The sequence below is a fragment of the Rissa tridactyla genome, chromosome 6 (assembly GCF_028500815.1).
Source record: "Rissa tridactyla isolate bRisTri1 chromosome 6, bRisTri1.patW.cur.20221130, whole genome shotgun sequence".
NCBI lineage: Eukaryota > Metazoa > Chordata > Aves > Charadriiformes > Laridae > Rissa > Rissa tridactyla.
The window spans coordinates 24,634,529-24,706,617 of record NC_071471.1 but is presented as its reverse complement, the minus strand read 5'-3'; the positions used below and the strand labels follow the sequence as shown (position 1 = coordinate 24,706,617).

The 72,089-nt window shown below is 39.5% G+C and overlaps 2 protein-coding genes across 8 annotated transcripts; both read right to left on the bottom strand.

Moving 5' to 3' along the window:
* Window positions 1–2,623: 2,623 nt before the first annotated feature.
* CHST2 (carbohydrate sulfotransferase 2) lies at window positions 2,624–5,892 on the bottom strand. The gene has a single exon (XM_054207204.1). It carries the CDS (start codon window positions 5,782–5,784, stop codon window positions 4,483–4,485), a length of 1,302 nt encoding a protein of 433 aa, XP_054063179.1. The 5' UTR covers window positions 5,785–5,892; the 3' UTR covers window positions 2,624–4,482.
* A 13,957-nt stretch (window positions 5,893–19,849) lies between these two features.
* Window positions 19,850–65,425, bottom strand: U2SURP (U2 snRNP associated SURP domain containing). 7 transcript variants are annotated; one of them, XM_054204915.1, is made up of 28 exons: window positions 65,277–65,424; window positions 57,823–57,870; window positions 54,966–55,064; window positions 53,758–53,872; window positions 53,224–53,357; window positions 52,039–52,080; window positions 51,183–51,250; window positions 49,110–49,204; window positions 48,991–49,026; window positions 48,807–48,889; window positions 48,166–48,331; window positions 46,865–47,076; window positions 45,870–45,913; window positions 42,623–42,727; window positions 41,326–41,396; window positions 41,080–41,239; window positions 39,799–39,961; window positions 39,205–39,284; window positions 38,065–38,152; window positions 36,649–36,771; window positions 34,970–35,126; window positions 34,515–34,610; window positions 33,863–33,929; window positions 32,684–32,846; window positions 24,903–25,013; window positions 22,647–22,765; window positions 21,638–21,814; window positions 19,850–20,368 (listed from the first exon to the last, which is right to left on the bottom strand). In XM_054204915.1, the coding sequence occupies exons 1-28, from the start codon at window positions 65,340–65,342 to the stop codon at window positions 20,230–20,232; spliced, it is 3,027 nt and encodes a 1,008-aa protein (XP_054060890.1). In that variant the 5' UTR covers window positions 65,343–65,424; the 3' UTR covers window positions 19,850–20,229. The 7 variants fall into 7 exon arrangements, with proteins under 7 accessions (XP_054060890.1, XP_054060891.1, XP_054060894.1 ...); XM_054204916.1 differs by having other exon boundaries at window positions 48,994–49,026; XM_054204919.1 differs by lacking the exon at window positions 24,903–25,013 and having other exon boundaries at window positions 65,277–65,425.
* Window positions 65,426–72,089: the final 6,664 nt, after the last annotated feature.

Below are 72,089 nucleotides of genomic sequence, written 5' to 3'. Positions count from 1 at the left end.
CTGATAAGTTATTCCATGTATTTTTTTTATTTTAGAACACGCGCACATTTTCATAAGATCTTGCTCAGGAGCTCTGACGCAAAATGTAAATCACATCCAGTGACTGCCAGGAACTAGCAGAAAGCAGTGACCGTTGAGGTTGGATACGCCAATGGCAAGCAGTCTCGCTCTCACCTAGAGCCTCCAAATTAAATCTGCTTGCCTTATTCATATGCATACTTCCAGCAGAGTAATATTTATCCTGGTACAACACCCTTAATTGAAATGGCACTAGAATTAGAACACTTTTGATCCATTTGATTAAGTAACACAGGCAGCATTTGCCTGACATTCAGTCTTTTCAGGTTAAGCAGCCCCACACGATTTGACACGATTGGCACTCACCGCTCCAGAGAGACCCACACCTGCCTTAAAGGGATGCACAGGAGCTGAACTGAAACACAGGCTCTGCGACCACCCCTTGCGGTGTGCAAAACCTCATGTTAAACACCCGTTGCTTTCAAGGACACTTAAATCATACCACAATAATTAGAAATTACGGGGGAAATAAAGAATAATCCCACTCTTCTTCTTCATGACCTATAGGATGAAAACCACTTGTTTCAGAATTGATTATAACCACCAGTGTTTCATCTCTAGAGACCCAAGTTCAAATCGTAACTGAAAAACAAGGTTTGTGGTTTTCAATTAAGTAAGTTATGTTCCTGTTCCCAGTCAGGGCATGAAGCTTAACACCTGACAAATTATGCAGTGATCGGAAAAATTAAGAACTTCCTCCTTTTATTAGAAAGGCCAAAAAATACTTTATCTAACCGTTTCTTCATTATCAGCGTTTAGGTCAGCTGCAGCAACCTGCGCACTTTTACACATCTTGTGTTTTAAATTGATTCAGTGGAGGACAGAGGGTTTTCCTCTGTTTTCATGCACTGAGTGATCATTACCACTTACAATACTTGTACTATTTTCTGGTTCTGTTCAGAGCAGAAAACAACACGTAGTTGCGCACTGGCCTTTCTTTTCCATGGGAACGACGTGCCAAGTCTTCAAAACAGGCTCCCTCCAGTTCAGTGCAACTTAGCGCGCCCTGTATCTTGTATATCCTATTGATTCTTCACTAATACAAGCATTAGTGTCAGTTGAAGCAGCACACTGTAATTATTAAATCAGACAGAAAGCAAACCCGGGCACTATTTTTAAGCATAACAGTCAAGTATTAAAGTATTCCGACCTCAGCTAGATGTCCCTCCTCACAACAGGCAGAGCTCTTTTGTAACCATGTTCATAATCTTTCTGATACCCTATTTTTCTCTGTAATTTTCCACATTTAAAACTTTTTAGATTTTTTTCAACTGTTTGCCTTTTTTTAATTCCTCTAATCCTCTTTTCTGAATATAAAAAAAGGACTAAAAAGAGCCTCTTTTAACAGCCAGTTGTTCACATACTTATTTTTTTAATGGAGCAGCATTAAATGTAGGGCTTAGCCCACCCACGTTTTACACAAGCAGAGTAATTTCACTTCTCCTGAAGCTTTACCTGAACAAAATTGCAGTCCTTTATTTTCACAAAATGAGCTTTGCATTACTACTTCTGTTCACCAAAACATGCCCAGGTACAACTGTACAGTATGTTGGGTAATTCCTTGCTGCAATGTAGTAGGTGGAGCTCAAATTACAGACCCGACTCCGATGCTGTAACTCCAGTGGCACACCGTTCACATCAGTAAAGTGAGGCAGATGCTTGGCAATGCACCATTATTAGCAGAGCAGCGAGCGCTCTCTCAGAACGCCAGGATGAGCTTTTTAATGTAATCAGAATCCAAAGGAGATTTTTGGAAACTCAGTCAATCGGGCTCATCTATTTCACATGCCCAGAGATGATTAATTCTGGTTCACTTTACTCACCCAGAAAACTTTCCCAGAAGAGACCAAGGAATTCCGCACACATAAATGACTGTGCTCCAGGCCCCCAAATCAAAAGAGCTTACGCTGTAACGCGCTGCCATGAGAAAGCTCCATTTAGCAAGCCACAGCAAAGTTTCATACTTAAGACAGCAGTATGGGAAATCGCGGCGCAGCGTCAGAGCCCCGAGGGGAAGCTGGGCTGGCTCCCCGGCAGGCAGCACGCCACAGCACGCCGCAGAGCTCGCCCGGCCGATCGCAGCGCCGGCAAACACAGGCCCGGCTGTTCCCAGGCAGGCGGACAGACAGGACCGTGCGATGGGCAGCAGGGGTGCTTCAAAAAGCAGCGGATGGATCAAAAGCAAGCGACACGCTCTATAAGCGGATCGCATTTTCAAACACTGCCCCAGCACACACCGACTGAAGAAAGAAAAAGACAGGGTACAGCCCAAACCCAGATATCCAAAATCCACTCAGAATACATACAGTGATAACTAATTTCACAAAAACACAAGTACCTTAATATTTATTTTAAATACCAAATTAGCTATACCTCCCATTTTTAGCACTGCTATCTGGAATTTAGGCATACATCCTAACAGGCCAATTATAAGATCTCCCAGTGACAGTGATCATCAATGTTGTTTGTGCTGAGTGATGAACTGAGGGAACGGACATGTGTAACGTAGTCATTCAGCAAGTGTATAGGCAACCTTATGCAAGAATCTTTTAACTAGTTTATTAAACGTGTTTCCTTTTCAGAGTAAGTTCAACATCTGATGCCAAAATTTCATCAAGAACTCAAATAGCTCAGTAGCCAGTTATCACCTGTTTAACTTAAAAGGACCAATACAAGAAATAAACATATTACACATCACTAAAATTTTCACACATACACACACACATACACTTATCAGCATCCTGTTTATATCAATTTATTTTCACAAATCAATTTCCTTTTTCCTACTCATACTCTTCACATTTGCTGAAGGCACAACACCCAGATAGGCAATGTAAAATATACCTCCTGTAGAAAAGTCTATAGTCTCCTAAGAGAACAGCTTGGCAAAACCACTTTAGTTTAAAAACTCAAGTTGCAAAATGAGCCTCTAAAGAGCATCAGAGAACACCAAGATTAAAAACTACTTGAGGTGTCTGCACTTCTCATATGCAACACACCACTTAACCTTTAATAAACCGAGACTTTTTCAGGAAATTATAAAAGCAGAAGTAGTAAAATCTCTTATTTTTTTAATCGAGTTTTAACGATGGGACAGAGTCTCTAGGCAAAGCTCCCAGGAAGAGCCAGACCACCATCTGGCTCCATCGTAGAGCAATGACAATCCACAAGAAACACGTATCTAACCAGCGCTCGGAAATCAAACGCTAGGTTGACTCCGTAAAAACTCCTTTACAGCTATGAACACACAGCTGTGTTTCCTCCCTCCTCGTACATAAATATACCCTTGGACACTCAGATAAAGGGGAAAAATAAATCATTCTATGCATTTTTCTATGCTTCCCTGTTACACCTGTTACCAATCATCAAGAAATATCTTAAATAGCTTACTGTATTATTAGCACTATAGAATATATAGAATATATATAATTTTATTTTCATTTTCACACATGCTAATGTTTCCAGTATGATAAATGTCTTTTTAAATCCTGCACTTCTTGTCACGCTGTAGATCCACTTCTATTTGACAGTGACTCCTGGACATACATGTCAAGACAAAAATAAATACTGCTGTGATGGCAAACATTTTAAAACTCTTAGGACACTAATACAGTGGCACTTGAAAGATTTTTCAAATACAACAAAAAAGACAGTAGTTAAATAGAAACCTGCTTTGACACAGCCATAAAACCTGCACTACAGTTGTGAGATCTGTACTTGTTTCTGCAAGAGCAGCTCCTAATCTTTGAACACGTCAAATGTTGCACGCCAGCCCTCCACCCATACCCTTAAAAAAGTCCACGTTGCTATTTTCAGCAAGCATCCCCTCCAGCTGTACATAAGCAACACTGTAGTTCCCAAACAATTGAGGTAATTATAAAAATGAATATCATTTATTGTTTTTTTTATTACTATCATATCTGAACATTTGCTTTCATACAAAAGTCTGATTTTCAGCATTATGCTTTCCAAGGGCATCCCTCCGCACCAGGGGAGATAAAGGTGTGTTAGGGATTGTGCAAGAGTTTTTCTTACCATCTTCAAACCCACCAGAACTCCATAAAGAAGATTTTGGTACAGAATCACTGCCTCGAATTTTAAGGAAGGGGAAAAGGGGTCTACATATATTTTCAGTTCCACTTTATTGTTTTTTTTAAATCTCATCTAACCCAATGCAATGGGGGGAGGGGGGAAGGAATAAAAAAAAAAAAGAAAGAAAGAAAGAAAGAAAGAAAGAAAGAAATCATCACATTACTGTATGTTACCCTTCAGCAGTCTTTGGAGGAAATCGGAACCCAGGTTGCTTTTCCCGGCTCCCTCCCTCACTCAAGCCAGCCGAGCGGCTCCTCTCCCCAGCGGGGCTCGGCCGCCCCTGGGGACGGTCGGCAAACGCCCGCTGCCCTGTCACAGCCGTGGCTTCTTGAGCAACGTTCTGCTGAGGTCCTTCACCTCTTCGGGGCTGCCAACCCTCTCGTAGCCCAGCAGGGCCATGGGCTGGTGGCAGTACTCCTCGACCTGCTTGATCTGCTGGTAGCTGAGCGCAGTCCTCCAGGCGCTCAGCGCCTGGGTGGCGTTCCTGGCCGACACCACAAAGGGCTTGGAGGAGTAGCCAGGGCCACTGGTCATGTTGAGGGCAAACTTCTCCATCTCTGGGCTGACCACCAGGTTGACAAAGCTGTACACCTGCCGCAAGGTCTTGATGGGCTCGACCACCAGGTCCTCGTAGCGCACAGCCATGTAGTTGCCCTGGAGCCAGTCAGGGGGGTGCAGAGCAGTCTGCAGGGTCTTGGCCATGCTGCTGCAGATGACCTCCATCGCACCCAGGGCATGGTAGTCTGAGCCACCCCCACCCTCCTTCTTTCCACCCAGCTTGTGGCCAGCATCAAGGAAGGGCATGCGGTGGATGCGGGGGTCCCTGCTCCTCACCACCTGCAGGCTCTCCCGGATGAGGCCATGCCGGGACTTGATGCGGGAGCTGGCAACAGCCCGGGGGTCCCGCACCAGGTGGATGACTTTGAGGTCCAGGGTCGGGTCCCGCATGAGGGGGGCGAGGACGGCCAGGTCGAAGACGCGGACACCCTTGATGACCAGCGTGCGATACTTGTGGCATTCCTCCTGGAAGCGGCTGAGGCGCTGCGGGGGACACTTCTTGCACACCCTGTCGTCCACCATGCCCACCACCTCCTTGCGGTAGGCCGGGCAGAGGGGCGAGGAGCAGATGACCTTGTTGGTGGCCGCCCCGAAGATGCCCAGCGTGGTGAGGTTCTTGCCGGCGCCCGCCGTGCTGTAGAGCTGGAAGACGGAGAGGTCGCAGCGGTACAGGGAGCTCAGCATGTCGCGGGCCGCCCCTTGCAGCGAGACGGCGTCCCCGGGGTACAGCTTCTGCCAGACGTGCCACACCGGCTCGTAGAGGAAGAAGACCTCAGGGTTCTGGTTGAAGAGCTCCCCGAAGAAGGACGACCCCGAGCGCCAGGTGGTGAAGACATAGACCAGCTGCCGCCGGGCCCCCGCCGGACCGCGGCTCCCGGCCGGCGGCGGCGGGGGCGGCGGCGGGGGCTGGTGTTGGTGGCGGGGGGCGGCCGGGGACTCCCCGCAGCGCCGCGGCTCCCGCCGCCACTTGTACTCCAGCAGGTTGAGGGCGGCGAGGAGCAGCAGGAGCGCGTAGCCCAGGCACAGCGCCAGCGCCTTCCGCCGGCACACTTTCATGCTGGGCGGCGGCGGCGGCGGGGCCAACTGTTGCTCAGCGCCCCGACGCCCCGGGGCCCGCGGCGGGCAGCAGGGCGCACCGCCCCCGGCGCCGTCTCCCGGCCGGCCCCCCGCGCCCGGCCCGCATGGCGCAGCCGCCGCGACGCCGACGGCCCCGCCGCCGCCGCCTCCGCCCCGCCGCTGCCCTACTTAGCAGCCGCGCGGCCACCCGCGCTTCTTCCGCGCCGCCATCGCCGAGCGGCCGCGGGCGCCGCCGCAGCCCAGCTCACGGCGGCCGCCGGGGCGAGGCGGCGCCGCGCTCCGCTCCGCCCCGCAGCGCGGCCGCGGGGGCGGGAGCAAAGGGGGGCGGCGGGCGGGCGGGCCCCTGCGCTGGCAGCGCGCATGGCGCCCCCGCCCCGCGCCGCAGCGGGGACAGCCCCGGCCGCCGCCGCCACCGCCGCCGGGTAACGGAACGGCCGCGGAGGTGCGGCCCGAAATGGCGGCGCCCCGCCCCGCGCTCCCTATTGGTGCCCGCTCCCGCCGCTCCCGCCGCCGTCCCGCCCCCGCCGCAGTGCCCGGTGCGGCCCGTGGCGCGGAGGGGCACTTCGCACCACCCCCCGGGCCGACCTTCCTGCCTCTCGGCCCGGTAGGGGGCGGCCCCCGGCCCGGGTCCGGAATGCCGGTGGGCGATGTGAAGTTTTCCCCTTGTTGTGGGGGTTCCGACAGCCCGGCGCGGGAGGAGGGGGCTCCATCACCCGTTACGGCTCGGACAGCGCGGCTGCCTCGCCAGTAACGGGAAAAATGAGGTGGGGGTGAAGCCATAAAAGGCCTGAAACAGACACGGCCCCAGCTCCGGCCTTCGGTATCGTTAACTCAGATTTTTCAGAGGTCCTCTAATAACTTCTCCAAAAACATCAAAAAACCCCAAACCAGGTCTTCCTGATACAGCTCAGACAGAAGTGTTCTTAAAAATATTTTTATAACCCCTACAAGTGACCCATCATTTTTAGTTGCCCGTCAGGCCCTTGGGCCAGTGCCGTTGGGTTGACGAAGGGGTTTGGGAAGCACTGATACTGCCCTGGGCATAGCTGCAGCCCTGGGGCCAGTGCCACCGTTGGCCAGCAGCCAGCCCCAGGGATGATCCAGGGCAGGAGGGATCCCAGCCCCACATTTGCTCAGCCCCAGCTGCAGCCATGGTCCCACACCAGAGCCCCAACAGGCAGCTATCCAGCAATGCCTCACCACCCCAGAGCGGTTGTCACGTACCTGGAGGACTTTTTCACAACTTCTCTGCTTTACAGCCACAGTGCTGTACGAAGCATCATGTAAGCAGTGGTGCAGCTCCTGGCTGCTTTGAAGAGAAGACGACACAGGTCCCCAGAACCCACTGAGTGAGCCCAGGGGGAACGACACACCTGTGGGACCAGAAACATCCCAAAGGCACTGGGCTCCAGTGACTCTGGCAGATCAAGGGGTTTTCGCTGAGGGTCCCCCCTTCCCCCAAGGGCTATCAGCACGGGCCAAGGGGCAACGAGGAGTGACAGAAGCATTTGGTGCCTCTCTTCTTTCAATTGCTTTCTTTAACCCAGAAGTTCTCCCATCCTTTCCCATCATCGGTAGGATATATACAGCCCACCATGGGGCAGGTGGAAGGTCTGAGATGCTGGAGGGCTGCACCTGGCACAGACACACACCGATCCCTCCGCAATGGATCACACTGGCAAGTTTTTGCTGGAATATTTATTTTCCAAATGGCACAGATCCGACGCTACACTCACAGAGTGGATAAAACACAGAGTCACCTGGTGTGTCTGGTAGAACTCTATTTAAAAAAGGGAACACCCCAGTATAACAGAGTGAAGGAGCTAAATGCCGAAGCAATCTTTATATCCCTTATCAAAAAGGTTTCTGTACTCCTCCCAAATTTTCTATGGAGATATTAACAACCGTGCTGCCTCTACAGAAAAGCCTATACGCCCCTTCCAGCCCCAAAGGGAAGTGTGACAGCCCCATCAGGATGCGTGAGGTCCCAGACACCGCTGCCACCCACTCCCCCCTGTCCAGCGTGGGATGCAGCGACCAAACCACACGGGAAAGGTCAGGGAATCATTTCCCAAGCTGCCAGTGACTCTGGTAGCCATATTAAAATGTTTCTGTGACTTTTCATATGGGAGTAGCTTGTTAATAGCAGAATTAAAACAACCACTGAGCATTTGAGAAAATTCTGTATTTCATGAAACAGTGGGGGGAAAGGGGAAGCCATTTTTTACCTACAGTGCTCCAGAGGAAGCATTTAAAGCCACATTCTGAAAAAAAACTTTTGTATCTAGTTGCCAAAATAAATGCAAAGTTTAAAACCAATGAGCTTAAAACAATTGACTTGTAACTTCTGAAACACAGTATACAATGAAAAAGGATACACCTCTGAAGCCCCTTGCAGCATAAAGCTCTTGCAGTTATTTTATTCTTTAGTCCGAATGCTCGAGTTCTTCACATAGAAAAGGACTTATATCTGCTTATATCCCTTTTATAAAGGTAGGGATTAAATAAATATTTGGCTTTCCATGCTCACTAAAGATGAAGTGACCTTCATCCAGCTAAAGCAGAAATGTTTATTTTTAATTTTGGAATGATCTGTAGTAGCATCAATTAGGCTGTATTAAGTGACGAATAACAGCAGTGCTGAGACACCGTAGTTCATAAAACAGTATCCCCCGTCAATATTGTACTGCAGCACTAATGCAATAAAGGACAGAGACTACAGGGAGCAAAAACAAATTCATAGCAGTGAAAAATCATTAAAATACCATGAAGTTCAAATTAATCCCTTCTTTTGATTGCACTTGCTTGGAGACAGGTATGAAATTTTGTAAAAAAACAAACCTACGAAGCCACCTCCAGTTCTTACGCAATTTAAAATTTAGCAAGTAACAACTAAAGATAAGCAAACATGAACATGCACGTATAACGTTTGAAATGGCAGAACTAATCATAAACCCAAACATTAGAAGCTGTGATTGGATTCTGCACCTTCCCTGCTGTTCCACAGCAGCTACGTCTCTCTCCATCAGCGAGTGTGCGAGCACCGACAGCAACGCTGCCTTCATGACGCTGCTCCGCCTCTACCTCGGAAAGCATGGGCCCAAGCCGCTCTTCAATTCGACATACACGCTGCAAAATGGAATCTTGTTTTTCAAACCTGGAGTTATATATGTATTTATTCTGCGCAGGTGGACTCAAGCACCCATGCAGAACCCGACTGAAATCAATCCAGTTCCATGCAGCTGCAATATTCGATTCTCCCGGTACAAGTTTCAGACCTGATAGTCAAGTTATCACTTTAAGCAGCTCTACATCAATGAATATTTAATAACATTATATGGAAAAGATTTATGCAGACAACCTTCAATTCACACCAAGTTTGGTTTGATGGGTTTTCTTAAAATCAGCTACCCACCTGATGCAAAGTATTACAAACACAGACGGCAAAACACCAGCTCGCTCACCCTGCAGATCTGTTGATGAAGCTGACGCATAGTGTCTCAGGCCATGGCCAATGTATAAAAGAACCCTCCTTAAAGTGACTCTGAATTTCTCTTTTTCATCTGTGGTCTGGGACTTAAAGCATTTGCTGGTGTTGGAGAGTACGAGTGCAGGCAGGCGAGTGGGCAGCAGCCGTTGAGAGCTGTAACGGCGAGTTCTTGGCTGTGCCGCAGGTACCAGCCATTCGGTGAAGCACGGCAGCGAGCGCAGCCAGAGCCGTGGGCTGTAACACTAATTTTAATTCTCAACGAATCAACCAATGAATCAACCATCTATTTCCAAGTGCTAACAAAAATCATCACCGGGCAGCTGGCAATTAAGAACTTCCCTTGGTTTTTGCACCGATGTAAAGAAAAGATATGTAGACTATAATAGATAAAATATAGAGAATAAAGTGATGGGGCAGGATTTTTGACAACGAGCCTAGGGACAAGATCCTCACCAAAGAGGACCCTGATGACTTATCCCACTTGCAGAGCTACCTCCTTGATTTTTACAGCTGCCCCACGACGTAAAAAAACCTACCATGAAATAGGGCCCCAAGTCAGTGAAATACTTAAGTATTTGCTTGATTTTAATCACAGGCTTAAATACTACTGTAGCCAATTGAAAAGGGAATGAAAGTCAGCACCGTAGTGAAAGAGTTATTTTATGTCTTTTCAAATAATTTCTAGGGCGAAGTGTTTTGCTTAGTCTCCCAAACCGAGTTCGAAGGGTGGGTAGAGGGCATCTCTGCAGGCGGTTCAGGCTGCACATGGTCTCACCGACTCACCTCTGGGCCAAACCAGTGGAATAAAAACTTAAGTGTCACAGTAAGCGAGCAAAAGAGGAACATTCCGCAGCTGAACAGATACAGCCCTTCACAAATTTGTTCAGATACTTCAGTGTACGTTTTCCACCCTCTACGTTCCTTCATGCCAGTCTAATTTAGGCTCATTAGTTTCAGTATACTAGATCACTCATGTCAAATAATAAAAAAACCCTTTCCTATCCTCAGTAAGGAAAATTCACAATTCAAAAAATAAAATTTAACCTCCCCCCCAGAAAAAAATTAAATTAAGAAGTCCAAAAAATAAAATAAAAAAACCCCAATACTTATTTCTAGCCAGCATCGTTTCTTAAGTATTACATCTTGTTTGCTTTGATGGAGCAGAAAAAAAAAAATGCATCTTTTCCTGTGCAGGTAGTTCCACACTACAACCCAGTCATCCCTCAGATATAAATAAGGTGTCCGTATTTGTCTCAAACTCTGCAGTGAGCAATGTATAAAGTGAGGGGTAACTATGATCAAAACTCCCCCATTTAAACTACAAGGCAAAAAACCAAACTCATTTTATTGCATTTAATGCTTAAATATTTTATGTTACTGTTTAATATTTTATATTCAGTACTTAAATTTAGGATTTTTACATGTAATATTTAGACAACCCAAATCCTGATGAGCTGAATGATTTCTCCTCCGCTATCCAGAGATTTCTCCAGTAACATCCCTTCAGATGATGGGGCTGTGAAAGGTTTCATCCTTACCGAGACGCTTCCTGACTTGATTTTTCATGCTTTTAGACTTGCCTTTCTCATGTTGACAAGGATGGAGTGGGCACAAGTTGAAGAAGTTTTTCCTGAAGTCAAGCTTCAGCAAGACTTTATCTTTTAAAACAATTCTTTTTTTTTTTTTTTTTCATTATGAAAGATGGGTGTTTATGCTGCTACACACCTAGCATGTGATAAATTCTGGGTGTTGATTAAAAATTCCCATATCTAGCCTAATCTATTCAGGACAAATATAGATGATAAGTTCCTCAAACACTGCTCAAAAGTGAGATTCTTAAAACTAAATCACAAGTTACAGATTGCAAAATGTGAACAAAGTTTATATAAAATTGAGTAGCTGCCCAAACTTGGAGATCTATGGATTTGTTTAAGACTATGTTCTGGCATCCACACTGGAAAGAAGTGAGAAAAAAAAATGCACAACAGCCTTTAGAGATGTTTACATTTTGCACCCTTCCTTTTAGTCCTGCATAACTTCTAACAGCTGATTCGGTCTCATGCAGTAGCAGCCGCTGATTTCCCTCGAAACACCTTATTTCCAATAATGCAGAAGCCCTCAGCAGACATTCGATTAAGTGATGGTTGCAGCAATCTGCCTTGTAAAGTCCTCATTTTCTCTTGGCTATTCCATCTGCACTGTGCTGCAGAAGCAGCTGGCATGGACCAACGTTAAACCAGCTACTCATAAACCAGAAATATATAGGGAAGTGGACAAACCAATCTGTAGCACGCTGTTCCTCTGCCCCCCTGTTTCTCCTTTATATTCACCTCCAGTCACACAGGTGACATTTTCAATAAAGTTAATTTCAATAAATATTTATAAATTCCTGTTTGTGCAGCTGAAAGAATTCCAGAACTTTATGAATGTCCTGAGGACATTGCGGTGTAGTTAAGTCTCTATTTGACTTTTATTAAAATTAGAAATCTTTTCTCAGTTGTTGTGTAACTGGTTTATGTTCTAAAGGAAATTAAGAGATTCTGCTTTTATAGGCAACATACTGTTTCACATCAACAACTTCCAAAACCTTTGGCAGGTCACACGTAAGAGCTACCTCAGCCACACACATTAGGGTATCTTTAAACTCCCTACAACGAAAACCATGAACCTGGGTTAATTAATGTCTTAAACACTCCACCCCCCTGGTTTGCAGTGGCCAGGAACCCCTAAGTCTCTTCAGCTGGTCAGTGCACCTCTCCCCCTCGTTAGCATACCGGTACTGGGAGCTCTGCCCAGGCAGCGGTGCCAGGCAGGGCATCCCCCGCACCTCCTGCTGTGCTGCAGGGTGCTGGGGCCTCACTTGCCTCCCGCCTCCCCGAGGACAGCAGGCAGCAGAAGCCACGCAACAACGTTCCCTTGGATCACAGAATGGTTTGGGTTGGAAGGGACCTCAAAGATCACCTAGTTCCAACCCCCTGCCATGGGCAGGGACACCTCCCACTAGACCAGATTACTCAAAGCCCCATCCAGCCTGGCCTCGAACGCTTCCAGGTGATGGAGCAAAATAGCTGGTCCTCATTCGACTACAGACAGGGCAAATAAAAATCCCAGGGAAGAGAGTCCCCAGTCCTTGTCTTAAAATTCAAACACAGAGCTCAGGACAAAAGAGAGCGAGAACGGAATGTTTCTCATGTAACTAACATGCAACATGCTACAAATGACTGTCTAGGAAAGGTACCAAAATTAATCCATTGCATCTCTTGAAAACTCAGTGAGAAATACAAATCATTCACTTTTAACTCTTGAAAATCTTCAGAATTTGAGAAAAAGGGACTCTTTATTTGTAACATTATCAAATTTCTACTCCATATCACAGTGAAGACTTCCTACAGGCTGGCATGAAAGATGAGCACCCCCGGTGAAACCTAACTGCCTAGAAATCAGGCTTTATTGTAAACTTTTCCCTTTTTTAATTATCTAGTATAGTTACCCTCTGTAAAAACAGAGGGTGAGAATCCACAGCCTCTCAATTCACACAATGGCCAGAATTCAATCCCAGTCTCATGTCTTAAATTTTATAGCTAATTCTTTTCCAGAGTTTGCCCAAGGCAATACTCTCCATTCATTAACTAATTAGCAGACAGTTCTTTTCCCATAGCACAGGGAAGATAAACTAAAATGCCAGGAACAAATATTTTACCAGCAACCCAAGAGATGCAGATTTTAGGATGAAAATGACCACTATCAGCTGTAATAAAAATCTCTATACCGTAATAAGTTCAGAAGGTTCATCTCCAGTCTCTGAGCTTCTCTGTTTGCAACAGGGCAGTGCGAGCTCTCACAGTGTCTAGCAGGCAAAGACATCCGGCAAAATCATTCCTGAAACATCAAAGGTGTACCTTTTTAGCACGGCTAAAAAGATGAAAACTGGCTTCCACATCCTGTGTTGACATTGGTGATGATCTTGGAAGTCTAATCCTGAGCACAGGCTAATTCCCTGATCTCTCTTCCACAAATCCAAACTGCATGCATGAATTCCACACTCCTCTTCCCACACCAGCTAAATTTTATACCCAGAACAGTCAGTCATACAGAATTAACCTATTCTGCTAGGTTAAATCTTTTCATGAAAGATTTCTGAGACCTATTACACAGACCTTATTGCTTACCCTTTTCTCCACACTCACCTTTCAGCAGGCACACTTACCTTACCCAAGTTCTAATGACTGAAGTCTCAGACCTAGGTCCAGCCTCAGAAGCCCAAGAACCAGAATCAGAACGCCAATTTCACGCTTGTTTGCAGGCACCCTCTTATCAAGAGTAAAACTGATGGTCTGTATTTAAGGCAAACAGCTACAAGAAGTAGCCGACCAGTCCACACGAGTGAAAATAAAAACAGAGCAAGTAGGTCCAGGGATATCACAACATACGTGTTTCTTGACTGTGAGCCCTAAGTGAAGACTGTTAGTAATTGGGACTTGTGATCTCTCCAGAATAAATGCTCTGGGCTCTAATAACATCAGGAGTTCTTATTCCAGCCTTTCCCATCTTGTGGGGGTATCTGAGGTTTCTCTCCTCTTCTTGGTCTTTCAAAGATCTTGCAGAAATTAAATTACCTTGGAGGCATTTGCTCCTCTCAGATTTGAGTGATGGGTTCAAGCATCACTGGAGACAAGAGAGAGACAGCGTAACAGCTCACTGCTGCTACGGGAGATGGCCCCAGTCCTGCATTCCCTTCCTCCATCACATAAACCTGCCTACCCTGGACGACTCCTACCTTTCCACAAGGAAAGTGGTTAAACAAGTGCTAGAGCCGGTGGCGGGAAAGTGACAGGAGTGCGTGACCAGAGCGGAAGTGAGCGGGATGCAGAGTGCAGCATCGATGCAGCCCATCTAATCAAACCACACGCTCCACATGAAAATACTGTGGATGAACTTGCATGTTACAAGTGAACCGTTACCAAAAATGAGGACCATCCTGCTCACTGTCTGCCCCTGTTCCCTGTACTGAGCCAGTTCAACTCACTAAGCCAGCAGGTCAATCAAGTGAAAACAAGCACACCAAAAAAAGCGTTTTCCCTTTAACGAATGGAACTGGCCGCTCACAGGACACAAGAGTAAGAGAAGGGGAGGCATGGGGAAGGCAGGAACAGGACCTGCACCCCACAGCAGCAGAAAGCTGTGACACTGGCCCAGCCGTAACACACAACCTCACGCCATGGCACGACACGAGCTCCATTCCCTCCACCTGACGTTCCTGGGAATGGTGTTAACTACTGAAAAGCTGCTCATCATCTCAATATCTGAGCAGCAGTTCCAAGTGGGAGGTTTTCTTTGTTCAAGAGAGGATCATACAAGCAACTACACAGCGAGCAGCCCAGGGCTTGTTAATGAGTTTCTGAGAAGCAAAGAGGTCACTGTTGACAGCAGAACGGCAGCAGCAATTAGAGTTCGACAACACAGGCAGAATCAGCGTCCGCCAGCAGCAGAGCTGGCAAGGGCAAGAAACCACCCTTAGCATAACACCCAAAAACACCGCTCTTTCTCCAGGTTAAAAATAAAACCATTTATGGATATTGGCAAACTGACAGTTTTATTGTTGCCACGTCACTTGGAAAATTTTCTGCATAAAATACAAAACCAAAAGCAAGTAAGACAAAAAAGTTCACGTGAAACTACCATTTCCTTTTTAAATAACCACAAACAGAAAACTTTCCAGCTTATGACAGTTACACAGTAAAACATCCCTGCACAAGATTAGACATCAGAAGTGACAAATGAAACAGTCTTACCCATGAAAACTGACTGCACTGACAGAAGCAGGTGGAGGAAAAAATAGTATGCAATTGTGTAAGACTTCTGCATCCTACACAGGGAAAATACACGTGGACAAAATTAATTTAGCATTTTAGTTACGATTCTTAGAAGAGCAGCTTACATACTGAAGAGCAGCAGTTACAGCAGCGGCACGAACCAGCCGTATACTCAAAGTCTTGCAATAGCTCGTGCAGCAATGTGAAAAGAAATCTCCAAATACTACCATGGGCTGTTTTAATAAAACGTACGTTTATGAACTCAACGGCCTTATTCAGAAAAGTAAGCTCAGAGACAGTTTTCAGGGTTTGACTGCTAATACCAGGTTTGTAGTTTGATAAATCTCATAATACGGAACAGTTGATTTCAAAAGAACTGTAAAATTCTCATCTACATTATTCCACTGCTGCTGTCTTCAACTGTAGAGTTCAATTCTCTTGTTAATCTTCGCAACTGCCCCAAATCTAGATTTTTCAACAACGAAAATGCATAGAAAGTAGGGCGATCCTTACCAAAAAGGTAGTAATTCCAATATCCTTCAAAACTACGTTTACCTTAATGCAACCAAATACATGTGTCCCCATGTAAGTATTCAGTGTAGACCCACAATAGTTGAGAAACATCTTGCCCCGAATCCCTCGCGCAGCTGTATGAAAGGACAGCAAGCCAGCAACCTAAAAGTAGATGCACAGTTCAGACCTTAACCCAACTGCAGAAATACAACGCTTCCAATTTTCATTTATTACAAGTATTAATTCCACCAAAGGACTGCAAACGTGTGGAGGAAAAACCCACAAGCAATCTGCGTAAAGTGACCAAAGACACTAAGAACATTTTTGGCTGATCTTGCTTTTCTCATCACAAGATTCTAGTTTTTAAGTCATGTTACATGATTTCCTTCAAGACACCTTCCTCTTGCAAGCACAGTTCAGAGACAGCACTATTTTGCTTTCAACATGCCAAGAAGAGGCCTCAAACACTGGCTGATTCCCCAAAAAACCCCTAAAGATAACTGGATTTCCCATTTCGGTGCTCCAAAACTCAGGTATCTCAGGCAGTACTCATGCCAGATTGGAAGTCTGACACAATGTTTACAGAGTTTCAGCTATAAAACGTGCCTCAGAAATTCATTAACTGAAACCAGTACAACTTTGAAAGCTACCCCAATGGTGGGGACAATCCTAAATTCATAACTGAAAAAGCACAGGAGCGGTTTTACATGCAGAAAAACACAAGGAATACAATAATCCAGCAACTTCAAAGGGTTCATGTGTGTTTAGGTAGAGCTGCTGTTTTGGTACAGAAGGTGATCTGTAAATGCAGAGAGCAGAACATTCGGTGTCACTGGGACAGATTGACTCACCTTAGCGATAGCTGTGATTCTAAATGCATGCTTTGGAAAACATCATTTGTTACCCTTGTTCATCAGTGGTTTATTCTTATACTTCAAAACCTCCAAGGGGGAGGCGGGGGGAGCACACATGCCCAGTGCCTAGTGCCCGAGCAATAACCTCACATCGACGTTCAGAAACCAACTCTTCTTCAAATAGTATTACACACGGTACGTGCAGCTGGTGCGCCCAGAAGTCAGAGGAAGTCACAGAGTTTAAAAAAGGCAGTTCAAATATAAATGCTTCTGTAAAACTGGTAAGGAAAGATTTTAATTGTCAGAAGGAGACTATGCAAACAAGTAGCTTGTCTCCACCGAGACAGGGTGCAGATGCTCAGCGTGGGAGAGTCCGGTTCTTACAGAGATACTCACAGAGTCAGGACTGGTTCAGAAAAACCAGAGGTGAACTTGCAACTCCGTACCTAGAAGGCCGTCACATGAATACCTGAATGTCCTACAGAGCGCTGGGTGGGCTTCACCAAAATGTACCAGCATAACAGTCTCTAGTACCTACCTGGGAATATACCACGTACCTCCCATTTCCCGTGAGATCCCTCACGCGATGGGCCTCAGCAGCTACTTCAGGCTGCAGGGGAGCAGTCAGCAGCACTAGAGCTCGGCTGTAGCAAGCTACGCTCAGTTTCTCTGCTTCGGATAAACCTAAACGCTTAGCATGAATATTTACCTCAGATCTCATCCGTTAGAGAGGACAGTGAAGCCCCTTACCCACTCGTGCCTCCTCCCGCTCCTGCGGCGAAGGGTCAGGCGCTCACTGAGGGGGGTGTTTGGAGGGTAATATGGGCTCCTTCTTCCTGCACAATCACAAAAAACATTTGGAAACACTGGCACGCACTTCCTCAGGTCAGAGCTCTTTTTTACACAAGGACTCGTCTCGATAATACTTTCTGAATCGCAGGATCAATATTTAAATTACCCCAATCCTACATCAACTAGGTGATTTTTCAGCATTTCACTCCCAAAAAGTCAGACAGTAATGGCAGACTGTGACTACACCTCGTCACTGCAACAAGGCCTAAGGAAAAATAAATTTCACAGACAGCCTAATTTTCAGTCTTCACTATTACTTTGCATCTTTTGTAAAAGATTTGTTACCAGATCCCGTCTCCCCCACCCTTTTCTTTACGGAAAAGCTAAGCTCTAAACAAAACTGTTCATAAAAAAAAAAAAAAGAAAGAAAATGAAAAGAGTAAGTAGGATCCAAAGATGTTATTTTCAACAGGAGAAAAACCAGTCATTCAGTTAAGTATACAGATTCCTAATTGCTCTTAAAAGGCCATTAGGTAAAAAACAGCTTTTCTAAAGCCCAGGATATGAAGCAAAGAACAAGAGGTCGGAGAACGGTATTTAGAGAATAAAGATACTGAAAAAAGGTATTGCATAATAAAGCTGTTACAAAATAAAGTCTAATGGCTGAGCTCACCTTTGCTCTCATGCTACTTGGCTAGAGCCCTTTATAATCACTGATGAGAATTTTATAAAAGCTGAAGTCAAAATTAATTATTGAAAAGTATGTCTAACCTATGATGCTAAGTGATTTTCCACCCTGAGAATTTTTAGCTATTAAATGAAATACACAATTGATTCTGCAGATACAATATTCCTGTGGCAAACTATCTTTAGTCTCACTTCACCTAGAACATTGCCATTCATCACTCCTCCATTTATAAACAGCTACAAGATAAAAGTAATAGTTTTAAAGAAGTAAATCGGATCTGAGGTATCTTCTTCCTATTGTGAAGTTAGGGTTCGTAAAGTTAGGGTTCTCCCTGTCCCCAACTGATTTTAGTATCTACTTTTTGCTCTAGAAAACCTTATCAAGTCTGTGCCAGGTGTGAATACACAGCATTTAAGAAACAAAAAACACAACTTAGTTTCTAATAGTATAGCTACCAAAATCTGTACATCTGAAACACCTTATATTACAGGAAGAAAGAAAAATATAAAAAATAAACTCATGCATATTTCTAAAACAGATTCTTTATAATGTAATATAAACAGATATAAGGTGTATTCTTTTCTCATTATTAATGCATCTATTCAATATTCATTCTAAGAAAGTCTTTACAGTACACATGCATTCTCCGTATTTTCAGTATTCCTGATCATCTCTCAGTTCTCATTAGCAAAGAGAATTCTCCACTGAATTCTTACATTTGCAACAATTTCTATAATTTTATAACAAAGCTTCCTATCAGGAAAAAAAAAAAAAGGAGAAAATATATATATATTTTTAAATTAAATATGCATGTTTTTCAAGAGACATTTTACATGCTGCGTCTGAAAGTGTTGCCTCTTAGGCTATATACATGTACAACAGAAGATTCTCCCCGGCACATTTACAAAAGTCTAACAATGTAAAAACTTTAGATCCACAAGTATAATAGCAGGCCATCATCCAGCACTCTGTGCCTGTAGTTAAGTACAGCTTTTGCTTTTAGAAACAGTTCACAGGAGGCCAGATCCCTTTTAATGTTATGTTTTTATTACAATCTCCCCACACCTCCAAGTATAAACATTGAATCCCCCCCAGTTTCTCATCCCTCCCACCCACAGAAAGGTTGCATGATAAGACCAAGGCGAAGCGATTTAAAGCCACATCAATGCCTAACACACACAACAGGTTTGGAGAAGGGAAAAGCCTAACATTAAAAAAAGTTAAACAGCCTCTTGCTTCCAAAATATTAATAAATAAAGTAGGTAATAAAAAAAATGTAATTTTTTCCCATTTTGAAGAATTTCCACAACAGAGGAATAAATTCAATAAAATAACGTAAAAGCTGTCCTTTTGGAATAAAAACCAGTTTTAGAAAACAATAGCGTACTGTAGGTTGCAATTATTGTACCTATACGTATGGAAGAAGTCACAGAGCCTCAGGCGTGCTGTCCTTTTCTTGTTCCCCATGCATGCCATAAACATGGCTTGTTATTGATACATCATGTATATGCGCTATACATACACATACATATGATGCATCTCCGCAGAGGGCCTTTTTCAAAAACAAACAAAAACATTACTCTGGTGTCACAAATATTCCCTGCCATTAAAATGGAGAAATACAAAGCAAAGATTTCCCGGTAAAGTTTATCATGGTAGGTACCAGACTGTTCAACTGTTCTTACAGTAAAATATCATGGTGGGAAAGAAAACCCATCCACTGGATTCAAAAGGTGCTTTTAGCTGGATGGTTAAACTAGTGACAACAGGAACAGAGCTACCACTATGCTGAAAGATCTAAGCACCATAGTATGTCCGAAATACACAGTACTTCCAAACAAACTATGAATTCCTTCAGAGATCTGTATCACCAGTGGGGCAAGAAAACAACATCTTAATTTTCTGTTCAGATTTTATTTGAAATCTAATTCAAACTGTCAAAGCTACAAAAAGGGGGAACATTGGAGTTATTTTTCCTATGTCACAACATTCTAAAACAAAATATCACTACTGCCAGCAGATCAGTTACACACATTTCTGATGAAACTTCTAAACACAAAAATGTTTCATTTGGGAAATAGTCACAATGAAGATATTTTGTACAATATAAAACAATGACAGGTCTACGGATGCCGATACTCATGAGTATACACGTGCATTCACAAAAAAAAAAAAAATCAGGAATGCTTTTTTGTTTTTTAACAGACTGTTCAGGCACAAAAACAAAACCGCATTTCCAGTAAGTGACAGCATCATAAAAAAATATTAACATTGTCAGTGTTTGCTTTTCTTTGACTTCTTGTGAGATCTGTGAGGAGAACGGGATTGAGACCTGGATTTTTTCCCTGACTTTTTAGGGGATCTGGATCGTGATCTTCTTGATCTTTTGGGTGTCCTGGAGCCAGATGGCGACCTGCAAAACCAAATAAAGTTTTAGGTCAAATACTAATTGATAATACCAACTTTTTCTAAAGTATTTAGCATTCATTTACTGAGCTAAACAAGGTAGAAAATTATTTTTCTCTAGTAAGGGCAAGTAACAGAATGGTATCTTGCTTTTGAGAGAAAGGCAATTTTTGCATTATAAGGTTTTTAACATAGTTTGGCCTTAACTTCAGTGCTTAGAATCCACAAGGAAAAATAGCACCAACTCATGTCCTTAAACCAACATGAGGAATTCACAACCTTCCGCATATGCCTCAGCCACCTTGGCTCTTGTATTAATAGCAGCCTATATCCATATAGAAGAGAATAGAAATTAAAAATCATATTGAATTGTGTTATGCTGAAATACTTTTGATTCCTATCAAGCATGTTCAGCTTGTGATATAACCCCACAGAAAAACTACACTGAACTGTCATGTAACCCACACCTAATAATCTGATATAATCTCAATTGAATGACCATCATAGTAACTTTAAAAAAAAAACCTCAAATAGTTTTCCATTTCTATTTGAATTCCTAACCTATAGGACAAGAATCTGAGTACTGCAAATACGTACTACAATTTTCTCACCAGCATCAGAGGAATTTTCCTCAGCTTGTCCGAGAAACCTTACATCAATAAGATATTCTACACATCTAAAAGAAGCGAAAGCTGATCTTTTGAGTTTTGAGCTACAAAGGCATCAATACAATAATAAAATCTCACCGCAAGTTTAACATTAACTGGAGACAAATATTTGTGTCAGTCTGGCGATTAGGCAATACCTACTTCAGAAACAAAAACCTGTAAGCAGTATCTAATCTAGATATTTTTCATTAAAAAGAACAAACCATAGGAGAGGAGCTTCATGTAAGCAAATCATCAGTTAAAAACTGCACGTTCACTATAATTCTAGAAGTTCTATGGGCTACAGAAGATGTTTCCTTTGAAAATAAGAAGCTAACAAGCAGCAAGGCTTTGGTTTAAAAAAGCATTTCTGAAAACTATCAGTAAACAGGTAAACAAGAACACAGAAGTGAACAGCCTTGAGCTATCACGGCAGGAGGCTGTATACACTTCAGACACCGAACATTCAGAGCTATTAACCAGGAACAAGCAATATAGTTCGTTATGAGAGAAAATACTTGCACATCAAATATGCTCTGCTAAAACACACACAAACAAAAAAACCCAACAGAAACACACCTATGTACTTAACTTTCCTACAATCTGAAACAGAGAAGACACCAGCTTACCTTTTGCCTTTTTTACTGACATCTCTGGGAGAATCTTTATGCGATGACCGAGAACGTGAACTTTCTTTGTGGGAACGTTCAGAGCGTTCCGAGCGTTCCGATTTTGGTGATGGAGATTTTGCTCGTCTACTGCCACTGCTGCGAGATGGGCTCGGTGAAGCACTGTGTCGTCTTTTCCTTTGTGAAGAAAGCAAGTACAGTTATGTACATACACATGCAGAGACACACAAAGAAGTGAAAAGGGTGTATTAAGAAAATGGACTCCTTTCTGTAGATATTCTCTTTTGCCAATTAACATTAGATCCTTTTAAGTAATTAAAAAGTAGTATGCTTTTTATTACTTAAAACAAACAAATCAAGTTCAACATGCACGCCAGACTTTCTTTGGATGAAAAAAATTAAGACCTCTGACTCATCTTTGTTTATTGCAGTATAAAAACATTCTGTCATAGTTTCCTGAGAAGCAAGGCATTTTTCTGTATCTACACTTAATAGAAATAGAGTAATAATGGAAGAATTCGGCTATACAAGTATTACAAGATCAGGGTGTACAATCAACTACCCTAAAACTAGCTGTTCTGAAGAATTTTTACTATGAGATGAATAACATTTAAGCCACCGCAAATAATCTGTGGTATGACTTCAGTACAGTTTTCTGACTAATACGCTGCAGTCAATTTACTGCTAAAAGAGAGCTAAATATACCCTGTTTTCAACTGGTCATTATTTTACCATGTTTCCTCAGGGCCTAAATGAGACCAAAGGGGATTCTATTCAAAATGGTATGCCACTTGGGGCAGAACACAATTCGTTTAAAATTTTCAAACATGTTTTAATATCCAAAGCACAGGGGTTTTTTGTTGTTGAGTGGTTTTCTTTATTTGGGTGGTTTTTTGTTTTTCTTTTAAAATAAAATGCACAATACAATGTAATTTCAAGGCTACCACTGCATACAAAGATACTGTGAGGCTTTTCTTCCCATCCAGCTTACTCCAAGGAAAGCTCTTACCTCTCTTTTCTCGTTGGTGTACATTCCTCCTTCTCCTTCTTATCTTTGGACCTGGACTCATTTTTTTCCTTGTCCTTTTTGTCTCTGTCCCGTTCTCTTTCCAACTCTTTTTCTTTTTCCTAGATTATTAGAAGCATTCATGATTTCAGATGAGGTGTGACTAATGATTAAGACAATCAAGCCAATCACAAACAGCATGAAAGCACTGAGTACTGAAGGAACACAGCACATATTCTGGGAAGGAACTAATGGGCACACCACACCCACTCTCCAAATCTTTACTACTGCTCTGTACACAGCAGAAACATTTATTGTAACACAAACACCGACAAAAACACGAAAGATGTCACCCTTTGTGAGAAAGTCTGAGTATCTAATTGGAAGTGAACTGTCTTCAATTTTACAAGTTTCAGGGAAACATTACAGCTTAACAGATTTTCTAAACTAAACTAACCATGAAAGAATACCAGGAACCTCTTTTTACTTAGAACATATGCATTCATTAATCCAGACTGAAAATTGAGATAATCTCATAACGCCAAGACATTTAAAGACAAAACAATACAAAAAATATTCTGCAATAATGCCTACTCTGTCAAAAAAACCCCACAAATACAGTCCATTTCTATATGCCATCAGGACCATTTTCAAAGAAAATATATACCCTAAGCACACCTCGTTTGTTTGTCAAATAGTTGGAAAATTAATCATACAAAACCAAGCCTAAACCATCAGCAAGTCTAAACAGAGATCAAAAGACATGCTTCTTTCAGTACTGGCATAAATTCCTTCCATGGCAATAAAGAGATATTCCCTGCATACCCAATAAAGACAACAAAGAAGGGGTGATTTAGTTAAATGAAAGAAGGGGGGTTATATGAGTAGGAAATTTATTCTTGAAAGCTCATTCTGTAGTAAATTAGACAAAAAACGATGACCAACCACCAAGTTCGTGGGAAATGCAATCAGATCCACTATTGCATTATTATTATACAAACTAACTTTATTACGGCATTAAAGCAAAAGATAAAGTTATTCCCTTAACAATGGCGTAGTTATTGTTTTAAAGAACACCTGTTATCATAAAATATTTCTTATTACCTCATCATTGAATGCGAAACCAGAAAAGCAATATCATTATTAAAAATCTAAAATACTGCAATTTGGTTGAACTAATTCAACACGAGGCATCTAAGAGGATTATGATTTACGTTTTTTTTAAGCTACTGTCTCCCTAAACTTTCTGTGGTTACTTGTACAAATCACTTCTGTCTCCAATTACAGAAAACGTTGAGGAACTGGCAAGTTTTAGGATACAGCTACATTTAAAAGGAAAGTTACTTAAGACTGAAGTCTTAACTGGTAACATCAACCTCCAAATGCGCAGATCTTCAGGGATCAGCTTTCTTAATTTTTACAAGTCTCTTTCTTCAAGGTACTATGCAAAATTACTTTAGTGATTTAGTTAAATATTGAGCAACAAATAATGCAAAGAACAAGTGACAAACACCTGGTGAAAACTGCCTATTCCTATGTAGCTTCCAAGAAACTGCATGGGTACCCAATTTCATCATTGATCTCTCAGGCTGGGAAACCTGATCAGAGAAGCAACTGCCATTTACTCTTTCTCACTAAACAGATTGTCCAAAGAGGTTACATGTTATGTTTTTAAAGATTCAAGATTACATGACGTGATGTATATGATGCTAATTTTTAAGGCCACTCTGACTTCATAGTCCAGAGAGGACTAGTAAAAAGGGTAATGGTACAGAATTATTCACTTTTGGGTGACAGTATGAGCTGGAATTATCCAGGAAATCTTAGACACTGGAGAATCAGAAGCACGTATGCTGCTTAATACTATCCTTTCTCTTCCTTTGGAAGCCTTTAGCACAATGGATCAATTACTAAAAGCAAAATGAAAAGTCTGATGAACATCTTCAATTGTCAGCTCTCCCTTTCCTTTCCCACATCTAACAGTTTGCTTGATGTAATCGATCCAGAAGTGTCCTCTTTACGGTTTCAATACGTTCTAACGATACCCATCTGTACAGTGTGAAATACTACGTTATCCTGATTAAAAAGAGAGATTATAGCTACTCTGCAGAAAGCACCTGGATTTAGACATGCAATTTGACATTACAGTAGAATTTTAATGAGAACCACGTGTTGTCGTATTTAATGCCACCTTACATTTGATAAACTCAATAAAAGCCTACCACATAAACAGAGCCAAACATAAAGAACATTTCTTACCCTCTGGAGCAGCTTGTCTCTATAGTGTTCAACCTGTTCCTGAAAACTCTGGCCTGGTTTCTTGGGTCTTTTCCCAGACTCTAACTCATCCTGAAACTTCATCACCTTAAGCTGTGAAAATAATACTGACCATTAGGTTATTGGACTTATTATTATCCAGTTAGGCAGGTGGCTGAAAATTAAATTGCCGTGATTTACAATCTGTGTTCTTCATTCTTGCTATAAAAGTTTGTGCACAAAAAGACACTAACTGTATTTAAACTGGATCAAAGCAACAAAACCACATACTTGTCTGCAGGCACCTGCAGTTGTTTACAGACACATTAAGAACTAAAACTAAAGGGATTTTTTTCTGTTATTCTACTAAATTCTGTTCCCATCATTAGAACACTGCACCCTTATATTTCTTAGATCGTTATCCGTTTTTTTCTTTCAAAATGAGATCATTTACTGCAGGTGTCTTAATATATTGTTTCAACTTCTCGTCTACTCCAAGTTTTCTTTCAGAAACTGCCTTTTTTCCATTTAACCCTAAATATCAAAATCAAATGACTGTCACGATTAGAATGTAAAAGAGATTTTTACTAACACAATGCTCTTTCATGTGCTATCAAGCTTAGAAACAAAATTCAGTTCGCTAGCGCTACTAAAAGTAACACTAAATTTACTGCGATAATATCCCCAACTGAGTCACAAAGTTAAGCAAATGTCAGAATTTTTCCATGTGTGGTTTGTTTGGTTTTGATTTTTTTTGTCTATATACACTAAAACCTTTATCCAAGTTGATTCACATCGTAAAATTTTACTCACATCTCTTAACATTTGTCAATCCTTTATTCTTACCACCATGGCCTTTTACAAACAATCTTTCAATATTTTTGTATGAGATGTCTCTTTTTTGGGGGGTGGGGAGGAGCTTGGTAATAATTTATGTTGTATTTGTCAGCCCTCTTCCAAATGTTTATGGTCTGACTCTCCTGTATTCCCTGTTTCAGTACCGACCTCCACAGTCATATATATATGAATAGATTTTTCCAGTGCTTGAGGTTTCATTTTTAGCAAACACACAAAGTATTTTTCTTTTTAGAAATATTTAACTCTTCCCCACTGAAAACACATGAAGGAAAAGACTTTGCAACTGTGTCCATTTTGATTATGTGGAAAGGATTCTTATTCTCCAGGTCCTCAATTCCCTAATATAACGTAGGCAAAAAAAAAATAAAAATAATCAAACCCTAAAGGTTTTTTCTTCCCTTTCAAAAGCAGCAGGCCAGACTGGATATGAAAATACCATATATTGTAATCAGCCCTTCCAATTACTGACTGAGCAGAAAGGAAAGGTATCACAAAAACAAACTAATCACAAGAACAAATACGTTAAGAAACATAAAAGCCAGGGAAGGATAGCACGATCCCCTTCTTTTACCACGGAAAATTTCTGGCAAATGTTCTGCTTACCTCCCTCATTTACAGAGTATGCTCTACCTATAGTTGAGCATTTTTCATGTTTGCTTACAATTCAGCCAACTAAATGGTCAGCAACCAACGGAAAACTGACACCGTCATTTGTCACATACCATTCCACCTTCTATAATGGCCTTTTTTCTTCTCCCCCCCTTCAAATGTAGAAGTTTGAAAAGCAGGAATACCTCTTGGAACCACAGTATCACACTGTACCACCTGTTCTGGTAAGAAACCAAGACTGCATTCTCTACCATCATGTAAACTCCAAGTTGCTTAGCACATTCAGTACCGAGCAGGAGTAGAGACGAGACTTAGCTGATCCAGAAGGCCTCTTGGACTGTCATGGTACGAACATGCACATAAGACTTCTATTGTGTTTTCCCAACTAAATCACCCAGATAAAAAAAAAAAAAAAAGAGCAACAAAATACACAAAACAAAAACACATCCTTACAAGATTTGATTTCTTTACATTTTTAGCCAACAAAGTTGTGACACTATCTGTTTAACCATATTTTGAAAGCCAGGAAGCATGAGTCTATAGCCCAAAGTAACTAGGAATCCAATCAATGGGCTTTACTCGATTTAATAAGCTGATCTGGATACAAAGGAATGCTGAACTTCTAGCAGCCTGTCTTACATGCATGTCACACAACTCACTGCTGGCATGAAATATAAAATGCCAAGAGGAACTATTTACATATAACTTTTCCAATAACTGTGGGCAGGGGGGAAAGGTGATCATTAGCAGGTGCCTAAAGGAAGAGAGGAAAAATAGGAAGAGCCTAGAGAATAACAACTGACTCAGCACCTCCCCAGACTCCAGCTATGCAACTACGTTAAGATCATATGGTTTCCTGAGACAGCTGTGGTCTTTTGCAAACCAAGCATCAATGGATCTCTTCCACATGGAAGCGGATCTCTCCCTTTGAACCCATGTAAACTGACTCCTTTTAGAAAGATGCTGTGGGTAGAGGAAATCAGCTCTAGCACATCCCCTGGAAAAGGAGGCCAAGTGTTACAAAATGCTGAGGTGGTATCAACAGCTCACTACGGAAAGATCATTCTCTTCCGCCTTCCTTCTCCACTCCTGCACCCCAAGCAAAGGGTTCCTCCTCCCCCTGCCCTTGCAGCAGCTGCAGTGCTTGCCTGAACCTTCCATAAGCCACATCAATTCACTAATCCAGCAGACACCCATGCCCCCACCTTCAATTATTTTTTCCCTGCATTAGTGAGATGTGTTGGCTCAGGGGAAGAATGAGCAAGTGCCAGAGCTCACAGGTAGGATCAAGGTTATTTTCTTTCAGCAGAGGTGAGCAGTAGATCATATCAGTTCATCCTACACCTTCATATATAGCAGCTTTTGCTACTTGCTCTAAAGCATCACCACCGTAACTATGTTTTAAAAGAAAAAGGAATTACTTAGGTCGCAAAGTCCAGAAAAGAATTCTGTAAAGAATTCTACCACTCAGAATTACTTTATAAACTTATATGTTTAGTTGTCTCCCTTCACTATTTCATTGTTCATAGCATATTGGCCACACAATATTCCCATCACACAGTTCCAGATACCCGCCCCAGGAGAAAGAGATCCTTAAATTATAGGCTTAAATCTGCTTAAGCATCTAATCAATGCATTTTGTAAGCATTCCACTTCATAAACCCGTATGTAGAAAGAAGTAATATATTCTCATTGAATTGGTTATTCTTTAACTAACTATTCTTGTCCAACAGACAAAAGCTATTAAGCCTGTTCATCCTTAGAAGCAGATACATTTACTTTATTTAGACTATCTCTGGAGTCACTAATACAGATGGTGATATGGAAGGGGAATTTCGAAACCCTGTGCCAAAACTTTGTAATACTAATTTCTTAGACACAGCAGTCTCCCACAGCAGAGAGTTTAGAAGATTTCAGAGACTGCAAAGCAGAAGTGTCAAATATCACTGGAGTTCCTGTGAACAATCTCTACTAAATGCTCCAGTGCAGGGATTGTGTTTCTTACTAACCAAGAGAAGGTATCTCCCGTAAATTCAAGATAAACAGCTTCACAACATGCCTCTTGCCTATCGGTTCTCATCTTGAAGTCTTCCCCCTCTCTCCTCAAACTCATTTGAGGAGAGTTTAAAAGATTCAGTCTTTCCTAGAAGTTAAGGCCTTGATTACAGACTAACCAGTAAGCTAGCAAGTTACAGAAATGGGTAACATGTCGCTACCATGGCTCAGGGAAACCACAGACTGACACAAACCGAAGCCCTGCCCGAAGCTTTTTGCATTCTGACAAACAGGTGTGCTGCGGGTACCCTCCCTTGCTTAAAATGAATCTATTTTCAAAACCCATTCTTGATTTTCTAATCTTTTGCTGATACTGTCTGAGTCCATACACAGTGGTCTTTGGGGGGAAAAAAGGCTTTTTCACAAGAGGTTATTCCACAGTTACCCACCCTCAGAACTTAAATGGCCAGGTTCAAACACAACTTATTTGAGGTAAATTAGCTGCATACTGCATGTTAGGATTAACTAGGAAGTTAATCACCAGATGCTTGATGAAAGATAGGAATTTCTGCTTGATATATAATTGCACTCAAAGCTAGACTGATTACAGACAGGACAGGCACCCAAGCAGACCAAAGTGTTTTGTTTTTCCTTAAAACATGCTCGCCCCAACAATGGCTGCAACAAGCCCTAGACTTTGCTAGAAGCAGAGCAAAATATTTCTTTGAATTTTACAGTGGGTCTATGGGCAATGGAATTTCAGCAACTACAATATTATCAACAACAGATGGCAGGGATACTGATGTACACATGTGAAATACTTCTTCAACTGTAACAGACCTCTAGCATGCTCAGTCACACTCACAGAATGACATGTATCTTGGAGCTAAGCAATTCCTTGCTTTTGTCTTTGTGTTAAACAGAAGTAGATTCAAAGATTTAAAATAGACAAGAATCTGCTGAATTAAGATAGTCATTATCTTCTGAGGAAGAACTGCTATAAATAGCAAAACTATTGGTCAAGCAAGAGCCAATCTGTCTACTTATTACTAAGCTGCAACGAGTAAAATGGTATAGATATCCAATTAAATATTTTGCAGTGGCTTCAAGTGAGCTAGGTACAGGAACCTCCACAGACTGTAAAGACCAAAGGGTTCTATTGTTCTAGTGATGATTACAAGCCCCAGACAGCTCCTATGACTTGATGAACAAATACACCATAATTCAGAGAAAGAAATAATGGTGACTGTATGGAACTTCAGTTTCTTGACAAAGGTATACAGGACCTTGAAATCCAGAACAGGTCTCGGATGCAATCTGCTCTTGTGGACTACGCTTAATCTATTCTCATCTTGTGCTCTAGTCATTCTCTGATGGAGACTGAACACTACACTAAAGAACTTTGATCTTGTCCGGTACAACAACTCATATCATGAAAGCAAGGAGTAATCTCATTTCTGTTGTGACATGCAGGAAAAACTTCTTTGGCTCTTGGTAGTAAAATAAATTGCACCTCAGATACCATGACACTTTTTTTGGGGGAGGTGGTGGTGGGATTTCTGTTTTCATACTGACAGAACACAGACACAGGACACTATAACAGAATCCAACCCTGCATTTCCTGGAGCTCAGTGGTACACAGCAGAAAGGCTGAACAGGAAGACTGAAGACCATTAGTTTTCTACCTCTGATTAAGCAATCCAATGCTACGTTGAGGTCTCAGGTGACTAACACAAAGGTGAGTAAAGGCAGCTACTAAAGAGGGCAAGTCTCCTGTTTGACCCTTTTGCAAGCACTGGATTTGTGAAGAACCTGCCTCCTGCTGCTGCTGAAGCCTGTGCTGGCTTTTTTGGGGTAGGATTATAAAATTTTGTGCAGCAACATGGAGACAGAAGTAGAGTACCTTAGAGAAAGGTCCAAGGAGGACAATGCTGCTTCATTTTGTCTGTGAGTTTTTGCACACTCTGAGGAAACAAGCTTAATGAACAATTTAAGAAACGTAAAAAAAACTGAGGTCTCTCTACAAAGAGGATTACACCTTTCTTTTAGATGTCCCTGGAGCAGGGAAAGAGAGCGACACGCTCAGTACCACGAAGACCATTCTGAAATTTGAGTTATAATGTAAAGCAAAGTGCCAATCTTTCACATTAAAAAAAAAAGTAAAGAAATCACTGTTTTTTAGCATTAGAAAAAACCCTCTGCTCTTGCTAAGTTCTGGAAAGGATTCACACTTCAGCAAGGCTGACAGGGGTATGGGGGAAGGCAAACAAGGGGTTAATAACTTGCCTCCTCTGATGGCACTAGGCTGATGACTGTGGCCAAAGTTTGTTTCTTACTGTGCTTTCTCCTCCCAGCTGACAAACTTAATTTACTAACTGTGCCAAAAGAAAGAATTGTTGTTTGTATTCATGAATTTCAAAAAAATGCATTAAAGAAACATGTTTCAGCTTCCCTGGTAGTTACTGCGTAAACTGCTAGAGAATTAGTCTTGACTATTTTTTTGGTCAAAGATTTTACATGACATTTAATATTAGATGGCATAATTGTTAAAGCTGGTAATTGGGGGTTGTTTTTTTTTTTTCCTCTCATTTCCTCCCCTCAAATTTAATAATGGATTTGTTCTTTGGCAGGGACTGGGTACATACAAAGAAGAAACTTTGAATGTGAATGATTTAAAGTAGTACAGGGAGTACTTTCCCGTCAATGACAAACTTGAGAAGAAATCTGAAAATTTAAGTACTTCTACATATGTTCTGAAAATGAAAAAATTTACAATCCTTTCCTGGCAATTCCAAAAGTCTGAAACTGACATGGTAATTTACTTACCACAAAGAATAAAGACTGCAACATGTACTTGAAAAACTCAAATATTTACCACCTAAAACTGTTAAAGACCAGATACCTTGACAAAAGAACTTACACCACTTCTGCAGTGTAAAACTGACAATGGTTAAAGTAAATAATTTCCTAATTTGCCTACACAACTGCCAGGATAACATCTATAATACAGATACTCAATCTGAAAGGAGCCCTTTCCATAACCACTACGATCATTATGCAATATGAAAACTAGTTTCACTTGTACTTTCATTAGTCTGACAGCATATATTTTCTACAGAACTACTGCCCCCATGAGTCAAGCCAGACATAAATCCCATTTAGCTTTTCAGAAATACAGAGTTTACTCACTTCAAATCACTATGCATCATGAACTTTCAAAATGCTATGCAAAGCAAGAAGTTTCTAAATGCTTAGTTATAGTCCATTAATTTTAATAATCTAAATTAGTAAACAGAAGCAGCATATATAGGAGAAATAACAGTTGTGACACTTAAAAATATTTTTGCTGCTACATTGTAAAAGAATATTATGGGGCTCTGCTAATGTCTGATTTTAGCTAACCAGTACCTTATAGCAAAAATAGGTAGGCAGCCACAATTCCACCTTTAAAATACTACCCAAATTATAATCTGTCACTTGGAGATGCTACAACTGCAGCAAGTAGTTTAGCAGCTTCTTAATATCATTTTAACACAGTGAACAGAACATACAAGAATTTCAGTATTCATTGTATCATGGATTTTAATACTGACTACAAGCTGGAAAGTCGCATGCAGTCATGGCACTGGATGACAGAAAGGCTTCATTGCTAGATAAAGCTCATGCTAAATTCAAGTTCTAGTTACTTTCTCTGTTGACCACAAACTAAGAAGCCAGCATGAAGACGTAAAAATCTGTACTGATCAACCTTAACAGCTATACTAACACCTATATTTGGAAAAAGGGTAAAAGAACAAGTGAGCCCTATAAACTGCATGCAAGTCTTCAATTAAAATGCCTCATTTCCAGGACCACCTGGTTAGTTGCATCTACTCCTCTGCTTGATGGCTGACACAGTGAAAGGAGCAACTTCCAAACGCAATAAAATACAGACACTTTAAGGCAAGAGATAGAGAGAACAAGAAAGGCATAGGACTACAGCTACATCCAAAAGTCACTCCTATTTGCCAACAGAAAGGGTAGAGGAACACAAGCAAGCTAAGGCTACCAGTGGTACTGATAAAGGACACTGAAAAAGAGGAGTAATTCTCAACATGCAGTATCCCCTGACTCAATTTTTAGTTTTTTCCTGCTCCTCTGAAAGCCAAAACAAGGCAAGGCTGTAAACAAACACATCTTTATAAAAATACACTGGGCTAAAAAAACACTATATAATAGGTCTATAATTATTTCAGTAAAAATAACTCCATATTCTATGTAGGGAACTTGAGGGGGAGGACTGGAAAGATACAGAAGGGTGGCACAAAACACCACAAGCTGACCTCTATCTCTCGGAGTTTGGCACGCTTTTCTTCACTCATTTCTGAATATTTGACTGATGACTTGGATTCAGGCATTTCTTCTTTAATAGGATTGGAATACATGTGTTGTTCTTCTGACTTAGAACTCTGAGTGTCTTCCTCATCTTCACTTTCTTCTTCTTGACTTTACAGAGAACATACAGAATTAACTTTTATATGTGTATCGAGAGATATATATGTGTATATATATTTAAGACAATTACTTGTTACAAAAATTTACCACCTCTCCTATTTAGTTTCTATGATTAGTTACTAGTTTTGAAGTCTAAGAGTGTTATGTAAAAGTCTGCAGCTACAAAACAGCCTCCATCTGTGATATAGGTATCTTAATATTTGCATTTAATTAAATCGTTAGTTTTTATTACTCGGATAATTTACACTTTTCATATAAAGAGAGTGCAGAAGAATTCTTGAAATTTACAGTCCCCAAATCCATATGAAACTCAGCTACAAAACTAGTCCACGACCACAACAAAATCTCTTTTGTGCTGTAATCGTGCTTTTCAGATATATTAAGTTTTACAAAAGAATAAAATTTATGACACTTCTGCTTTTCGGAGACAAACCTGAGACATGGCAGATATTTAAAATTATATCCCCAACTGGCCACTAGAGTGCTGCAGTACTACATGCAACGCAGTAAGATATTTAAAAGCATTACTAATAGATGCTCTCAATTGCCTAAGGAACAATGTAAAAGACTGCTCAAAAACAACAGATGGCATGGAGTCTATTAGCATCCAAAGAAACATATACACCAGAGCATTATTCACTGTGTTTGTCTCAAAAGCAAAAGGCAGAGGTTTAGATACATTCATACATATCTGACGTCAAGATTTCTGAACTTTAAAATACTACTACCTCAGTTATTACTGTTTGACACTAACTTTTCAAAACAGCATCAATTTAAAGATTGTGGTTAACAACTTTACTAAAAGGTGTAATTTATCGTGTTAGAAAAAGATTATGGGGGCTGAAAGCACGCTGCACTAAAATCCTGATTTTTCCACTTTCAAATTTTCATTTTTGTTCTCCTCTTATAATACACAGATATATCTCTCTCTCTTACAGGGAGTTCTGAAGACACTCAATCTTAGAGGAAGAAAATGAATGTTTTCATCAGAATGAAAAAGTACTTACTTTTGAATTTCCTCCTCCTCGGACTCTTCATGTTGGTCAAAAAGCTCCCATTTAGAAGTAGTAACAGCTAGAAGAGACAGTAAGATAATTTTAACAACAGAAAAAGCTGTTATTTAAATTTGAAAATTAGTATTTGTAAATATTAAAAAAATTGCAATGTGATATAATTTACCAGCATCTAGCACTTAATACACTTGCTATTTCACAGAAATACTCAAAATTGCACGTTATCAGAATATTTACTATTTACAGAGCTATTCACTTACATTGCATACCATGTTTCTGTAAATCCTTCAAGAGCAGTCAAATATCTGTCAGTTTGTAAAATCTTATCTTCCAAACAAATATTTAGAAAGACTGCCAACCACGTACCCAGATTTATATTTTTTTTCTATATTTATTCTTAATGAACTGGAAATTATTTTTAAAGTACTGAAAGTAGAGTAACAAAACCAGAATATGCTATTTTCTGCACTGAAGTTATAACTAAAAAAAGAAGTTACAACTGAAAATCCTACTGTAATACTACAGAAGTCATATTAGCACTTTTAAGCAGATCAGTTGAAAATAATCACCGAATAGGTAAATGACATTAAAGCTTTCAGTTTAATTAAGGAAGTGTTTTAGTTTAACATATATTTTGAAAACTAACCTTGAGCTTCCAGTTCGGATTCATCCACTGCTTCCCACTTCGATGGGGCAACTTTAAATATAGGCTCATTCTTTTTTGGGTCTTCAGCTGTATCCACTGTTGGAGAAAGAGACATAGAAAAATCATTTCCAAAGCTCTTCAAAAGTTCAAATGGAAAAATCCTAATTTAAATACTGAAGCATATTATACCATTTTATTGTTTGCAAAGAAAAGAAATTAGGATTTGGAACCTGATGTGCATAACATCAGAAGACAGCGACTCTGTCTCTGCAGCAACGACAATCTAAAAGCAGTTTTTAAACTAATTCTTCCTAGAACAAATTGAAATTGATCAATTCAACATTTTACGAAGCAATATGCCATGTTAATTCTTGGCTGTACTTGTGAAAACTACTCTGGAAAAGATCATCAAGAATTGAAGATCCAAATTGAAAGTAAAGTTGAACATTTCATACAAGGAACTCCATCAAGATCGTCATCCAGCGATTTAATTGGGACTCCATCCAGATCATCAATAGGAGCAGCATCAATAGGAATTCCATCCACATCTTCTAGTGGAGCACCATCAAGTTCTTCTTCAATAGGAGCACCATCGAGATCATCTGGTACTTCCTTAAAGCAAATAATAATTAATTATTTCAAAAACAAATCTACATTGCTTTTCTTTTACTTTTGATTAATTTCTTTTTAAAGGAGTAGCTTTAAAAATACTTAAAGCCCAAAAAACTCAACTTCAACAATTTTTGCTACCAAGTACAGTTGCTTATTGCAAAGGTAAAATACAACAATATCCTCCTGTTAAAAGCTATAAGCAAGAACTTGGAATTTGTCCACAATGTACCAGAAGCTTCGCAATACTTTTATTCAAAAGAAGAAATATTAGACTGAGGTTTAGCTTGAAAGGAGCCAATTACAGTCAGATAAATTATGCTTACTACATATGAAAGATTCCCTGAGAAGCAGTAATCTGAACAGCTGCCAGAAATCAACTATTTAGCAGGAACACATCCAAGACCAGGATGGGGCTGGATGGGGCTCTGAGCAACATGGTCTAGTAAAAGGTGTCCCTGCCCATGGCAGGGGGGTCGGAACTAGATGACCTTTAAGGTCCCTTCCAACCCAAACCACTCTATGGTTCTATGAACACAAATTTAAGGAACACACGTAAATGATAAATACACCTACATGCTCTAGCTTGTTAGGTACAGCCTCTGTCCTTCATACATGCACATTCACCCTGCTCTACTGCTCTGGGAAATAAGCCTCCCAATATATAACCTTCCAATTATACTGTAGGTCTCCCTCCCACTGTTCTGCAAGGCATGTTTCCACAGAGTTCTAAAATGAACTCATCCTAAACATACATCCATTCACTAGTGTCCACTGTCATAATTATCTAAATAATATTTATCTGTAACTGTAAACAGATCAGTACACATTCACTCAGTGCTAATGGTATTCTAGAAATTTCATGCATAGAGCTTCAAAATATTGAATAATAATTTATACATGTCACTATGCAATAAATTCACTACATATCCTGTTTAAAATAACCCTAAAAAAAGAGAAAAATGCTGTAGCATAACTAGGAAGTTAGAAACTTACTGCTTTATACAACACAGCAAATATCAAAGTAGAATATCAGCAGTGTAAATGATCTATCACAACCTTTCACTCAAACTAAGAAAGCTCAAATGGCTCTATTACATTCAAGCATGAAACTCACACAAAAAGCAAGCGGATGATTCAGGTAGCCAGATGCCAAGCGATTTAGAAACTCTCAAAATTTAAAACTAATGGCTGAAATTCTAACTCAAAATTCACATACAGATACTACAGAGTATTTCCAATACAAAGGAAATACCTGTCATTCTGCACTAGTCTTTCCTCTGAAATGGTTTCACAATGTAACTTCACCACAGCACCTAATCTACAAGCAACAAACGCATAAACAGATTAAACAGTATTTGCATCTGAAAATATCTTTAAACATCTGTATTTAAGAGCAAGGATTCAGAGGAAAAAGGGTTTATTCACCCCAACAGAGATATCAACATAATCCCTGCCAGCCCTTTTTTTTGTATTTACATATTTCTCCTCACCATCCGTTAGCATCACTGCCAAGGTCACTTACCTCCGTTTCTTTATCTTCCATGATATTTACAAGCCCCAAGAAAATATTCTGTAGTTTGATCAGAAATGGCTCTGGATAGATCGCCCAGTCTTCCCATGCTCGGAAGCATGTCATTACCCGTTGCTAGAAGCAATAGGAAAAAAAAGAATGCTAAAAAACTTGTATTAAGAAATTGTAAGTGATTGGAAATACCACACAGAGAACTACTACTGTAGACAGCTACTTCTCAGTAGTTCCATACTGGAGTATATTACAATGATACCATGTTGGGCACGACTAGCAATTTTACAGAAATACATATATAGGAACTACTTTTTTAAAAATTTCATTTGGGTTTCATTGTTGCTTTAAATTCCTGTTTAACTTCCTTTAAATTTCGGCTGGTCGCGCTTCCTACGCCAACAGTAAATTTCATTCTGCTCAGATGTTCAAAGCAGGTGTCTCTACTAAATGTAACAGAAATTATTTTTTCCTTTTGTAAAATAAAATAAAAACTTAACACTGGCTTATTTTATTACTGAACTGAAATTATGTTCCTATTTTCATTTTTTTATAGAAGCGAAGTATATTTGAAACGATGGGCTTCAGATCAAGCTTGACACATTAAATGTAGCTGGAGATGTAGATATTAAAAAAAAATAAATAATCTGCTGCCTCACTTTATCACATAATTTAATAAACAGTATTAAAATAGCAAACAACCAAAATTGATTCTAGAGCAAATGGGAGCAGAGAAGGCAGAACAACCAGGATAAAGATCTCCATACAGAAAAGCTAACTACACTGTAAGCTTTGTATTTAAAGTTTGATTTAAAAGAAAAAAAAAAAAAAGAATAAAGAACTGTAGAGACATCTTTAAAAGATGAAAAGGAAAAGCTAGGCTGAGCACTGAGAATGGTGAGAAGCAGAGCACTTGATCTCAAAAAAATCACTCTCAACTACCCACGGTCAGACTGCTTATCAGACCTCAAAAAATAAAGTTTAACTATCACCAAAAATGTTAAAAAGTAACTTTACGCTGTTATGTTTCCATAAACTGTTATCCAGCAGTTTCCTTCCGCACTGAGCAGCTCAAATTTATTTTTGAAACTGAAACATAGGTAGTCCAAAAATAATCAAAGCGCTAGAAGGCCTTGTTTGCAATTCAAGCACTAGATAGCTATCCTCTCAACCCCACATCTACCGGTACTCTTCGGCTGTTAGATGCTCATTTTCTTCCTTAATTTCGAGGCAATCTTAGCAAGAGAGAAAACTTAATTTTTATTTAGTTTTGGTTTGTTGTTTAAAAAAAAAAAAACACGCACGCTTATTTAGGAAGCTTGATGTTTAAACCACCTATCATAGTACGCAACCTCTTGTGCAGGAACATCTATTTATTTGACTTCTATGTCATGTAAATAACAATGAAATACATACCTTGAAATTTTCAGACTGTAAATGGCCTTGTATTGTACGGTAAGTAGCATTGAGATCAGAGAATATCTGACATAATTTTGTTTCAAAACTAGAATTAAACATATACATTTCTTTAGTTAAATTTTGTAATAAATGTTTTCCGGACATACATAATTCACGAAAATACCTGGGACACAGGACTCAAAAGCGCAAGGTTCTGATCCCTATAGTAGCCATGAACTGAACTATAAAGCAAATATGATTACTATATATTAAATCACCTTGGACAACAACAGAACTGTGAAGGGAGATCTTCACATCTGCTGCAGTCTCTTTAAACAGCCTGGAAGGACTGGAGGAGGATAAAAGGAGTTTTACAACCTTACATACAACAAAAGGATTGTCTCAAAATTAAATCTGTAATTTTAAAAAATTCTTAGTTATGTTTCTATTCTAATTTACTTGATGAAAGCAGAGTAAGAACTGCCTAGCTTCCCTTGAGCTTCTCTCAATGTGCAAAAAATAAACTAGTACAGCAAAGACACACTGCAACAAGGAACACGATTTGCAATCGCTGGAGTTCTGTAACACACTGAATATTTGCCATCATGCTATCATAACATTAGAGAGACTCCAGGAAGTAGACACAATCAAATATCTAAATAGGTCAAAGGTACTCTCGCTTGGACATTTGTCCTAAGTTCTGCTCAGCACCTTCGAAACAGAAGTACATAATCCCCTTATTAGTTCTCCAAACCCGATGGAGAATTAAAAAACACCTTATAATTAAAAAAACACACTCTATTTCAAAAATTGACCTCTGCATCGATTATGTGCTACACCATATCTTGAATATTATCTACAGTCTCTCTTTCTGCAAAAAGGCACATGAGTTATTCTCACCTCTATGTGGTTGCATGCAAGTGGTCCCTTGCACAGGGCAGATAAGCTTTCTTTCTGCATTACAAAGCAATCCTATGCACTAACATGTTACATCTTATACATTTACATGCAAAGAGATCAAAATATCATCACTGCTGTAACAGTATCCTCATAGAAAAGTGTAAATTTCTCTACAACCACATGTATCCAGAGATGTATAAAACTGAATATAAGGATATTCTTTTTTTTATCATCAATCACCTAAATTATTATACTTACAATTTTCTATAGTAGGAAGCATTGGCAACTTTAGCTGAAGAGTTGTATAACACATCTGACACTAGATATAATCTTGCAATCTACAATAAAGAATGGTCAAATTAAGATAATGCGAGAGTTTAAATTATCCTGAAAATACACGCATTCTTCCAGATAGAATACAAGACAGCTTAACCTATCTAGAATTATCAAATTAGAACTAAGCATAACACAGCCATATTGTTAATAAACATGCTAAGAGATAATCAGTCCCCTATTATGTTACAGGGTACCAGCCACTGTAACATGATATTACATAGCATTACAGAGGACAGATCATAGCACTGGAATTTTTACTTCCTTGTTTGAGCAGACTATCTTTATTCTGCTGTTTTCAACTTCACAGTAAGGCAGAACATTATTTACAAGCAAGTTCAAAAAGAATAAAAACATGTAACAAAATCCCACAGGAAAAAGAAGAACATACTTAAATACAAGCCCACGTTTTAACACAAAACCTCAATGCTACCTGGAATTATGAAACTGTAAATTATATGCACGTGCTGTTAAGTGAGCTCTTCCCCCAAAATACAAGATTATATAAAATCTCCCCACCTTCTTAGGAAGAGGGGTCTTCAGAATGGACAACGATTCCGTAATGCAGTCTACAATTTCTTCAGCAGCTTCCGCATTATTTAGACAGAAAACCATCGCATCACCAATGTCATTCTTCCGAGGTGTTAGTCCACGCAGAATTTCCTCTAATTTGTCCCTCTGTCTGAAATATCAGGAATTTTAATAATTTTAAATATAAAATTGAAGGGTACTTTGGGGAATTTCTATCTAATGGTGCTTTTGATTTTTCCATCTTTAGCACAAAAACAATTTTAAATATTTTTATATTCTGTTGCCTGAGTTTTTTCAGTGACTCATGAACATATGTATCCACATTACATAAATAAAGTGCAAAAAATTCCCACTCAAGTCTTGACTACATACATAAATCAAGGAAAAGTAACTGAGAAATACCTAATGTAGCAGATCAGTATCTCCAGTAAAGTAATTGTCTTTTTGGATTTAGCTTAAACCTGAATCAAAATGTGTAAGTCTAAAGCATGCAAGTAATTCCTGCTGCAGAATAAGAAACACTAGATTCAGAAATGTAGTAAGAAGAAATCATTTCAGGTTTTCCCTGACCTCCATATATAGAGAACACTCAAAAGAATATCTTTTGAGCCTTTCAAAAATAAGATAGGCGAAATAAATTATGTATTAAAAACTCCAGAACCATGGCTGGTATCATAAATATGATGAAAAGAATAAAACAAGAAAAAATTCCACATACTAAGGACACAGTTGGAACAATAGCAAAATTAAGAAAATCATGTATATATTTCCACTACCATAGCCACCCCCACCACACTTCGAATTCACAGCAAAGAACTCCGATGATCTGTCTCTTCCTGCTTAATAACAACTGCATGATGTTATTGATGTAGTTTATGACTACAACAACTGTTTAATTCATGAGATAATAACAATGTTAAGATGCTATAAACCCCCAACCAACAGACAGGAACAGAAAATGGGGATAAACTCTCATCTCCTCAATCCCCTTCAAATAAAGAGTAAATAACAATTGCATTGAAAGGACTCCTTGGTCCCTGATGACAAATCTAACCAAATCCAGAACATATTTAGCAACAAGTATTGTGGGAAAAAAAAAAAACAAACCAAAACAAAAAGCACTGAGGTTAAGAGAGTTTTCTAAGTAATACTACCATAAGCATGATAAAATTTTAGGGATGATGTATTATAACTACAAAAACACAACAGGAAAAAAAATCAAGCAGATTAGCAGTTAAACCAGGACTATAAATTGATGGAAGTTCATACTCTTCCTTAAGTGCACCCTTCTTGTTCGGTTCCTCCACAAACGCTTCCGTTTCTTGCTCTTCTGACATCCCATGCAAGTATGGATTCAGTGGTGGCGGCCTCCAGAATGATCCATTTTTGAACATACGGAAGTCTTCTGTCCTCCACTTGGTTGGAGCATCTCCCTACAAAAAACAAAAATATTTTTATTTTGGTGTTCTTTTATTTCATTGTGCTTGAAGATATGAATTGCCTCTAAAACTCTACTTGCCTGAAGAATTGAATAAAGCTTCCATCTATAATATACATGGGCTGGAGTCTGGTTTTCAAATAAAAACCTAAATCAAACAGCAAAGAAGAGACACAAAACATATTACAAATAATTTAAGTGAAACAAATTCAAAGGAAGTAATAAAAAAATATAACAAAACCCTGCTTAGAATCCCACCTCAGCTACCAAGTGAAGTCAAGATAGCTAAAATCACATACACCTGCAGCACAGCTGTGCAGTACAAGCGCAACCACTCCACAGCAGAGTGCAGAATTCCACAGACACAAAGCATTTCTCAGAAGTCAAAAGCCGAACAAGCAGGGGCAGAAAAAAGGACTGTGGAGCACCACAGTACAGCAGAAGAATCATCAGTGCAAAGAGTCACTACTGGAGCAACTGCAACCTCAGCACAAGCGGAGCAGGAACTCGTAGTTATACAGTTAGGTTACTCAGATTGAGTATTAAATGACTTGAAGTTGACTAGTAAACTGTCTGTCAGAACACTGGCAGGATCAGGAAAAAAAAAAAAAAAGAGGCCATTTTTAATGGCCAAGGTATTTTGACCTGCATATTTTCTCAGTTTACATACAAAAATCAAAATTAAGCACTTCAACCTTACTGCAAATAAAACATTTTTAAAAGGTCATAGAGTATTCCCCCGAAAAAGTTTATCAGAGACTGCATTTCACAAGAAATTTGGAAATGGATCCTTTTTTATTCCATTAATGACCAGAGCTGGATATTCTGACAAGTTCACTGTGTCAGCTAAGGTTTAATCCTGTTTACACCGACATCAAAGAAAAATGACTCCCAGCTCTTCCTAAAGGTTAGAAATTAGGCTCTGGGAAGACTGGACTTTACGCTGAGTTTGTCTCAGGGAAGGGGGGGGACATAGTATAGCCTTGCATCATAGCCTATCTTTTTGGGGGGCATTTTTTTTTTTATTTAAATTTATGCTATTGCTTCCACTGATAACTTTAAATCCCTCAGAAAAATAGGTTTAAAATGTAATTTTATTGATCTAGTATATATATATTTTATATACATACAAATGTTTTTTATAATCTGTATATGATATTTTATTTATTTATATGTACAGATTAGTAACAACTGGAATAAAAGTGCATTCTTCTTCACAGAAAGATAGCATAAGCATTTGCACAATTTGTAAGATTTAAATCTGCACACAAGATACGATATAGTAAAACCAACTCTTATTAGTATTTCACAAATGCAAAATATTAGCAACAGTGAAAACAGCGCTATTTCAAAATGAAGCAAAGTAATAAGCACCTGAACATTGGATTGTTGATTTCTCGGTTCATGATCATGGCTTCAAACATAGGCCCTTCCCGTACCACAAACTCTATCATTCGATGTATCAAAGCGAGCAAATTCCTACAACAACAACACAGTTAAAGAAAAATTGATTCAGACCTAACACTATATAAAACTACACTCCACCTAAGATACTACAACTGTGCAGGAGATTATTTTGCCGTATTGTTAAGAAAACTGTATAAGAGATAAGGTAACATGGAACATAGTATAGCCTTGCATCATAGACATGGGCATTCTAAAATAAAAACATGCCTAGGAGTGGTGGAGTAAGAATTTAAGAGGAGACCTCTTTCCTGAATTTCCACGCCTTAGCTTACAACCATCTCTTGCTTAGTAGAAGCTTGATAGTCCTCATGCATAAATGGGCAACTGAACACCAAAGTACTATTAACTATCAACAACTAAACCCTCATCTAAATTGTCTAGAACTAAGACCAAGCTCAAAAGTATACACGCATACTTCTGAATATTCAATAGAAACTGCATTCAGCTTTCAAACTATTCAAGTATGAAAGGAAAAGCAAATAGCCTTCTTGATGACAATTATTAAATTTAGATAATCTCTTTTTGGTCAAGACTCAACTAGTGACATAAAACAAAACTGTCCATGATTTCATGTCAGACCATCTAATGTTTCCTCCCTCACACAATCAAGTGAATCAAATCACAATTAAAAAAAAAATAAAAATCTGTATTCGTTTCGTTCAGCATTACATCCCGAGACAGGCAAGAAACAGATGTGAAGTGCACATTTTTCAAGTCACATCTGAAAACGCCACTTATAAGAGCCACTTATAAACATGCCAACAGGAGACAATCATATAAGCTTTATAAAGAACAGTGATCAGCTTCCAACCTTTTGGGTTTTTTTGGAAACAGGATCCTGAATTTTCAAATATAGATTACCTACGTATATGAAAAGCTTCACAGCATATGTCATTCAAATGTGATTACAGATTTTTACTTTTTTTAATTTATTTTCTTAGATGTAACAAATGGATATTAGTTCTTTCCGCATATCTCATTAGATTTCCTTTTAGCAATTTTTAAAGTGATTATTTTCTACCATGAGTATTGGAAGTTCTGCCACAGATATAATGCACTAGATCAAAAAAAAATTTCAACTTAAAAACATAGTGATAAAAACCTGTTCCTGCCATCTGCAAACTTAGCAAATGTTCTGTTTTATACCAGCTAGCATTAAATCTACATTTGCCTCAAATACTACATAAAAAAAACCCCAAACAGCTACCTACAGCTCAATTTTCCTGTCTGTTTTTTATAATCCCAGAAACATTGTAAAAAGGACATAGTCTCAATAATGCTGTAGCCATTTTATTTAAAGTAGTGTTCTGAAAGTCTAAATAGCAAGACTGTCCTTGTTACATGAACTGTATTTGAAAACATCAGTAAAAAAAAAATTATAACTAGCTTTCAAGCCTCTGAGCTATTACACCATTCATTTATCCTAAGGCAAGCTCAATTTGAGCATTTCTGGCTTCCTGCAGAACCATGCCATTGGTTTTCAGCTAATTTTTCTTTCAGTACAGTAAAGTTGCATAAGAGCAGCTTATGCTTGAACAAGAACATCTGCTTTGGAAAGACCTCAGATATATGAAAAAAGATTCAGTACCTCCCATGTCTGAAAGAGAGTGTTACATGCATTTTGGTATATAAGACATGACTACTTGAAAGTCAATTTCTCAAAAAAACACTTGATTGTGCACACTCTAAGTTTTCTGTTTAGTAAATGCTAAGAAGCAGTAAGAGATGTTGCAAACGGGTATTGAAAATTTTCAAATAAAAAAAGAGAATAATTAAACATATTATCCCACAGAAGTCAGTTGAAATTTTTGCAAGATGTAATGCACTGTCTTGGCAGTTGTCATTAGCACCCTTGAAAGTTATAATGAAAAAAAAATTAAAAGTATTTTCAAATACAATTCAATTAAAATAAGCTTTTCTTATCATACGAGCTTTCAAAATGCTACTGTAAATAAAATGGAAACATCTTTTTCTCTGAAAGCTAATTACTCTGTAAGCACTGTACAGTTCTACAACTACTTGTTCTACTACTCAGTATGTTTCTCAAATCAAGATGCGCCCAAGTCGCCCTAATTATTCATGTATCTACCCAACAAAATCATACTTTCCTAAAATTTCATCAAAAATACTAGTGCATCTGAGCATCTAATGACAAATATGTTAATATACTACTATAACTAGCTTTAGAAATCTTTCTTCCCCCCCACACACATGTAAAAAAAAGAAAAAAAGGGATTTTTGTGACAATTAAAACAGTGTAGTAAAAAAAGATGACAGTTTTAAGTGCATTATTTTAAAATGTCATTTAGCTTAAATTGGCCAACAAAAAAAAAGTTTTTCACTTATAATAAAACCACATTTATTGGAGCCGATCGTACCAATGTCTGGTCAAAAACTGTATACTTTCCCAATCCATCCCATGATGTTTTCCTGGTCCCCCGCTGCCGCAGACAGTTCAGCTGGTGTTGCTCACCAAGGCCAATGTCAAAGAGAATTTGGTAGTCTTTTGTGCTTATTTACTTTTAAAACAGTGTTGTGTTCCTGTGTTTGGGAAAAGGTCTTAGCTTAACTGAGCAAGAGCATGCCTAGACTAGTGTGAATGTAGGAGCACTGATGGGGACCAAAATGTAAAAATACCCTTGCAATACAGAACTATCTTTTTCAGTGAGCAAAATTATTAACTGTTGCACATTTAAAAAAAAAAAAAACAAAGCCAAACAGAAATAAAACCTGATTTTAACTGAATTGTTGACAAATTGTACAAGTTTAAAAAAAAAAAAAGGAATAAAAAAAGGAATAAAAAACCCTACAGCTGCTTCCTAGTGTAAAGTACTCAGAAATTTATGTCAGGACTTATTCAGTGCCTCTAAGATAAGCTACTTCACCCTAGTGTTCACTCACAAAATTACCCTGTAACTACTTCTAGTGCTGAAATTCAACACAAAAGGTAATTATTTAAATCTATCCTCACTAAAAAAAGTTATTAAAATAAGGATAATAAGGCTGTAAAACACACACACTTCTCTCAAGCGTCATCAAAGAACCATTGCTCAGTCAAGCCATTACCTTTTCCTCAACATCACCATTTTTCTTTAAAATTCCGAAGGGGAAATTTTCTATATTTAGATCAGTAATAATAAAGAAAAACATGTACCTTTCTGTTGGGATAACCACTTTGACTATGGCTTGCGACAGAGTCTGTATATGAAGTCACATCAGATAATAAACATAGAATATGTGAGTATTGTTAACAAGTAACAAGCAAAAATATACATATGCAATGAAAATACTACACATCTATCACAAGTTTTGCAGGCAATCACTGCTGTGAAGTTATAACTAAGCAATTACACAAAATGCAAATGGTTGTGTCAGTGAACCATAAAGGTTCACTAATTGCAAAGTATCGGAACATTCCTGTCAGAATGTACATTGATGCACTGAATAGGTACTACGCTGAATACAATTAAGAAAGGAGTTCTTAAATGTATGAAAAGACTCTAAACTATTTGACTTGGATCACATTGGTATTACTTTATTCCCAAGTCTTACAAAAAAACCAGCCCTAACATTTAAGTGTCATTCAAAGAAATCAACAAACTCTTACAAATGTAAATCAAGTTGGTTTGTGATTACAAGATACTTACCCTTTTTATCAGCTAATATCCCAGGAATAAAAAGTTTGAAAACTGACTCCATAAGTAGCATAAAATACTTACTCAATGTCCAGATTAATTACCTTCTACACAAAATACATCAACTCCTCTAGTGCAAAAATAATAATGCTACCCAAATTAAAATGTAGTATTTTTCTCTAAAGAAAACAATTTAGATACTGCAATTTGGCAGCCAACAAAAGGGGGGGACGTAGGAGAAAAAAATCCAGGGAGCCTGGAGGGGGAAAATGATAGCCAGATTCAAAGCATCACTAAAACAAATCAAGACCCAATATACTGTACCCTAACACAAACATCAAACAGAGCTTCAGGAATTACATAGGTTCCCTTGGGCTACAGCAGGGAGCCAGCGAGTTTGTACACTATGGGCCGCCAAAGTCAGCCTGAACAAAGCAAATCTATGAAGCCACTGAAATACTGTCACAGATGTAGTATTTAACAATGAGCTATGGCCCAGGGTACTGTAAGTTACCTTCTCAAAATCTTCCTTGTTTTTTGGTGGTGGTAACATCGGAGCATTAGGATTCTTCAATCTCTCCCTAGGCTGGGCATTAAAAGGCAGTCCCGACGGAGGAGGCGGGAGGGTATGCTCCATCATAGAAGGCGGAATGTATATTGGATGTGGTGGTATAGGTACAGCTTTGCCCCAACCTAGCTTCATTTCAAACGACATAATCATCTTGCCTGAAAAAGTAAAGTGGCTCTCTGTTGCTCAAGATTTTCTCATACAAGTGCACCATTTAGATTTGCCTGGCCTGGTTTTCTTTTTGCTTACATTGTTGATTGTAAGCAAATCTATCAGACTATACCATGTGCAAATGAAAGCCTATTACATGAAATATTTTATTAATCTTCCCACGATGTACATTTTCAGGAGACTACAGTGAACAATTACTTGAATGGTTGAGGGGAAAACAAAAATTAAAAACTTTTGATATTCAGCACTTCAAAATGAACACAGTAATTTTTAAATGGTATTATTTCTGCACTTTAATTATTCAAAAATGCTTTGTCCATGATAAAACTATTTCAAATGATGTTTTTCAAAACCAGACATAATAAACAATTAGACCTCCTACATATTGTAAGCCTACTTACTAATGGCCCTAGTAAAGGACCATTTTGAGTAAGCTATGCAAGGGCTACCTTTCATTTTTTATTCTTTTTGTCAAGGATGCTGATTTTTGATTTTCAGGCTCTTCCTGAAATGTAAAGACATAGCTTTCTTCATCACCTAAGATTTTTTTTCCTTTTTTTTCAAATGAAAGATAGACAAGATAGTCCATACACAAAATTACATGTCTGGTGTAGTACTGTTACCTCTTCAGTATGAGGAATTTAGCCATTATTCAAAAGAATATAACATATTTATCACCAATTAATGATTATATCCTGTGCACTAGTTATTCACAAAAAAAATATTGTTGTTAAACTTCTATAAATAACAGATTACTTCTTAAAATAGTCTGTTTACGGAGGACAGATTATCAAACGTTACCTCCCACTCACATCTTTGTAACAGTCTTGGCTGTTTTACATCTTTATCACAGCAAAAGCCACCAGTATTCCCAACCCTTGTGTATGCTATAGTTTGATGACATTCACCTGCCAGTCAGCAGTCAGTGTAAACTAACATCACTGCCAGTGTGGTCTCTGCTGGAGTTACAGCATATCTATCACTAGTCTGATAAAACAACTTCAAGATATGCTTACAGTTAGTCCTCGATATTCCTACAAAGATAATTACAATTCCAGACTGAGAAATCTGTTTACCATTTAAATTCTTTAACGCTCTTTCAGCATCTCTCCTGTTCATAAAGGCAACAAAGCCACAATTTCTTTCTCTTGCTCTTTCTTCATCAGTTCTTGGCCACATAATTTTAACACTCGCTAATGGTCCGAAGCGTCCAAATTCTTGACATAACATCTCCTCATTCATCTACGTGAAAAAAGGTAAAAATTGACATCTTGCTACTGTATTTCCAACATACTTGTTCATGTTATTGTCCAAATGTCAAGATTTTAGTTTTCTGAGTTTCTTGAAAAACAGCACTTCATTGATACCTCCCCAATGTGATCTACTGCAAAAATAAGAATTAAGAAAACCTGCATTTTAAACAGAGTACACAAATTTTTAAGATATGATCCACCTTGCATGGAGATAGCCATGGAAAATTATTTTAACTGAGCATTTTTGCATTTAGTAACTGATAGTCTAAACCTTAACTTTCGCAGCATCATTTTATTTATTTAAATGAATACTGCCTCTACAGTCACCAATTTTACCTAGTATATGCGTTTAAACATATGCATTTTATTTAAAATAAAGAAGGGGGAAATTGCCACTAAAATAAGAAATTCAGCTGGACCCAAACATGTCACCACTGCACTTCACTCCTTCGCTCCAAACTTACTTGAGGATTAATGTTTCCAAGATACAAATTTGTTGTGCTTGGATCTCCAACATCATGTGACCCTGGTGCATAATCATCCAGTACTACAATCATGGAGGAAAAAATAGGGAAAAAAAAAAGTCATAATCCCTGCTATGCATTTAAGTAACAACATTATATTGAATGAGAAAAGAATCTGTATTACCACCAGATGATCTGTTTCTTCTTGAAGGAGCATCCACTGAATAAACAGAAGAAAAATATATATACTTTAGTCCACAAATTTTGTTGCACAAACAAACATAAAAAATAACATCTACTTACTTGAACGACGCTGGCCATCTGAATCTGACTGGGGTGGTTCAAAACGACTCAATCTACCTTTTGTTTTATGTCTTTCATCACGCTCCTCTTGTATTCTACGAAACAAGTTTAATGTTAGTAACAATAACTTTTTGAGGTTTTTATTCTGAAATTTTCAATTAACTTCAGAAATAGAAGACTATTTAATATTAAACAACAGGCTTGTGAAAAATTTCAAATTGTGAGTATGCTTGAAATTCTGTTTAATCAATTAGAATATACCTAGCAGAATTATTCCAGCTGCATGCTTTCTCATTCATACTGTGTTTTAATCTCGAACAGAACTGACTCGGTTTGAAAATCAGTTTACAAGACCAGAAATAAGAATTGTCCTCTGAAGAAGTGACCCTAATTCCACATCCCACTGCCAGACATCCCCTGTCTGTTCAGATGACTTTCCAAGATGCACACAATTCCTTAGTGTCTATTTCTCCTCGACCTTTTCTAAGCCTTATTCATGTAGGCTGCCACCTTGTAGGGTGACAGACACCCCCATACGACAATTTCCAGAAGATACAGGGCCTCGTCTCAGTTTATATCTCCGAGGACAGTACTCACATGAGTAACTATTTGGTTCTTTGTAGTTTGGCCTTAAATCCTTGTATGAAGATACTGTGTACCAGGAATACAAGGCTGCCATTTCAATTCATTTATATCAACTAACGATTAGATCGCAGTGAAGTTCAGACACTACTCACAAGAGCCATTTATGAATTTATAATGCAGTACCTATTGTTTTCTAATGCATACAGATTATTTCATTTTCCATCTCTAACATTACGGCAAATACACATGTGCTGCTCTTCCTGTTGCATTACACATTCAAAAATGAAAGAACCTGCTTTTTGAAGCATTATTCAGCTTGCATTTAGAATCATGGAAGCTGAAGTACATCTCTAAACTTTAATTACAAGTCTTATTTCTACATTAATACAAAAGCTCAACCTCATACTACAATTTCTCCAGATATAGTTTTAGAGATACTAACAAAACTTCTTATTCTTCCTGAATCTGATACGCATTTCAGTTTGCTACATGCCCGTCAAGAGAAAACACCAAAAACCTGCACATCCTTATCCATTACAGTACCTACGTGTCTTGCTCTATCTTCACTAACTTTAATGACGCATGAGATCATGTTAACAAGTGTTCTCATTTACAGGTTCACGCTTGCTAATTTATAACAGAATTGTGTCCCAAGTTCCATTTTTAAGTAACATACTGACAGCAACTGTCAAAGAAGCAAACCTAGGTTTCCATTTTTTATGCTGGTAAATGGCTGGTTCTGTTCACACCTAACTGATCCAAAAAATCATCTTCGGTAGCTTTGGAAACATAGCCAGTCATTCACTTACTAGAATCTCTGAAATACTTTATGCAATCATATGTAATTTTTTTTATTAATTGTTCTGGACATTATTCTGCTTAGGAATGCAGTACTAAACTGTTTCAAAGGTCACAATCAAACACCTCTGACATGCAAAGAAATCCATTCACTTCACCAGACGAAGATTTAAGCCGGCATACCGGGCTTCTTTGGTTTGTTTTTTTGATCATTTTATAGCCTCTGGTCAATGCTAGATTGGAAAACAGAAGTCCTTTTCAGCAATATTGCTAAACACATCCTATTGCCAATCACCATAATAAGAAAGGGGAGAAGTATCAAGGAACAGCACAGAAATAATTAGATGGGAACTATAGTGTTGTGAGCAACCTGGTCTAGGTGAAAACGTCCCTACTCATTGCAGGGGGTCGGACTAGATGACCCTCCAACCCAAACTACTCTGCGATTCTGTAATTATCCAGACAAATTGAAGATACACATACCAAGCATCTTTCAGTATGCGTTCAGCTCTGTTTAATTATATTGCCATTGTTAATTAAGTCATACCACTCCACAAGCATTTTGGGAAAAAACAAAACAAAAACCTACTTTGAGAAACAACTGAGCAAGAATGATCTAAATATTGCCTGTAAAAACAAGGTAAAAACCTTGCATCTTCTTTATTTACAGTAAAAACTAGTCAAACTTACTGCTTTAATTCTTCTTTAAAAAGTTCCAAATTACTCTTTTTCTTTTCCTTCTCTCCTTTCTTCAAAGGCTAAAATTAAAGATATATCAGCCAACATTTCAGCAGATAAAAATGAAACAAAAATAAAAATTACATCTATATAACAAAATCTTAGATAATTTCCATGCATATTTTACCCACAGCTTTCAAACCAAGTAAACTACAGGAGAAAAAAAAAAACAAACACAAAACAACAAAACATACAGACTTGAAGACATTAAGACTGAGTGCTATCAAACACAAAGCTAGAAAATATAAAATTAAGGACAGCTTAAACTAAACTTTGTTACTTCTCATTATTACAATGCAGCATGTGTGATCAAACACTCTCTCTACAACATACAAATTTAAAATATCTGTAATGTATTTTGTCAGTCTGTTCCACTTAGAAACTTAGAAGCAGACTCCACCCCTAGCAAACCATCATGCTCTAATTAAATTGATATATGTGGGTACATATATATGTAAAATAATTTACATATATATATTTAATTATTTTATCCACAAACATTCTACGTGAAAAGAATTTCCTTCTTTTACTTCCTTTTGGCTATAAATACAGGTCTGAAAAAACAGTTACTCTAAATAGTTCAAGATCCTCAGAAAAAACACTCTTGAATGCCAAATATGGAAATTGTAATGTTACTTTTTTTTTTACTGTAACATATGGACCTTAACTAACTCATCTGAACTCTTATCTTCAAGAACATTGCTTTTATATAACCAAATTTAAATGAAAACGTTTCCAATAGGCAGACATACAAAATATTTATTGTGTTACACACTACAGCTTCGGAAAAACTGGACTTCCTACTCACCCCAGGCAAAGTTGTTTGTTTGTTTTTGTTTTTGGGGAGGGTCTGCCAAATAAATAAAATCATTTTTACCTCATTATCTTCAATCACCATTGGACAGGGCAAGTGAGTAAACTCATTGCATTACTTGATAAGTATTTATGACAAATTTGAAAAGCAGTAATATTCTTACAGTACAAACACTTGCATATGACAGAACAGAGCTCAGCATAATAATAAATGCTACAATTCATATCTGTAACTGTAGAGCTTTACATACAATGAAAATCAAAACCGCCATCCAGTATTATCCCACTAACCTAAATTTGAGTTTTGCTTAGAGCTGGTAGGGAAGCTAGGATGGGATTACTCACAACTACCATATTACATCTCATTTCCCACCCTAACAGGCAGTACCATAAATGTTTCACTGAAGCTTAAAAATTGTAGTAAGCTCTATTAAAAGACTTTTTAAAGACATCCAAGACATTAATTACACATTACACATATACAGTAGTAACAGTAATCATACGTAACTATCACTTGACTTGAAGACTAAGTTAGTTCATAATATTTCCATTACTTTTCATGATGAAATCTCAGTTTAAGAACAAAAAAAAGTATCAAACCATGCAAAAGTCAAAATCAATTAAATAAAAACGAGGTGTTCAGCTTCAAAAATGTGCAAGTTCTACAACTTATTTGGTACAACTCAAAGAGCTAAAGGGTCTTCTCAAACATTACCACAAAAAAATATTTCAAAAACCTCACCAAGAAAAACTTACATGAGTGCAGAGGTCAATTTTTTTTTTTTTTAAGTTATAAAAACCTAAAAACAGATGGCAGCAAGAAGAATTGCTTCTAAACTTCACAAATTCTCGGGACTGGAGATACTGTTACTTTGCAACAGTCACTAAATCTGTACTCCTGAGAAGTCTGTCTCGATTAGGAGGAATACAGTAAAAAAATAAAGCCGCCAAATCAAAGTGCAGTACTAGGTATATCATGCTGGATACAGAGCTACTGGACCTCTGCATTTCATCATCTTGTTATTTGCTATGGGATTAGGCAAATCAAAATTTCCACCTTACATTAATATGCGATAAATGCAGAAAAAAAAAAAATACTCTGCAAGATCACACAGACCTTTTTCTAAGCACTTCTAAATACTTCCTAAGTATGGGGTAAACATTCAAATAAGAAACTTACAGGCTTTTTGGTTTCTATCATTAAGAGTGATGGAGGCTTCTCATTAGATGGCTGGCTTGGTTGATTTTTTTGATCTGAAAATCGTGATGAAGGCTTATAGATTTTACCCCGTTTTTCATCAGTTTCATGCTCCTCTGAAATTAAAGGCAAATTAAAACCAAATTGTATTAACTAATGCTGCACAATACTGTTCATTAGAAAGAACGCCATTGTTCTTTAGTCTTGTTCATTCAATTAAATATATTATTTCATTAAAAAAGTGATAATACAAACTTTCTGTAATTTAACACCTTTTAACATGAGAAAAAGAACACAGATTAGGTATTTTAAAACAGAGCATTTTTCCTTCTGAGGTTAAAAGACAAATCACCTCACTACCCAACTAACGAGTCAAAGCATAAATCAGATTTTAGCATCAAGTTCCCTTTGCTGCTTTTAATGTAACATATTAATTTTAAAATGCAACTCAAAGTCAATCTTCGTCTTTACTCAAAGCCAGATGATCCACCACCCCCAAAAAAAGATTAGTTGTACCTTTAGATGCATTAACGATTCCTCCTCTTACGAATGTTTTCACTTTATTACCATCACTTCCTTCAAAGGCAGCAAGGAATTCTTCATAAATTTCTGCAGCAGCCTTCTCATCCTCCTACGTAGCAAATGTTAATCTATTTACTATCATCACTGAACAACTTCCACTAGACAGCTATTCTTAAATTAGCTATGTGACCTTCGTTTTTATTTTCTAGAGTTCATGCTACAAACTGCATCAAATGAGTTTCAATTTTAGAGAGAATTCAAATTTCTGAGAAATGCAGGAAGAACACAGCACGTAATACATAAAGCGAATAAGGCCTGTATGCTCAAATATGGCTGTTCATTTACAAGAGTTTACAGAGCAATTTAACACTCAAGATGCCAAACAGAAGAGATCATATGAAAGACACACATCATGAAACTGCAGCTTTGTTGACCTAAGCATCAGAGAACAGTACATATTCCATCTTACCCATTATGCTCAACCCATGTGACTGAAGGAGATTAACAACTGGATCACTTTTATGCATTTCCCAGAGAAGAAGTTAATTCAATGACTTAATAAAGTTGAGCGAGACACTAAATGTAGCACTACCATGTTTCTTTAGGCTAGTATTTCCAACAACCTAGCAGAAGATATCCCACTGAAATATAGTAAGAGTTGTGCGTGTAAAGTTCAAAGCCAAAAGTTTTCAAAACTTCCACCTTACCAACTATAAGCTACATGTTTCCTAAAATTTGGATGCTCCTGAGTATCCTAAAATTCAATATCAAACATTACTGTTTTTATTAATTCCAAAAGAAGCCATTAGACAAAAATATGTTTTACAAAATAACAAGGGCATGTAAGGAAACAATTTCTAATTACTGAAATCCAATGATAGAGGGCAAAGAAGGAACAGAAAATAACCTAAGGTGTCTTCATGTTGAGCGACACAACAATCAATGGGTTGTTGTAATTCAGTATTTCAGGAAGCCAGAGAACTTGATTTCTCAGACATGAGGAGAGAGACACAAGTCTCTCTCCCTATCTTAATGCCATGGATGCCAAGAACAAATTAAACACCCAAAACATAATTCACTTTCGTTCTTAGAAAGCTAAAATTATCAAAATAAAGAAATTCATTGATAAAGCTGGTTGTAACCTGAAAGCAAACTTATTTCAGTTCTGCATACAAAATAAAATACTCATGGTATACCATTACCTTCTTTTTTAATTCTTCTTGCTCCTTCTTGCTCAGAGTCCTTTTGGCAGCACTCATTTTGCCAATACTGAATGCTTTAAGTTTGCTTTCCATTACAGGCTGCAAAAGGAGTAAGAAAACAAATATTAAAAACATGTTACTCTTTACCTTGGTCTGGACCAGCAACTTTCTACCTGAAGTGACTTAACCTAAACAAAACAAAGGCTTCCTGTACTTCTCTCTGAACTTGCCATTATCTAATACAACCAAAAAATTTAAAACTGTGTTTTTTAAAAAAAACAAATAACCCTTGGTGTAATGAGAAAGCTTTTAATATACCACTCAAGCACAGCTGAAAACTGAAGGGTACTTGCTGTAAGAGCCTGAAGATCTTATCATTATGCAACATGCAGTTTCTAAACCTTTGGAAATACATGCTTTGCACTACAGTTCCTTTTTGATCATCGCAATTTCCAGAATGTAAAAAACAAAAAAAACTTCTAAAAGCTTTTCTGACTATTTTGGTCAGAAGAATGTTTGTGCAAGGTTGAACAGGTGTAACTGAAGAACAAAATGGATGTTAAATTTCCGTTGTACTTCAAGGTTAAATGTAGCATTTTTGCTTGAAGAAGAAAATGTATTTGTGAGGTTTTCAGCTACTAGTTAAATAAACCAAAAGACCTCCTATTTAGTTCCTAGAATCCTTCTGGTTTAGGTAATTTAACTACCATTCCTCCCTTCTTGAAACCCTGATGAAGGAAGGACTCCACATAACAGCCACTTCTGGAGAGTACGGAATTAGAATTCTTAAGATTCTATTTAGTTAGTTAACAGGCAGTAAAGTGTTGAGAGAGGAAGGACGACAGGATGAAGGCCATGTTCAAAAGACACTGGCAACGGGAAGGAGAGGAGAGAAGCAGCTTCTCTGGAAAATCCTAGCTTAACACAATAATCCATAAAGAACCAGCACAAGAACAAGAAAAAAAGCCCCAAAAGACCAAAAGATAAGCTATTAGCCTTTATTTTCAAGATATTTTGGATGTACTTGCACAGTGATGCTTAAAACTACCACTTTTGCAATGACAGTTCTTTAAAAAAAGAAAATAATTCCTCCGGGAATAATTGTCTTTGTAAAGGCTTTTATTTCTAGTATCAGCTTCCTATTCAGAATTTTTCACATATGAAAAAGCATTGTGAAAAACAACTCTTTGAAACACCTTCAGTTTATAATCCTTGTTTGGTATCACAAACACCTCTTAGATCTGTGCCAAGCGTATGACCAGAATAGCTCGTATTTCTTTGAAAAATGCTTCCTACTTCATCATTAAAAGGAAAATTATCAGCTACAAATTAATGCAGTGTTATCTGTGGAGTCATCTGGTTTATGACACTATGTTTGTTGACATGAGCTTCTGTGGCAGATTTATAGGAGCTTTTCATGCGTCTGTGTGTTTTTGAAGTTAATAAAATCCAGTTTTCCTGTTGACAGCTTATATTTCACTATGACAAACAATATACAACCTTGGCAAAACATGGGCAAAGCAACACAGAGAAAACAAATACCACACTCCTACCCAAGGTTTATCCTGTCATCAGGAAATAATCTCTTACAATAGTGTTCCAAAATACCTGCAGATCAGCCACGTGAATATATGTTCTAGTGACATAAGGGAAGCAGATGTGGGATAAGAAGAGTTCTGGCACTAAGATCCCCTCAGTTTAGAAAGGGTCTCAGAAAAAAATGCCAAGAACCACTACCTTCAAAGTGGCTGCAGCAATATAAATTAATAGGATTGAACTACTTTATGCCTACTAGTTACATTCCAGTAGGCAATTATAACATTATTATTAACCATATGCAGCTTCACAGAATTCCTAACAGAGCTAAACAAAACTTGAAGGCCTTCCTCCTTCAAAAAATGGAATACAGGGTAAAGCAAATGATGGAAGCAAAGAGAAAGCTTCTAGCTGAGTAATCAAATCACTGTATGAAAGCAAACTCCCATTAAACATAAAGCTGCACTGAATATAAGGTGGCACAAAGAACTGAAGTCCCAGTTCCATGGACAATACAAAATATCCAAAAGATTTAAGAGCAGTTTTCCCCAAATTGTAGCAAGTAAAGCAAATCAATAAAAGGATCTACTTCTTCATGGAAAGTTTATGCTATCACAACTTGAATAATGTTATCTTATGAGCAATTTAAGAGCTAGTAATTGACTTTTTCATATACAAAATCAAATAGAAATCTTGAAGAAAATCCAAACCACAGAATGAATTGTCTGGTATTAACGCTCTGTTTGGCTCTTGCTGATTGTTTTCATTTTAGCTCAGAAATAGGTAGGCCTTCAAGCAACATACTAACCACATAACCAAGTGAAGGTCTCTTCAATGGGGAAAAAAAAAGAAAAGACTAGGTAACTATTCTTACCTTTTGCTTTAAGTGTATTAGAAAGAAAAATAAAGGATGAAATTAGGGCCACTAACTCATTTTTGAGAAGACAACTGAATACGAAAAGACACTTTAATGCACAGTGACTCTTTCAATTAATCACCTTGTGTTTTGAACTATTCCTCAGTATAAGAGATAAACATATACGGAGACCCTACAGGTTCTTCCTGTTCAAGTATCTATTATGAATGCAGTATCATGCAGCAGAGTTTCCTACAGTAGTGGTAGTTTGAAAGTTTCAAGGATATTTTTAAACATGAAAATCAATAGTTCATTTACAAACACCTGCAGATTAGATACCCAATCCAACAGAGTCTGCCTGCAGCAAGTGTTTTCTTTAGAGAACACACCTATTTTGAGTTTGTGGGTTTGGCTGGATTTTTTGGTTTGGGGTTTTTTTGCTGTTTTTAAATATTTTGGACTTACATGTGTATCAGCAGATCCAGTGGTGTGTACTGCATCTGGTGCTCTGACCTGAAGAGAGAATGAAGAGGAGGTGAGGTACAGAAAAAGAAACAAACAACCTCTGGGGTTTTTTAGTGAGTTTTTCAAATGTTTTGAATGTTTCATCAGTTTTTCGAATGTTTTTGAATGTTTCAACGTCAACATCCAAATAAACAAGAACAAAGATACATGTAATGTATTTTAATGATGTAAATGAACAGGGTCACAGCGTGAACAATGTAAGGCAAACAAGAAATTAAAGACAGACTGTTTTGCTACCATTAAAAAGTCTACATTTCCACAACTGGATTTTTATAAACATGCCACTGTAAGGAAAAAATTAAGTTTGTTACACTGAATCTGCAAGAGTTGACGTTAAAGGGTATTAAAGATTACATCAAGTCCTTGATTGTATTTGCCTTACTATAAAATCATTTCCAGAACTGCTCTAATTAATATTATTACTTTAAACTGTAACTGAACGTTAACATGTAAACCAGTGAATATGCAAAACGTGCACAGGCATTTTTAAAACTGAGGTTTTTAAATGAGTTTAAATGATGGAGAACACTCCAACGAACAGGACTGAACGCATTTTTAGAGTATGTAATGCCCAAATTCCAGAAAACCTCACTGACATAACATCTATTAAGACCAAACTGCCTGATGCACAATTCACATCTAAATTGAAATTTAAGTCAAAATAAAACATTTCCACTAGCTGAAATCTCTTCATTAGTTACAGAACATTAGCACTTCTCCCTATTACCAGGAATTTACAGTTTCTACCAGAAATAGTAATATACAGTGCTCATCTCCAGTCTTCCAAAATGGACAAGCACCAAATGCTACTCTAAAAGATAATTCACTAGAACTCGTTTTCATTTCACATCATGCATTTTCATCAACTAAGATAGAGATATTTATCTTTGAACAAGTACATTCCTATGTTTTACAGTCAAATCAATTCAGAAAAAGTGTTAGACAGCACTTCAAGGACCAGAACTAAGTCCACAAAGGTAAAGAGAGACAAAAAGATAAAACCCTTAAAAGGGAGAAGAAAAAGGCTCCTAGGTATATACAATCGGGGTTTCCTTAAGAAAATGGGGGGGGGGGGGAGGAATGACAACACACACGGCCCCCCCAGTAAGTCTTACACTCAAAGACCTCCCAAATCTGCTTACCTGCAATACTATACATTACTCACAAGGCACATCTTTGCTCAGAAGGTAATAAAAAGTTTAGTTCACATGTACCAGTAGTAGTTTATTAAAATACACGTGGAAGCAAATATCACAAGCCTCTTTTATTAACAGTCCTTCCTGCGAATTTTTCCTCTGTATTTGGTGCTGGATTTTTTTTGTGACTCAGATCACAAATCATGGCACTCAGATCAGTAATCTGGTATCCACAGTTCTACATACTGCAAGAATGGAGCTTAAGGAAACCTGTCCTCCCCCAGAGAGTTTATGAATGTATAGCACAACATCGCACAGTTATTTCAGAGCTTGAAAACAGCATTCTTCCTGCTGCCAGCTGCCACCCTGCGGCAGCAAACACATTAGTTACAATCCCACCCTTAAAAAGAAAATAAAATATGTTTAGACCTGCAGTTAATAAGATAAATCTCAAAGGTGGACTGATACAATGCTGCCTGCCTTAGTGTACTGAGAGTGAAGACCTAGCACCGCTTGGGGGAAGGAGGTTGTTTGGCCAATGCGTAACAGAAATGACCATTTCTCAACTCTCCACATCTGTTTCATTTACAGAAGTTTTGGAAAGCAGCACCTTCCAACACGGATGGGTGCTGAAGCTGCTTACAGGAAGGACAACAAACAAGGCATCACACACAGTAACAAACAGTACCAACACTCAGTACAATGACACTAGAGACACAACATCCTGAGAAAGAACGTAAAAAAAAAATTAAGTCACTAAATCTGTTTCTCCAGCAACAGAACAGATGATACTGCTTGGAAAGTCTTTCAATGCACTGCAGCATTCAAGAGATTCTGCAGGCTAACAGCAGAAAAGCAGGCCAATGATCAAAAAAGTCTGGAAGTTGCTGAGCTAGAAGCACAGCAGCGCTCCCCAATCTGCTAACAAGGACAAGGGCACTGTGGAGAAACCACCCCGAACGTTAGCCAAGCAACAGAATTTCTAACAACATGCATTGTGAAAACTTCTAAAAGCAGTTTTAGCTTTTAAACCAGCTTTCTCTTGCAGCAACTAGCAGGTTTGCAGAGACACATTATTCATCTCCTTAAACAGTTCTTATTTTTAAGGTCTTCTCTTCCCAACTATAAATTTAGTTCATACCTTTGGTACTGCTTCTGACCATCCAAGCAACTGAACCCACAAAGCACAAGACAAAGCGATTCTTGACAAAATTACAAATTGCCATCTGCCTGTTTCTAAATAGCAGCTATTAAAAAAACTTACTTCTTACAGCACTGCACTTTGCATCCATCTGCACTGCCTTGAGAAAAGGAGCAATTTTGTTTCCTTAAGTTATACCAGCTGAGTTGACTCAATAGAATCACAGTATCTTTTAAACATTGACAGAGCGGAGCATTCCAGAAGATATTATCCACCTGTGTTGAAACCTGGAACAGGCTTCTCATCACATTAAGTAGCTCAATTGAAATAACTGTTGAAAGAAACATACCCAAAGCTCTGTCCTGCACCTGCTGATGGCTGAGATGTGAGGATAGCTCCTTTGTGTTCAAAAATGCAATGAGTCCATCTTTCAGTTATTGACAGCATAAACAATCTACAAACGTCCTCTTACTCCCAACCCACTGCCTCTACCACTCTGCATTAGACTTATCTTTTTTTTTTTTTGTTTTCCTTCCCTGTAAACCAGACTATTTTCCAGCTGGATCACTTTCTCAATCTCTTTCACTATACAGGTCACTCAAAGGATTGTGCCAGAATAAGTGAAGTAGCAATGCAGGCTGCTGACATGGCATTTCAGTAAAATACAGCCCTGTCAAACCACAGTCTTGGAGGTCAGGTCAGGTCTCCATTACCAACTCTAGCCAAGTTTATTCAACCTTCAAAAGAATAAAATAAATAAATAAAAAGAAAATCTTCAAAGGACCATACAAATGCGATTTATGACAAATTCCTATCAGAAAGCCAAAGCAGAGAGCCCTCTCTCAAGATTCTGATGTTTAAATTTTTTTCCAGCTTCATGGCAGCTTCCAAACCAAACAGAGAAGAGATGACTCCTCTCCCAATCTTCCTTCCTGTCAGCACTGCAAGCGCCCACAAATCCAGCTCTCCATAGTTTCTCCAAATTTAACAATCTCTGGGTAAAACTGGCATGATCATGTTACCTCACAAATACTTAAAAAAGGCTGTATAACATAAACAAATTCTCTTTTTTCTTCTTTTTTTTTTAATTAATACTGATGCCATTTAGTAAAACAACAAACAGCAACAAAAGCTGCCAATAAAACCCAGAAGACAATCCCATGGCCTTCCAAATGCTGAATGTTATTTTAACAACTTTAATGGCTACAATTTAAACATAAATAAGAGCCCTGCCCTTGCAGAAACTACTAGCTTCAGGGTAAACTGTTTACGAGAAACTCTGGTGCAAGACACTCTTGTCCCGTTTCAACACCTTCCACTGATTCTGCCCCCACAGTGGGCAGCTGCTCAGACGGAACCAGATCACTTTTCCAGATCTATCTGATCACCCAGGAAAGTGGGAACTGGGGAGGTTCAGCCAAACCAGTTTCCAATTCGCAGCAGGCTCCCTCCCCCCAGCCATGCCAAATCAACTACAGAGGACAGTGTTTAGGAGGGAAAAAATAGCTAAGGCTGGGATTGGTTTGTGTCAGCACAGATATCAAGGAAAAGCAAATGGAATCACAGCTTAATTTGTTAAAATCGAGCAAAGACGGTGAGGTTTCCAGCCCAAATTGTCTTTTTTATTCTTCCTTTCTCTATCAAACTATCTAGAAAACAAACACCTGCAAATTATTTTATAGCCAATCTATTTACTCTTTACATTTACTGGAATACTGCATATTAATGTTATTCATTATTTAAATGGACGTCACTTGCTGACACAAAAGTAAATGGAAAATGGTTTTCTCCAAAGTACTTGCAAGGAATGTTATTCCATTATAACCTTAAACTCAGATGAACAGGAGCTGCCAACATTTAACCTTCTACTGCTAGAGAGGAAATGAGGACATCTCCTTTTATGTTTCCATCTCCCACTCCTGGTCACCAGTTGAACAATAATACAGGTAAAGTTAAAAATCGCAAGTTTCACCATCCTGCAGAACGCTACATCTAACTGGAATTCACTACACATACAGATTTTACATTGCTGCTCCTCATACACTAACTTACCAAGGAAAGTTGTCCATTCACGAGCAAGTAATCACTGTTCTTCAACACCTAATTAACACATACCTTACTCAATAAGCCTGAGAAATGCATTTAAGATTAAGGAATGTTGCTAAAGCATCTTTTAGAATGAAAAATAGGAAACCTGTAGCTTAGTCCCAGTGGATCATCTCTTCCGCCACACGGTATCCAATTCATACAGTATTATATGTAAGAGCAGTGGACATGCAATAGTCGCTATTCTCAGAAGATAAAATAAGAAAATGGCAGAGTCGTTGAGTAGCCAATATTTCATTACATCAAGACAATAATTGAACATAATCAGTACCTGCCATTTTAGAATCATATCCTACCTACACTGACCTCCTGTGCAGTCTTGGGCAATCTCTATCTTCTCTTCCTTCATTTTGTCCTTCTTTCCTATTTAGATTTCTTGAAATCTCAAGCACATTATCTTGCTGTCCTAATCTCAAAGTGACAAAAGAATAGATGTTGCTTTTGCAACACATTACACATCGGAGACTCTCAAAGTCACTTAGAAGCTGACAGTATCATAAAAAGCAGCTACCACCACCGCGACACAGGCCATGGGTACTCCTGGACCTGTATGTACTATCTCCAGCAACAGTTTTCAAATGGCAAATCAAACAGGTAACACCTGACTGAAGTAAGCTTCATTTTACATTATAAAACAAAATAACTAGCTAGATGTTCAAAATCAGTATGTGAACACTAAGACTGAAGAACAAACACCACACATTCTGAAGGGGAAAAAACGAATCTTACTTAAGTGTCAAAGCCTTCAAACGCTAGGCCACAGCTCTTCACAGAAAATAAAATGTCACCATGTCTTCCCAGGAGGCAGGCTAGAAGCCAGCAAAGGCACATCTTGGAACTGCCACTGAAACATATCCTATGGAGTCTACAAGACATATTCATTTTGCAAGTACAATTATTCTTATAACTTGCAAATGGAGCCTAAAACTTCAATTTTGATATGTAAGTAAACAAATCTTAAGGGATTTTAAAAAAATCAAAGTGTCTGATAAATGATTACCTTAAGAAATTGAGCAAAATTGTTATTTGCTTAGATTATTAAACGCTAAACAGTTTCATACAGGTTCAACTAAAAATGCACATTTTTATGCTTGTGTTATTAAATTAATTACAATAAATAAATCCCATGTCTTGTTTCATTTTACTTGTCAATAAAAAAAAACCAAAAACACATTCTCGTGGATCCAGGTATGTACCAGCACTATTTTCTTTGGCACATAAAATAATATTGGCAATATAAAACAAGAAGACCTAGAAAGTAAAGCATGGGAAAAAGACTACTGGAAACACAGCATATACGTCTAGAGAAATGAGAAAATGAAGGGTGAGGGGGAACCGCACATAGATGGCAAGATACAGGACCTCCTCAACAGCCCTAACGCACACGTTTGAGTTTACATCCTCTAGCAGTCCCACCAAATTCAATGGGATGGATGATTTAGTGTGAAAAGTGAAGCATCTGCACATACCTCTGCAGAACTGAGATCTAGAACAGAAAACAATTCTACTAAATTAACTATTATTGTATATTAAAAAAAGAGTACAATCAGCACAGAAATAGTAAACAACAAAACAAAAAAGTCTGGGATGTAACTGTGAAAAGGGATCACATCTGGGTTGCTTTTGTGTGCCATGTTATCAGTTGCAGTAATCAACAATTAAATTATTATTCCATGTCTAATTATATTTGAAATCCCAAAATGTTTTATTCCTTGGAAACCATTCTCCATAAATTAGGACCTAATTTACTACTAAAGTTTTCTGTCCAGTTCTTACTTGCAGTTCCAAACCAAATGCAAGATCCAAAAAGTGTTTCCTGGCAATATTTGGAATAGATCATAAGAGGTAAACGAAAATAAAACTCTCCTACTCGAATAACACCAACTGGGTAAACATGCAAAGGCTCTCAGTAACTACATTTCAGCTAGTTTCCTAGCAGCAACAAAATAAAAAAATCCTGGTTTAGCTGAATACAAAAATGGGTAAAATTTATTCATCTATGTAGCACTGGAAATTCCTGAGCCAAAATGTAGCTTCTCCCTCGACTGATTTACACACTCGCACACAAAATAAAGAATTAAAAATAAATAATAAAATTAAAAAAAAAAAACCAAACTGGAAGATTCATATGCTTCTGGCCTAAAACCTGCAACAAGGCTGAGTGAAAGGGAGCCTCACTAATCACTAACCCTCAAGCCGTCAGCTGCCAGCGCATCCCCCAAAACACGTCTCACCCCCTACTCTCCCCGCGGGAGGGGGATGCTTAGCGAGCCGCCCGCTCGGGGCTGGCATCACCCGCAGCCAGGCGCCGGCTTCAGCCCTGCACAACTTTGCCAGAACTCCTGCACGACCTGGACTTCTGCTCTGCAAATCCAACACACAAAAACTACTGGAAGCAGAGCGGGCACAGCGAAGAGAGCGGGGAACGCCAGGATGATTTTGGTGAACTCTGTAATTCCACCGCAAATCAAAAGAAACTCGATCTCAAATTACCGTTTTGCTTCAGGCTCGCAAGTTGGAAACTAACCCCACGCGTGCCCCAGCCCACGGCGGGGATCAGGACTCCCGGCACGACAGAAATTAGCAGGGGCAAGGGTGGCACTCGGGCATTAACTAACCGTCCGTACCCAAACCCGGGGACGCGCCGTTAGCACAGGCCGGCCCGCGCCCGCCGCCACAGCGCGCCCCGCCGCGACGCCGGGGCGCGGGGACGTCAGGAGGCCGTCGCCCCGGGCTAGAGTCGTGCCGAGGGCGGTACCGGGGAGCGGGGATGCCCCGCGGGAGGCTCGGGCCCCTCGGCCCCGCCGCGCCACCCCTTTCCCGCCTCCCCACCCCCTCCCGGGGCCCACAGTCACCCGGGAGGAGAGCAGGGACGGAGCAGGCCGCGCCGCCCGCGCCTCGCCGCCCCGCCACTCCCGGGCCCCGCCGCCGCGCCGGCAGGCGGCGGCCGTACCCCCTCGGCGGCGGAGCGGGCCGGCGGGCGGCTGGGTCGCCCCGCGGAACGGCCTCACCTTCCCACTGGCTTTCTGCGAGCCGCTGGGCGCCTTGTCCGCCATCTTGCCTCTCCCCTCGCTCATCAGCCCTGGCGGCGAGGAAGCGAGCGCCGATCGCACCGAGCCCGCCGAGCGGAGGGCGGGAAGCCGATGGCCGAGCCACTGATGTGGCTGAGGGGAAAGCCTGTGCCCGTGCCCGTGCCCGTACCCGTACCCTCCCCTTAGCGAGCAGCGGGGACAGCGCAGGCGGTGCCAGCGTCCTTCCCGCGGCTCTCGCTCTCCCGTTAGCCGAAGAAAACCCCCATGAAGTCGCTAGGCGACCCAGATCTTTCTAGCGACCAGCTGCGGGGAGACAGGCAGCGACGGGCAGCCGGGGCCTGGGGCGGGTGCGGGGCCTGCTGCTGAGCGGGGAACCGGCACGTCCGACCCTGCGGGGGACGCGGGAGAAACCCTGACGGGAGGGAACGTAAAAATGTTACATCAAGTCACGAAAAGCCCAGGAATAAATAGTGAAAAGGGTAGCGCTGCAGCTCCTCCGTTAACTGGGTTTGACAGCGCACCACGGCAGCTGCTTGCTTTATTGAACATTGCTTTACTAGGGATTATAACCAAGAGGTGACATTATATTTATCTTGCATTGCTGGTCACATTACATTTATCTTGAATTCCTGGGCTTTTATGGATTTTCAGCATAATGTGGAAGATGCTAGGCTTGAGATAATGCTTAAGGAAAAGACGGTAGATACACAGAAATTAATGAAAGCTTTAAATCCACCAACTCCCAACACATGCCCTGTGAGCGAAAGGAGGCAGCAGGGCCTACGCCAATAACCACATTTGCCAGCAAAGGATGAAGCGTGAGCTTCCAGAAGAGGCAAAAAGAAAGCAAAAGGAGAGGGTGAGAAGGGCAGGGGTAACTGGAGAGGACTGGAAGTTTAGAGAGGAGAACAAAACTCTGAGGAAACCTCACCTGCTGCAGGTGTGCATCCAGCTGTGCAGGGAGGTGTCTGATGAGATATGTGTTGCTCTGCCAGTCGCTATCATTAGGGTGAAGGTTTATCTCTGAGTCTTTTCATGGCTACCATCGTAGTGCAGGTCCTGACGCTGGCTGTCACATAGGTTGGCTAGTGGAAGTAATGCTCCTGCTATGAAAATTAACATTCACTCGGGAGCTGGAGAAAAGGAGAAAAGTCTCCCTCAAAGCTGGAAAACACAGATCAATAGGGAAGACCGGCAGCGTGGACAAAACTAAAAGCTACAACCATTTCTTGTTCCTGCTGTGAAGAGCAGCTTCACAGGGATAGCGGGGAGCTGGGGAAACGTCGCCCTTCGCCGCCATGTGCGCCCGCTCCGGCAGGGGGCAGGGACAGCTCGCCACCGGGCACCGACCGTCACCGGGCGCCGCCACCGGGGACAGGGGCCCGCCCGCCCCGCTCGGGAGGCTGCTCCCCAGGTGCACCCCTCGGCACGCCTGAGGTTAAATTTACCACATTACATGATTTCTACTTCCAAAGTCCGCTACACCAAAAATAGCAAAATAATAAATAATAATAATTCCGTAGACCCAAATTGCTTTACATTGCAATCAAATAAGTGGTTGGCCAGGCAGCTCTGCTGCAACTAAGAAAAAGGTGAGATAGGCAGAAGGGTCACGTGGCAGAAATATGCATTTCTCCCTGCTTTTCAAGCCTCCTTCCACCATTTGCAGAATAACCATGCAAAACATTTCTGGTAATGGATTGACAGCTAAGGGTCAAGAGATACCAGATGTTTATTGAGCTCCCTTCAGGAATATGCAGTTACAACAGTATGTGTTTGCTATACCTACAGCTGACACAGTACCTTACGATCTAGGATTCTCACCTTCTGCTCTGGAGGACAGCTCTCCATTTCTGCAACCACCTGCACAGCTTTCTGTGGGCACCCCAAGGCTTTGCACAGATTTGAAGTGAAATCACTGCTGGCTTGGAAGAAAGGAAGGAAGGAGAAATAAAACCCACCCCTTGACAGCAGGATTTGTGAGCAATTCCATCAGTATTTTTAGGATTTGCTGAGCTCCAAACTTGCTCATAGAGGAGCCCATCCACAGGAAGGAATGGTGTTGGCCAAGGAGCTTTAGAGATGGATTAGGCAGGATCTTATTGATTCGGAATCCAAGTCAAGTCCTTCTCTTTCCCCATCTTTCTCATTGTTTTCTTGAGAACCACTTCATCAGCTTGCAGAGGCACAGGATTAGTGTCATCCATGAGCTGCTTTTGGATTTTTTTAACATGGTAGCGGAAACAGGTGCAGCAATGCGTTGGAAACAAACCAGCTGGGGAACTTGTACTGGGTAGAAGGGGGCACTCAGGGCCACAGGAGGAGATGCTGGATGCTGCTAAGCTTTCCTGGAACTGCATTAATAAACCTGGTATGAAAGAAAGACTGACACTTCTGGATAAAAAGCAAACATCTAGCAGTAAAGAGGAACATGCTCTTGGATGCTAGAGTTTTGCGGCGACTAATGTTTAGAAAATTTGTGCTCCATTTGGCCTCAATCCCTTTATTTAATCCACCTCATTAATCCTTTTTAATTATCCAACTCATTGTTTAAATCCTCTGCTTACTGCTCAGCCTCCACGCTCTTTTGTAATTAATAAACTGCACCAGATTAAGAGCATCATGATCCGGAGCACACTGTGAAAAAAAGGAAAGATATAGTTAGAGTTTCAAAGGTCATCTCTAATTTTTCAGAATGAACTGTACTCCTGAATCTGTGCTATTTATAACACATTGCAATAGTACAGTTAGTGAATGACAACACATGTCAGTGTCTTGGGCTTAATGGGAGAGAAAGGGGAGGGAGGAAAGAGGGCAGGAAAGGAAGCAGCGAGATGCAGAAATCTATGGAGAATTAATGCTGGAAAGGGTAGGCTAATAATAATATTAAAAAGGAAATATTAGACATTTTTCATTATGATGCAGTACGTCTGGTTGCATGCAGACCTGGGAGTTGTTTATTAACTGCTGTTACAATGACAGATATCATTAGGCAATATGGTAGGGAAAATCATGAATTATCATAAATAATTAACACTAAGCTACATTAAGTAAACCACATGCTGCAGTGCATTACCCTTGTCTTTCTGTCTGTTTTTTCCCCACTTTCAGAGGTCTCTCGCCTGCTCTCACCCCAGCTGAGTTGTTGCAGTCCTTTTGCAAAGGTGGGCGTGAGGGAAGGGAAGAGGAAGGATTTAAAGTGCTGTGGAAGTTCCCTACCTTGTAGCAAAGGAATCACATTTGAGGGCACGAGGTGGGCAGATCAAGAGTAGGACAGAAGCGTAGCTGCTGCGTGTACAGGTTTGTAACTCTGAGTCATTTCATGCTCTCAGTAGTGGCTCACAGATCTCTAAAGCTACAGGCAGTGTGTGCTGTTTTTCCATTGCTTAGGCAGCACTCTTCCAGCTTCTTTTCCCTTATTCCACCCTTTATCTCCTCCCACCCGTGAGACTGAAAACCGCTAGGCAAGGATTCTCAAAATAGGTAGATGCCCACTCCCCCATGTGCTCGTGTGTTGCCGGGAAGCTACGGGTGTGCAGCGTGGGAGGAGAGCAGAGCAGAGATGAGATGAGAGGCAGGCAGCAGGCGCAGCTGGAGCACAGGTAGCCTGGGCTACTAGGAGCCACTGCCCTGAATTGAGATGCTTTAGCAGGGACCCTCAGAATAACAAAAAAGAGCCAGAGAATGTGTGGCTGGGAGAGGGCAATTTGGCTCTGAGGTTCCCAGCAGCCTGGACTTGTTGCTACTGCTCTATCTGCTCTCTGTCTCTTGGCTGGAGCCATCTCTGTGTTGCTCCATCTCTCAGTGCTGGTGCCCTACCTTCTCTCAGTGCAGCTGCTTTCCCTTCCAGGCCCCTGCTGCTCTCCTGGGACGCGTGTCTTATCGAGGAGCGTGGGGAACTTGGGTTCTTTATGCCCCTGGGACTCCTGAAGCAGTGAGGCCCATTATGCAAACCAGTCACAGGGGCAATATCTGACTTGTACTGTCTGGCTGAGAAAGGTCAGTAATTTGCGGGGTATTTTCAGGCATTAATGTGAGTATCAAATGAAGGCTTAATTCCAAAAGTTCTCCTGCAGCTTCTTGTCAGAGAGAATTAGCCTATGTGGCGGGAATCCAGATGTGCAAATTTATCAGCTGTTTAAAAGCATGGAAGCTCAAGATGAGTGCAACAGCAGTCTTTCCTTTGCCCATACCGAGAGTCCCTCCCTTCAGCTTACTAACAGCGAGTAGCAATTTGTGCTCTGGAAAACACTCTCAGCACATACAAACAAGACAATTTCCTTAGCCATGCAGTTTGTAATTGAGGGTTCAGAGTCCTGCAACCCTTGCAAAGGACAAGTTGTACTTTGTTCTTGCTGTGAGCCCCTGGTAGGTGGGACAGTGGTGGATTCTAGCAACGGAAAACATATGAAATATGCATACACCCAATACGCTATTCTTCAGCACAGTGATACAATTTCACTGCAATACTTATGTTCAGATTTGCTGCTGTCCAGAAAAACACATGTTCTACCCCTAATCTTTCAAAAACAAGAGCTTAAAAAAGAAAACAACCAAATATTCACAGAATTTTTCTTAAAATGTGTTTTTCTCCCAGTTTTCTGTGTTTAGAGTTTTTTCAGATTATTTCAGATAAGTTTTATTGCTGTTTTTTAAAGCATAAAGAGGACAAACCTGAAAATATTCAACTTGAAGGTAAAGAGGACAGAAAATTAGAAGCTCCTGGTGAATGAGAGGTTAAGATGAACATTGCTATGCAACCATGATGTTGTCAGTTGTTACTATTCCCTTTAGAATATCTAGCATTTTTCTCCTCCAAGTGAAGCTTTAAAATACAAATATCACTTTTACTTTTCTTTATCTGTTAAGGAATTATGTTTATGAAGTATAATTGTCCCTAATTAGTTACTCAAGAAGGAGAAAACGATGCAGGGATTCCTGTTTATCTAGCCTGAAAAAGATAATGGGGGAGAATCTCTAAAGGCAAGTTAATCTCTTCAATATTAGATCAAAGCACTGTGCCTACTCAATTATCACAGAAGATCATAATCGCTGCAGTAAAAAGTTACACATCAAGACGTTATTTTTCATGAGATTGATGCACACTTGAGAAAGGATTAAAAAAAAATCATATAGAAAAAAAGGACCATGTTTATGTGTCTCAGTATCTGTTGAGATGTCCTCCCAGAGAAACTGCAAGCATCAGCTGTGTTAGACAAAGTTAGGTGAGGCTAAAGCCTCTCTTTCTTTAACACCTACTCTTCTTAAATAAATAAAGTCAAATTCTACCCTCACTCATAGTCAGTGGGGTTCTACGGAAGATATCAGGACAGAATCAGATTTACTAAAGAGATTTTAGTGAACAAGGATAAAAATCCGGAGCAAACAAAGGGGTTAAATGTTTTTACTCAGATAAAAGTTCTTATTGAGAAAGAAATTGGCAAAACCTGTCTTGAAGGTGAAAATATAGAAAGGAAAAAGAAATGAAAGAGAGAGACAGAGTTGTACAGTATAGGGTTACGTTAAGCAAGAGCTCTTAAGATTGATGTTTGCCACTGTGAGTGGGTTGAATTGGGTGAGGCTGAAGGTGTATATTCAAAAGCATCTTTCAAACACCACCATTGCTTGTTCATAAGAGGACTTTCTCTCTCGTGGTAGATTTAAGTTAATTTCCTTACTAACTCAGAAAAGCAATGGATAATAGGAGGGCTAAGTACGACCTCTTCCCTAGCGTGCTGAGCATGTTAGAGTGCAAAGGATGAAATTAGCTGCCTTTTTTTTTTTTTTTTCCTAACTAAAAGTCATAATTTCATTGGGGAGGGTTGAAGTAATTCAGAATATCTTATAGGGCTTTTGATATTTCAGACAAAATGATAACTTGTGAAAGGACTTCAACAATGAACAAAAAAAAAGTATAATATAGAAACAAACCCACATTTGGTATTCTGGCACATCTTTTTCTTTGAGTCTTCAGCCAGTACTGATTAACATTATCTTCCATTACCTACCTCATTAGGCAGTGCCTTCATCAGTGTTTTAAGAGTCTTCTCAAAGGTTATTTGGAGAGAAAGCCTGCAGAAAATTCTACACATGCTAGAAGAAACCCTGGTATATGCTGACCATGCCCTTCTAAATATAAACTCTGGTTTAGAGAAATGCACTGAGGCCTCTTCACGCACTCCATTACGTGGACTCCTCTCTGTGACCTCCAAATGCCCTGATTGTCCCTTGCCTACCACATAATAGTCATGTAATACTAACCTTGACGGACTACATATGAATAAGAGGCTATTTTGAGGTTGTAAGTGCTTTAAATTGTAAGGTTCCCAGCACACTGCTCCACAGCTGGCTTGGGAACAGAATAATTAACACCACATAAGATGTATGCAGTTGTCTTTATGAAAGCCCAATCTGTCCTCAGAGACCATTCTCCCCTGTGAGGAGGCAGCCTTGGAAAAAAGGAAAAGAACCAGATCGTTAGTAATGAGTTTCATTAATATGGCTGTTAAAGCTACACTGCTGTCACTTGGCAATGATGTGCACTGTGAGCTTTACAAGCTCTGAGATCTCCCTGGCACTTTCTGGCCAGACAAGGAGACCCAGGTCATGCGTGTGCGACATCAGCAGAGCACTCGGGACAAGCCAAAGACGGATGCCTGCGCAGAGGCAGAGAAAATAAAATTTACACTTATTTTACACTGCTTGTATTTATCAGTAGCACAGTGTTAAGAGGCAAACCCACCAGGGACAAAGCACACAAAAGTAGATTGCTACCGTGGGCCTGTGCTTCCT

Coding starts and splice junctions, on each gene's coding strand:
- U2SURP (XM_054204915.1), bottom strand. CDS start 65,342: ATGAGCGAGGGGAGAGGCAAGATGGCGGACAAGGCGCCCAGCGGCTCG. Junction 25,014..32,683: donor CCAAACTCCGAGAGATAGAG/GTCAGCTTGTGG, acceptor TTATTTTCACAG/CTTAAGGTGATGAAGTTTCA. Junction 21,815..22,646: donor ACACCAACGAGAAAAGAGAG/GTAAGAGCTTTC, acceptor TTCTTCACAAAG/GAAAAGACGACACAGTGCTT.
- CHST2 (XM_054207204.1), bottom strand. CDS start 5,784: ATGAAAGTGTGCCGGCGGAAGGCGCTGGCGCTGTGCCTGGGCTACGCG.